At 33.6% G+C, this 72,089-nt stretch overlaps 1 pseudogene; it reads left to right on the plus strand.

Annotated features, from left to right (window-relative positions):
* Window positions 1-27,829: 27,829 nt before the first annotated feature.
* On the plus strand, window positions 27,830-43,559 carry LOC149566269 (putative 12-oxophytodienoate reductase 11; annotated as a pseudogene).
* Window positions 43,560-72,089: the final 28,530 nt, after the last annotated feature.

The raw sequence follows: 72,089 nt of genomic DNA on the forward strand, positions 1-72,089 counted from the left end.
TCACTTAATCCTTACTCAATTACTTTGCAACAGGGTAAAAGCACAGATCCGTGTCACCATTTGTGATACCAAAATCTATTTTGGTCAAATCTCATTTCTCTATCAAAACTCAATTTTTTTCAAAAAATAAAAATATCCTTTTATAGATATCAGATTCAATATCATCATTATATAAATTTTTGAGTGTTTTGATTAGTTATAATATGTTATAATCTCAAAGTATTATAAGTCGATATTTCAACATTTCAAAAGATGCTCCCTCAAAAAAGGAAAAAAAAATAGTAAATCATATCAAAAAAATTTAAAAATTATATTTATCTCTAGAGGAGAGAATCCTCTTCACGAATATGTAATTTTTTTCCAAGAAGGTATAGATTTGGTAGGAAAGTTTTAACAAGAGGAAAAAACTGTTGGATTTTGATAAGGTCGAACTTGAGTACTTATAACAAAGAAAATATTCATCAAAAATAATTATTTCTTTTTTTTGTGTAGTAGCTATACATGTCATCTATATGATATTTTCAAATAAGAACAAAAAAAGATGATTTGCATATACTTGTTTGATGGGAACTACACCCTATATTTATTACAGTTAAAAAAGGGACTTCAAAATAAAATAAAATGAATAAATTATTACTTAAAAAAATTATAAAAAATTATAGGCATAAAATTCATCCAATTCTACACATTTCATCAGTTTATATCATCTTCATATTTTAAACACAAATACCATTTTTTTGGTCACTAATGTTGAACTGTCACATTCTGATATCACATTTCTTTATAAAAGGTGACACAGGTTTGTGCTTTTACCCAACATAAGATCTCTGACTGCTATTCTTCTAGTCTCTATAGAAACAATACTATGATGTTATCAATGACAAACACAGTCCTAAGTGCAACATGCTAATATTCACCAAAGCTCAGGATAATACCTTGAAGTAGTATCATCAATATTCATGTAACATTAGGTAGTTAACATTGTGCTAGAGAGAAAAAATAAAGGAGACTTGAGAATTTGTGTGGATTTTAGAAATCTAAATTAGGCTTCTCTCAAAGATAAGTTTGCACTCCCCAACATGAAACATCTTTTGTAGACTATTGCAGGGTTAGAGATGATGTCTATGTTAGATGGCTCTTTAGTGTATAATTATATTCAAGTAGAATGTGTATAGTAGGATGAATTTTGGCTTAATTAATCTAGGTGCAACATTTCAATGTGCAATGAATTTTGATTTTGGTGATTTGGAGGATAAAAACATTATTGTGTACCTTGATGATTTGATAGTCTTTTTCAAGAAGAGAAAACATCACATCAAAGACTTAGAAAGAGTCCTGCAAAGGTGTAGAGATGATGATGTCTCATCAAATCCCAAGAAATCAACATTTTGTGTAATAGAAGGTAAACTGCTTGGTCACATTGTTTCTCAAGGAGTGAAGATTGATCCAAATAGAGTTAAAGCCATTCAACAATTAAGTCTTCCATTGAGAAAAATTGGGGTAAAATCTTTCTTTGGCTAGGTAAATTTATTAAGGAGATTTCTACTCGATATTTGAAATAGTTAGGTGTACAGTAGATATGATGAAGGGTAATAAATCTTTCAAATAGAGTGATGTTGGAAAAAGGGCTTTTAAAGACATCAAAGGTGCTATTGCCAAAGCCCATGTTCTTGTTCATCTAGATTGCTGTAAAGATTTCATCATATATTGTTATGCATCATAATATACCATGTCACCCATATTGATGTAGGAAAAAAAAGAAGGAATACAAGCCCAAAATTACTTTCTTGAGTATGCCATTGAAGAATTAAGAATTGAGATTGTCAATTTGAGAAACATGCATATGCAATGGTGAGAGCTCTCAAAAATTTAAGATTTTATATTTTGCATTTTCATTCAGTTATACAAGTGCCAGATTTTGTTGTAAAAAGAATTTTGACACAACAAGATGTTAGCTACAATAATAAAGGAGCTTGGATAGAAAAGGTCCAAGAGTGTGATATAGAAATTAAACCAACCAAACTTGTGAGAGGAAATTGTTGTAGAGGGGTATTGATCTATCATTCACTTATCTTGTTGTTGTCTTTCTTGACATTAATTTAGAGGCTTACAACCTTTCAATATTATAATAATATTATTATTATTTACTTGATACAATAATTGTTAGAGTAGTTAGATATTTTTTAATTAACTTTAGTCTACTTGAGCTAAACTTTAGGCATATAATAATTAATTCTTATATTAATTATTATTATGAAACCTAGGTAAGACCTTTTTATGATTTCAATCTCCTTTACAAAGATGATCCCTCATTGCAAATAATCATTGAGAATTAAAACAATTCATTGTTGATAATAACAAAATATCATTTTGCTCATTAAGAATGTTTCATCTATGGATCTAGCAATTCCTACCTCCATAGCTATTTTATTCTCTCTTTTGTGATAGGTTTTTGTATATAGGTGATTCTTGGGAATTGTGGGGTTGATCTTTCATCAACTTCGACATGGTATCAGAGCTCTAGATCTTCATGCCCTTGTTCTGTTCATGAGAGATTTGACATCAATTTTAGATCTAAGATTTCAACAAATTTTTTTATTGGATTTGGGGGGTTGAGGCACTTTGAGAAAATAAAAACATCACTATTGAGCTCAAAGTGCTTGAAAACCCTCATTTCCATATAAAATATGTCTAGTTAAGGCACTATTGAAATTTGAGGCAAAATTTTTTATACTTGCGCCATTTTTTACTTGGGCATGCAAAATGAGGCAACAATAATTTTTTGATTTTATTCATCAAAAAATATTTTATGGAATTTTTTGTCGCATGACTTTAGAAGTGCATGCATTGGAAGACGACCTAGGGTACCAAATGGGTCAACACACAGACCGTCTGGGACTAGATCTATGTCTCCCATCAGTGCATGGGAATGAGGTTTTTTACAAGCCTATTTCTTTATCCTTTTTTTGGGAGGTGTGTTTTTTTATGTGAAGGAAGTGCCATTTTTTGCTTGTCAAAATATTTTTACTATTATAGGACATGGAAGAATTTGAGCCTCTATCAGCAACACATATTTGGAGACATTTTTAAAGCCTACACAGTCATGATCTTGCATCTTTCATGTGATTTCTTTGGGTAGTTTTATGCTTCTTCTGATAGATTCTTTCTTTCCTTGGCTTATATGGTGGTTTTTTATGTATTTGATGGATTTCTCAATGTACTCATCTATCTCACACAAATATCACTTGGTATGTTTGACATAAGTGCAATTTCAGTTTCAATGTGATTTAAGAAGCATGATTTATGGAGAGTCTCTATTCCATTGAGCAGGAGAATAATAGAGGATCATGTTGTGGAGTAATTCATGGGTTTTTAGAAATTCAGCATCATACAACATATTTTGTAGATTTATTTTTCTTGGAGATGTCCAAATTAAATGATTTTTTTTGTTACCATGTGTTTTGGAATATCCTCAAGCATAATTACTTGTGTTATTTCATTTGGGGCACTTGTAATTTCTAGTGAATTGAAGATTTCTAAGGGTGTATTAGAGGTGCCCACTTTTTCAAATCTACCCTTAGCCCATGCACTCATGTTGGCCTTGCATTTCCCCCTTCTTGTCCTCTATGTGATTGATTCTAGTGTGTCAATGATCACATACTCCTTTGACTTTTCTTTTATATGCTCTGGCTAAAATATGCACATTTGATTCATGGGAACACATCGCTCCTATGCTATCTCCACCAATATGCAATCTTGAATGGAAGAGAAGATACTAACCACTAATAGTCATTCAGAATTAGCTGCCAACTTTCAATTGCTATAGTATTTGTGACTTGGAGATTGAAGGTCTTTAGTTTTGGGGCTCTACATTTGTAGAAAGATTCATGATCTGCACCTTTTTGTGGGGAAAATTGGCCAATGTTATATGATTAATGAGAGTTGTGGTGGACTCCTTGTTATCTCTTTTGATGTTGTACACAATTTGTGGAGGCACGATTTCTTGACTGGAATAAGGCTGGGTAGAAAAATCAATGGTGGTCTACCTACTCCCTTCTTTTGTTCTCTATTCAATGCTAATCTTCAATTAACATCATTTTTTGTGTAATCAAGGCCCCCATGTCACTCTTGATTAGTAGAATTCTTTTCTCAGTTCCAATGCAATGTTAACAATGTCTTTATCTTAGTGATTCATGGTGGAGATTTTTTTTAGGCCCTTCATCTACCAATGGAGGCACACCTTCATTTACTAGTGATTACAGTTATGATGTACGGTTTTGAGGTAGTTATTTAATAACTCCACTACCTCTCCATAGGCCCCACACCTTTCCATGTGGTCCTCTCGACATTTTGAATGTGCATTTAGTGTTTTTTAAACATGTGAATTTTTTGACTTTCTTCATTGGCCACCCATTTCTTTTATTGATACCAGCCTGTTTTGGAGATTTGGAAAAAAAAATGATTACCTTTTCTAGGTGTGCTTTGGTCTTTTTCATTGTCATTTGTTTCCATCCAAAGTTTTAATTAAAAAAATTTGGCACATGTTTTTTCCCATCGAGTTTTAATCCAGCACAAACTCTTTTACCGGCGACACTAATTTTTTGCAATCTTTGTCTTGTTTCCTATGATGAGATTTCTTTTTTCGATAGGGGTCTTTATCTAGCATTTTTTGCCTCAACGACCATTTGACTATCAATTTTGGCCTTGTCACTTGCTGATGTCAGTGCCACATCAGCATTGCATTAGCATTCATATCACCTCTTTAGGCTCTGTTTGGACCAACCTTCACTTTTTTGCTCCTATCTTAGGCATACAAAGTTTGTTTTCCAAAAACAAGATATTAACAAAAAGATAGTTCTAAGCCCATCATAGTGGTATAGTTAGTTTTTAGTTTTGATTCTTTTTGGTGGATTTTTATGTTGTCAAAGTCTAGAGTTCCTTTTTGCACTCTAGAGACATCTTGAGCATCTGATTCCAATTTGGGAATTCTTTATATTATTGGAAACATCTTTGTTTATAGTGTCCTCAAGTTTGAAGACTATTTCAAACCTCAGGCTACAAAGTATTTTCAAAAAATATAGGCTCCTCCTTTCCATTGGTTGTTCATTTTTATTTTTGGAAATTTCTTTTTTTAGAGGACTTCATTAAAGTTAGGTTTCTTGAAATTTCCTACCTCCTACACATGACTAGCTTTTTCCATAATTTATGGGTGGTCTTTCATGTAGGCTACCTCTTTTATTTCCAATCAAATTCTTTTCTGAGATGTGTCTTATGCTTCAGTATAAATTTTCCCTATGAATGAAATGAAAACAAAAAACAAAATCACTATTGGCGAGAAATCAAGAAAGCTTGCGAGGAATTTCGTCTTTAAATTTGCTTGTTGGTTAACTTCTTCGATTCATGAATTGAGTATGTTTTTTGGAAATTTTTTGCACTTTCAATCTATGCATGTCAACCTTAAATTATACAAGGTTTCTCATTTCTCATATAGATATTACATCGCAACATTTAGATTTACAACCAAAGTTTTGAAGTTCGACGAGTACAACTTTTCCTTATTGTACAAGAATCTTGTACAAGTGATCTGTGTGAACAAAAATGACAAATGGATCATAGATAGTGGATGCTCACATCACATGATAGGAGACAAAATTAAGCTTGTTACCTTTACTAAATATGATAGAAATAGTGTTAGATTTGGAAATGATGCTCCATGTCAAATCAAAGGAAAAGGTTCAATTAAACTTACAGAGAAAGTTTCACGTGATAATGCATATTATGTTGAAGGTTTAAACTACAATCTACTAAGTATGTCACAATTAGGCAATATAGGTTGCAATGTAGAATTTGGAAACAAAATTGCCAAAATCTATGACACTGATGGAAATCTGATAGGAAAAAGAGAACAAACTAGGAGTAATTTATTTTACCTAGATATGGAAGATGTAACCCGTCTTATTGTAAAACATGATGATGTGTGGCTATGGCATAAAAGGTTATGTCATGTTAATTTTGATAATCTGATTAGAATTAGCAAAAAGAAGAAATTTAGAGGTTTACCTAAGCTGAAAAATCCTCAAAATACAATGTGCAAACAATGTTAACTAGGAAAGATGACCAAGTCAAGTTTCAAAAGCAAAGTCTACACTTCCAAAGGAGTATTAAAACTAGTCCATATAGATTTATGTGGCCCAATAGAATTACAAAGCTACCAAGGAGATAGATACATAATGTTGTTTGTGGATGGCTATCTAGGATGATGATTGCCATGTTCCTAAAAAAAAAATCTAATGCATTTCAAAAGTTTAAGTGGTATTTGACCAAGGTTGAGAAGGAAACAAGAAAAAGTCTGAAGTGCTTGAGATCAGACAGAGGAGGAAAGTTTACATCGAAAGAATTTGAGACATTTTGCAATGACAAAGGAATCAAGAGACAAATATCAATGCCAAGAACTCCCCCACAAAATGACATTGTGAAGAGAAGGAATATATCAGTGATAGACTATGCTAGAACATTAATGATGGAGAAAAATGTTGCTCTGAAGTACTAGAGAGAAGCTTTAAGTACAACTATCTACCCCCTAAATTGAGTACATGTCAAGAAAGGTACAAATGTAACACATTTTGAATTATGGTATGGTCACTCACCCAATGTAAAATATTTCAAAGTGTTTGGTTGTAAATGCTATATTCTTAAAGATGCTAGAAATGGAAAGTTTAATCCAAAGAGTGATGAAGGCATGTTCCTTGGATACTCCACTAGAAGTAAAGCATATAAGTGTTTGAATACTAACACTATCAAGATTGTGGAGAGTGCAAATATAAATTTTGATGAGCATTCAGATCTCCAAGTTGATGAATCCAAGAAACCAGAAGATTATAGATCTTTTTTATACTTCTATAAAGGAATGTCTACTGAAGATGAAGCTACCAATCAAGTTGGAAATTAGCAAAAAATTTCAGTATTAGCCGAATCACAGTTAGTGAATGTTAAGATGCATTTAGAAGTTGAGTTATAGAATGAAGATAATGCACATTTTGATTCTAAGATCAATACACATGAAAGAGATGATGAAATATCAGATAGGGATGTCTACAGTGACTCTAAAGTTGAAAGATCAAACATGGAAAGAAGGATAGAACCAAGACTATCCAAGTATGTGAGAAGACATCACCCTACAGAATAAATCATTGGTGATAAGGAAGCTAGAACAATGACAAGGAATAAACTAAGGAATGAATCATGTCTGCTAAGAAAGATTGAGCCTAAAATAGTGAAAGATGCACTACAAGATGATAATTGGCATAAAGTTGTGGAAGAGGAGATAGATCACATTGAGAAGAACAAAATCTAGACTCTAGCTCCTAGACTAGATGATAAAAATGTGATTGGTACCAAATAGGTATTTAGGAACAAGCTAGACAAAAATGGTCAGATCATAAGAAATAAGGCCAGAATAGTTTGCAAAGGCTATGCACAAGAAGAAGGACTAGACTATGGGGAAGCATATGCCCCTATTACAAGGATGGAAGAAGTGAGAACACTACTTGCATATGTTGCCTACAAAGGTTTTAAAATCTATCAAATGGATGTAAATTCTACTTTTATAAATGTTATATTGGAAGAGGAAGTCTACATAGAACAAGCAGAGGGATTTGTTCATGAAAACAACAAGGATATGGTTTGCAAATTGCATAAAGCACTCTATGATTTGAAGCAAACACCTAGAGCATGGTATGAGAGACTACACAAATTTCTTGTGAAGATTGGATTTGAGAGAATAGATGACAACAACAACTTGTACATCAAGGTAGTTTAAGGTAAAAACATTTTGATATCTAAAATCTTTGTTGAAGATATAATATTTGGAGGAAAAGATGTCCTTTGCAAAGATTTTTCTAATTAAATGAAACATGAGTTTGAGATGTTAATGTTTGGAGAAATCAAATTCTTTGTTGGATTGCAAGTACATCAACTGAAGCATGGCATATTTGTGACCCAATCAAAATATATCAAGGAGATACTCAAGACTTTTGGATTAGAAGATTCAAAATGAGTTAGTATGCCAATGGTAATAGTACATAAGTTATCCCAAAATGATGAGTTAGCTGAAGTAAATCAGATAGTGTACAAATTAATGATTGGTAAATTGTAGTATGTTGTGCATAGTAGATCAAGCATTGCATTAGCTATTGGAATAGTGGCAAGATATTTTGCTAACCCAAGAGAAAATCATCTGATGGTAGTAAAAAGATTATTTAGGTACCTAAAAGGGATTGATGACTTTGGATTATATTACAAGAAGAGTGAAAAATTTGAGTTGAAAGCCTATACTGATGCAGACTAGGGAGGTAATATCGATGATAGAAAAAGCACCGGTGGAGAAACACTTTTCTTAGGTAAAAGGTTGGTTACTTGGACCAGCAAAAAGTAAAGGTGTACCTCATAGTCTACAATACAAGCTAAATATGTTGTTGTTGCTACCAACTATACCAATATTGTATGGATCAAACATCTATTGCAAGGTATGAAGGAAGAAGTGACTAAACCTATGATACTCTATTGCGATAATACAAGTACCATCAACATATCAAAGAATCCTTTGATGCATGCGAAAAAAAAGCATGTTGCAATTAAGTATCACCATGTAAGAGAATTGGTGGAAGACAAGCAAGTGAGGATAGAATATGTTAGCTCAAAGGAACAAATTTCTGACATCTTTACAAAAACACTACCTAAAGATGCATTTGAATATCTTAGAGGAAAGTTAGGGGTGATACCCTTATCCAAGGTTGTTTGAGCAACAACAAGATTGCCTTGCATCAAATGAGTTGAATGATACAATGTTATAAATTGATGCAAAGGATATTTACTTTAGGATTTTTTCTAAAGTAATTGAAGTACTAAAATTCCACACAAGTCACAAGCAAAGTGATAGAGGGAGAAATTGAAGTACCTACAAATGCTACACTTGCATGTTAAGATGGTGAAATAGTATGTATTTGGCATTATTCTCAAAGAGGAAGAAATAGCAAAAACTGATCAAATCTATAGAATCAAATGGACAAAGGGAGAAGTAGCTAATACATACCAGAATAGAAAAAACTAAGGAAGAAAAAAATTCCACACAAGTCACAAGAAAAAATAGAAGAAAGTACTAAAATTCCACACAAGTCACAAGCAAAGTGAGAGAGGGAGAAATTGAAGTACCTACAAATGCTACACTTGCATGTTAAGATGTTGAAATAGTATGTATTTGGCATTGTTCTCAAAGAGGAAGAAATAGCAGAAACTGATCAAATCTATAGAATCAAATGGACAAAGGGAGAAGTAGCTAATACATACCAGAATAGAAAAAGCTAAGAAAGAAAAAAATGTAAGAGGAAGAAATAGTAGTTAAGAAGAGCATAACTGATCAAAGTGACTAAGTTATAAAAAAGAGGGAGTCATACAATAAATAATTAGATATGCAGAAGATTGTTTGCAGTAGAAAGGAAAGAGAAAGGAAATAGCAGCTAAGAGGGAGAAGTAAAAGCATAGAAATCAAGATAGCAGATTAGAGAGGGAGATGTGAAAACTGATGGTAATACAATTTCTTTTTGGCATTTGATTTACTATTTTAACCTAGTTAGCATTTTGATAACTTGGTCAATCAGTTTGGTTTGCCATCAATACCAAAGAGAGAGATTGTTAGAAATCTAATTAAAAATATCATTGTTCAAGAATGAACAAGATTGTTTGCAAAGAGGGAGATTGTTGATAAAGAATGTTTTCAGTCATTGTTTTGTCATTGATGTCAAACCTACTATTTGCTAGAATGACCATTTCTTGCAAGATCCAAGTACTATCACTTAGTTGATTAATAAAGAGGATTTAATCAACAAGTTGTAACAAAACTACCTAAAGGAAACGTTGAGTTATGGCTCTGTAATGAAGTACAGGGATCAATTAAGACAATGGTAAAATGATATATTGATAATATACTTGAAGATATAGAGGTTGGCTACACTTGGAAACATTGGAAGAATAAGTTGTAACAAGGTTGTCTGCAAAGCTTAACTAAGTTCATTAGTGAGTGCTGACCAAGCTAGTTCACGTGGAGTAGATTTTTAGTTAGTGTTGAGCAAATGCAAAATCTAGTGTGTGTCGAGTGATACGGAAGGAGCCGAGAAAACTTTAGGTGTCGAGCATCAAAAATCTTAGTGGATACCAAGTGATACAATAGGTGTCAAGCATCAGTAAAATGTAGTTGGTGCCAAGTAACATAGTATGTGCCAAGTACTAGAATTTCAATAGTGTCGAGCTGCTGCATTATGTGAAAAGTCAAAGATTCACCAAATCTGAGCTAACAAGTTTGTTATCTTGAATTTTTTGAACCAAATGGAGGATAAGGATGATGAGCTGGTGGCACAAAATTTTAGGGAAACCATTTTTGAGAAAAATTAGGAGGATTCTTCATGATGTTTCTTGAAGAAACAAGATATGGGGTAGATTCATTGAATCCTACCTAATCTATTCAAATTGAAATTGAAAGTGGGAAGAATCGAGAAAGAAAGAGGATTCCAAATTTCTATTGAATGAGTCATAGGCCAAGAAACTAGAGGTGCTGGGTCAAAGTTGTTGAAGGGTGTCAAGGAGAAGGCATTGAGAAGAAGAAAGAATATAGCACATAGACTTTGCTTCGATAAGTGGCCATATAGGACATTGCATTGGTACATCGAGCATGGAGAGTCAAGAAGACAAAGCTTGAAAGGAGAACAAGCTGTTAGAGCTCCAGAGACTGAAATCCAAGCAATGTTATGAGCTAAATAGAGCTCTAAAATCTGCAAGTTAAGTTGTGAGTTGTATCAGGTCAAAAGCCCATGTTACTCTTTAACAATTGTGTCAGCTAGGGTAAAATCCTATGGACTTAGATTGGTTTAACAACCATTTGTAAATCCTTTAACAGGGTGGCATTCCAAGTGAATGTTCTAAAGTCCTATAATTAGGCCCACTTCTAATAGGGTGGTTAAATCATTTAACTAGGTTACATTTAATAGTGTGTTGTAGCCTTTAATAGGGCATGCCTTTCATAGGGCATCACTTCAGAAGAGTGAGAATTGAGTAACATGTTACTGGTGGTTTTTCCCAAATTGGGTTTCCATGTAAATCACTATGTTAGGAGTTGATCTTTCATCCGCTATTTTTGCATATTGATTTTGAGTAACTTGCTAAGTAGGAAAGTTTAAGCTTATATGCGAGAACAGTTTAGTGGGATCACTTTACTTGATAAAAAAGTTTTAATTGGACATTTGGACCTTGAATAACTGATTCACCCCCCCTCCCCCCCTCTCAGATATTCTAAAGAATTTCTAACAATCTGCGCACTTTGTCTTGTCATAAATCTAGAAATAATAGTTTGAAAGTCAATTCCCAATATGTGCTTAGAAAACTTTTATGATTGTTTAAACATAGAGCAACTCTAATGCCCCATACAATCATAGGAATAAATGAATCTATGATCATATTCAGAGAGGGCCACAACCATTGAAATCCAATTGCAATTTAAATTACTAAATCATTTAACTTCTTCAAATTCCAATCTTTGTACACATCCAATTTTAAGACTATGCAAAATGCCTAGTGCATCATGCTGAGTGCATGTTCTATTCTCTCATGTGAAGAGAGTTTATCAACTTTGTGCAAATAACTGGAAATGGATTCTAAACCTTCATAGAGTTTTTAGTCATACCTTCATCATCTTCTCCAAATGAATCATTATTATGATCTTCTCTGATTGTAGCAAACCATTGTTGGCACTTTTAGTTTTTGGAGAATGTTGCAAGCCCCATGTTGTGACATAATTGTAGCCAACATGAAGGAAATGAAGGGTATGATTAAGATCAATCACTGTATTGCTTAATCTCTTAATCAAATTGAACTCCTAAATCTTTCATCCAAATTTTTATTGATAGCTCTTGTTGCAACTAAATTTGGAATAGTTTCTTTTATAGAGTTGGAAGATGTAATTTCTTAATGTTCTTTCTATTAGGTTGGTAGGAACATGCTATGATACTAATTGTAATGCCCCCCTTCTAGACATTCATTTATTTACCTTTTTATTCGTATGATTTTATATTATTTCTATCTGATATCCTTTACAATGTGTTGATACACACACACACACACACACACACACACACACACACGAGTGTATTCATAGAGTCGTGTCCTTTTATACTAATATTAATTATATTAATAAGTTAATTATGTTAATTATATATTATTTTTAATGATTATATATTATATTATTATATAAATTATATAAATCATTATTGATAAGACTATTAAAATATTATTACATAATATATATTATTAATTTAAATAATATTATGTAATCTTATATTATGATAAATTATAGCTATATCATTATTAAACATACCATAAGAATATTATATTAATAAATAATGATATATTATTATACATATTTTAGATATATCTAGAATTTTATATATCACATATAGTTAATACTATTTATCTTATTTGTTATAATTAATATTTGTATTACCATAGTAATAATTCAATAGTATATTATTATTATTATATATATGTATATATATGTAAAATTGTTAGAACTTTGACTATTTAATTCCTTATTCCTTACTAAAACTTACTCCTAAATTGGGACATCATATCGTGACCATGCAATTCACATGGTTGTAGGTGGTTGAGCATTGACTAAGGTTAAGGTGTCAAGGGTGTGCTTTGCTTTGATTTTGCTTGATCGCATGGTTATGTTGACATTCCATGGTTTGAGTTGTGATGATGCAACAAAGTAAATCTCTAGTGTCCAAGACATATTCTACACCATTAGATCATTCAAATTTATGGCTAGCACATGATCACCATGGATTGAGAGGTGGCTAAGCCTTGAGTTATGATCGAGTTATTCCCTTTGTTTCTCTTGGTCACAAAGGCCAGAAAGTAATACCAGTTCAAGGTGGCAAGATGGCAATGACTAGTGAATCACAATTTCGTAGGGCAGTGATAGTTATTAAGGGAATGTAGTGGTGAGGATGTGATTGTAAGTGATTTTATGTAGGACATAAGGCTCGAACCACTGACAAGGTGGCATAATGGCAAGGAATAATTGGTCCATGTGGTGGATCTTGATGATTAATCCTAGTTGACTAAAATCATGTTTGATTTGGTGGATTGGTGGTAGCAGAAGTAGTTCCTTGAATGAAGAATTTGATCTTTCTGATCTCCGACAACCACTTTTATTGATCCCTAGGCTTGATAAGTGAAAAGAAATACTCCACCACCATTTATTAATCCACTCATTTAGTCAAAGATTAAATAATCATCTCTCTTGACCTCTCAGAGATTTGTTTTGTGTGGGAGTGATCCTCTCACAATGGCTACATTTTTCAGCTTTGTAGTAACTATTCTCTAGATTTTTGATCGTAGTGATTGAATTTTACCTTGTAATAGAAGTTATCTAAGTTATGCCTACACTATAAAGGCAAATTGTGTACTCTTTTTTAGGTTCAAACCTTCTTTGTTTCTTTAGTACTTCCTTGGCATGCTACTATAAATTCCCCATTGCCTTTGAGTTATGTATGACTCCCTACCTTATCTGTTTCAATTATCATCATACTATGTAAATTTGTTTGCCTCTCTTTGACATATTGAAAATATCTATAATCTTCACTCTCTATATCTTTTTGACCCATGAATTATAGGAAGTGAAGTATCTTCCTTATGTCACTCATATAGTTGTCTAATCTATGTGTGGTTTATAGATTAATGTAGATTTTGAATTTTTATATCTTTAGATTGTCATAATAATAGCACTATGCATGCATGGGAAGAGACTAATCTAGATACCCTATTTTGGTGCATTGCCTCTTTAGAATAAACTAGGTAGTTTCTTTCATGTATTCTTTCTCCCTTTTCTCTTCAAGAATAGTTTAAGTGCATCTTAATAGCAGAGGAAGTTGGTCTTCTCCCAAGACACAACCTCATAGTTCAAGTCCCATAGCTTGGAGGTTGTTTCCATGTTTCGTGAGGCTATCCTTAGGTAATACTTTGGACAAGGGTGCAAGCTTTTATGACAACAATTTTTGGCATGCCCAGTGGGGCGATCAAATATTTTAATATTCTAAAGTTCACTATGTCGAGAATGATTCCTTATTCATGCTAAAGTAATTGTATTGACTTCAATATAAATATTTAAAGAGGCTCATTATTCAAAAGTACTTGGTGACTCTAAGCTTCGAAACACATTTAGTTTCTACACTAAATTTGTTGTGATTCATGCCCAAGAGACACACAAGGGCATCTGCTAGAGATAAGTTCTAGTATCAAGAGCTTTCTCTTTGTAACACAAGAAGAAAAGTTAGAGTATCCTTCTCACCAGTTAGGTGTGGGACAGTAGTGCATACCCTTGCAAGATCCATCTCCACCCCTCCTGTTGTTAGATCTCAACCTAGTATATCATTTTCCCATATGAATAGAACACGTACTTATATGGCTAGAACTCATGCTTTCACCACATTTAATAGTGGGATCCCCTTCCTATTGGCCCAAAGGCATGAGATACTAGTATCAGCTCTCAAAAGCGTACCTAAATTTACTGATGAAACCTCCAAATCCTTTATTGAACATATTCAAGAAGTGTCTAATGTCTATAATATCTACAACATCTCTTAGGATGATGTAGCAGTCAGAGTTCTAGTTTCATCCTTGAAAGGAAAGGTGTTACAATCATATAGAGGTTTTCCTCACAACTCTATTACTAATTGGAACAGGTTAGGGGCAGCCCTATGTAAGCATTTTGAGGACAAAATTGACCACTTGCCACTTTTAGAGAAACTGACAACTATCAAGAGGGCCCCTCATGAATGTATGACTAATTTCAATTATAGATTTTAGAAAATATGGGATAGAATACATCCTACAGTGAATACCTCTTATGGCAATGCATTCTTGTACTACCTCAGAGCCTTTAATAATGATATCATTACCACCTTGCAATCTATGGGGGAAACACTTTACCGAATGCTTATGACATTGCCATAAGATATGAAAATATTTTGATACAGGGAGGAAGTTAGCTCCAAGGCCCCTAATGCCTTTCTTCCCTGACATGCCTAACCATATGCCCACTATAGCTCCTATTCATGTCCCTTCTACAAGTCAGTCTCTTGTTGTAGTCCCAATAGCCTCTACATCCTCTAGTGGAGTTGATAAGATTGAGGCTATGATGTAGACATTAATGTAGAATATATATAGAAGGATGCTAGATTAAGAAAGGAAAATGGAAGCTCGAATAGTGCAGTAGTGCAGAAAATGGGAAAAGAGTTGGTGACCATGAAGAGGCAACAAGCTTAGAATAATAAGCTTCTCCAACTCCAGAGTCATGGTATTATTCATGGTAGACCTCCAAACCAAATTCATACTCCCTAACATCACAATAGTCCTATCAATCACCCTCACAATCAAAATAGACCTATCGACAACCCCCAATCTTCAAATACTAACTTAAATAGGATCTCGGTCTCTCTGAACAACCTTGCCCAAGATCAAGATTTTTTCCCTTCTTGTAACTACTCCTATGGATATTACATGTCCTAGAAGGTAGAATCTTACTTGGCCTTAACTATACTAGAGTGAGTGGTTGCCTAGCAACACAGTGCTAATCAATATTTTGATACCTTTTAGCGGGATGATTGTTCTTTTATGAACCACCTAGTAGAAGAACATGGTAATGTAAACCAGGATTCATGTGCTTACAATACTAGAAATAAGAAAAGAGCTATGGAGGAGATGGCACCTCAACCTCCTAATCATCCTTCCACATCAATTATAGAAACACATGTACAAGCACTCACCTAGAACACAATGCAAATTAGCCTGTTGATGTTTCTCCATAGTAGAGATGAGATGAAAGTAGAGATAATGTAAATAACCCAAAAAATATCCCATCTTAGACTTCTACTTCCAGGGCTCTACTAGAACATCTAATGCCCTTTTAGTGTGGTAGAGAAAATGAGGAAGACCAATGCAAACATTTCAATGTGGGAAGCTATAACTACTGTACCATCACAAAGGAGGTTACTATAGCAAGAGTTGCAAAGCATTCAACTCAAAGATTAGCCACCTAGCATAAAGAATGTTGTAAGCTTGGTGCAACCATCAAGGGAAGTAGAAGTAATAAAAAAATTTAGACCTCCTCCATTATATGTTTCTCTTCTTATAGGAGATAAGCTAGTTCATAACTGTATAATTGACTTAGGGGCTAGTAGTTCAGTAATGCCCAAGTGTGTTGTTGATATCTTAGAGATGAAATATGAACCTGTTGTTAGGGATATGTTGCAACTTGATGGTAGTACCATCAATACCATGGGAATCATTAAGAATGTTGAAATGGTCTTACATGCATGTCTTGGTTGCACTATAGTTTAGGATATATCAATTGCTAAAGTCAAGCTATTTTTTGCCATTTGTCAATCAAGGGACTTGACTACTCAAATAGGTGGTTACATATCTTCCAATTGGTCATATACATTTTTTAGGAATAGATATGGAATAAAGGCTTCAATTAAAGCAGAGCCATTATCCCTCCATCATATTGAGCCTTATACTCCTAACCTCATCAATATGAATTGTACCATCCTAGAAATAGATTGGAATGATACAACAAATGAGCCTACCACTTTATTATCAAATACACCTAATTACCTCTTGGATGAATGGGCTAATTCTTATAAATTTAATCTTATATTACAGACCTTAGTACCCAGCTTGGTCACGTATTGTATATAAGAAAAGGATGCTCTCATCCCTAAATTGATGAAAGCTAATGAAGATACAAATGGGATATGGAGCATGTACTTTGATAGAGTAAGAAATAAGAATGGGTCAAGGGCTGGTGTAATGTTGATTTCACCTGCATTAGAAAAGTAAGTTATTTCTCATTTAGGTTGAAGTTTAGTTGTAATAATAATGTAGCTGAATATGAGGCTTTGATTCAAGGTCTCTTAATTGCTCAGAAAAAAGGAATCCAAGCATTGAGTGTATATGGGGATGGTGAGTTGGTGATAAATTAGGTGAGGAAACAAAATGTCACTAAGAATAATTTTCTCAAGTATTACATAAGGTATTGGATTTGCTTGAAGAATTTAGTGCATTCAATATCCAAAGCATTCCTAGAAAAGAAATCAAACATGTTGACAAACTTGTGATAGTGGGTGCATCTCATGATGTCCCAAGAAGCCTTGAAAATGAAAAGAGAGAGAATTAAGATGGTGGTCAGGCCCACTATCCTTGATAATGATATCAATTGGAAAGTCTTTGAATCTGATGCACAAATTATGAGTTTCTTGCAAAATGAGGCAGGATTCTCAAATAGAAATCAAATGAGGGTGCATGACCAATATGGAGATCAAATCATCAACCTCAAATCCAAAAAATGACCTAAGGTTCTCATTACCTTAGAGAGTATCTTCAACCCTGATGACCAAGTGAAGGAAAGAGGCATGAATCTTGTTGCAAATAAAGGAGACCATGTACCAATCACAATCATTGATGGAAAGATGCTAAACATGGGAAAGGTATGTTCTGGAACTGAAAAAGAAAAATTTGTTAATCTATGTTGAGAATTCAATGATATATTTTCTTGGACATATGATGATTTGAAAGGATTTGATCCTAGCTTGTTTCAACATACTATAGACCTGGTGGATAACGTCAAGCCTGTTAGGCAAACATAGAGGCCTATAAACCCCAAGAATGAGCCCCTAATGAGAAATGAGCTATCCAAATCAATTGAGGCCAATATCATTTTCCCTATCAAGCACTCCCCTTGGGTGGTAAACCTTGTCCCTATAAGGAAAAAGAATGGAGAGATTAGACTGTGCGTAGATTTTAGGGATCTTAACCAAGCATCCTTTAAAGATCACCATCCTCTCTCTTCTATGGAACAAATATTGTCTAAGGTCAGTGGTTTAGAGAGATTCTCCTTCTTGGATGGTTTCTCAAGTTATGATTAGGTGTTGGTCAAAGAGACTGATAGATATAAAACTGCTTACACTACGAAATGGGGTACCTATGCCTATAGTAAAATACCATTTGGACTAACAAATGCAAGTGTGACATTTCAAAAAGTGATGGAGATGGCCTTCAAAAATATGATTGAAAGGTTCATTTTGGTCTACCTTGATGATATCATAGTATACTCAAAGGATGTAGTAGAGCATTTTGGTCACCTCCGGAAGGTATTTGTGAGATGTAGAGTGTATAGGGTGTCCCTAAATCCAAGCAAGTGTGTTTTCACCACTAATCAAGGAAAATTATTAGGACATATTGTATCTAAAGAAGGTCAGACCATTGATTTAGAAACAATAAAGGAAATACTTGCCCTCACTCTCCCTAGCCATAAGAAGAGTCTGCAAAGTTTCCTAGGTAGGATAAGTTTTGTAAGAAGATTTATTCCTAACCTAGCTACCATGGTGAAACCTCTTACAGCTATGCTAGAAAAGAATATGGCCTTCTCATGGACCAAAGAAGGGAAAGTAAGTTTCAATGAGATAAAGGTAGCCATAGATTCAGCTCCCACTCTCATTAATATAAATTTGATAAGGATTTGATCCTTTATACCTTGGGAGGCGAGTCAAGTATTTTTGTTGTTTTGACGCAGCTAAATTGAAAAAATGAAGAAAAACCTATTTCTTTTTTTAGTGAAGGACTCTAAGAGTATGAAAATAAATATAGCTATGTGGAAAATTAGGCCCTTGCATTCACAAGAGCCTTAGAGAAATTCAAACACCTACTATCTCATAACAAAATCCACTTGTTGGTTCCTCATGCTAGTGTAAAGGATTTCTTGTTGAGCAAAGACATCAATGATAAAAGAGTTGGTTGGATCTCCAAGATAAGGGAATATGATGTGGATATTCAAATCACCAAGCTGATAAGGGGAAGGAGATTGTGTGCATAGATGATCTCATCTCATGAGATTGAAAAGGAGGTTGTCTTGGAGTTGCCAAAACAATAGGACACAAGAAATGACAATCCTAAGGGTTGGATGGATGATATGAAGGCCTTGTTGGCTAAGAATGGGTATCCTCAAGGGTTGGATAAATCTAATAGAAGAAAATTCAGACTACAATCTATTATTTATGCTATAATTCATGGTGTTCTTTTTAGAGAGATTTCAATGGAGCCATGCTAAGATGTGTTGATACAAATCAAGTAGAAAGGATAGTCAAAGAACTTCATGATGGTCCTAATGGTGGCCATTTTTTAGCAAGGACTACTATAATGAAAATTATGAGAGCTAGTTACTACTAGTCATCCCTATTTCATGATTTCTACAAAAATGTGAGGAGGTGTGAGAAGTGTGCTTTCTTCTCAGGTAAGCAGAGACTTGCAGCTCTTCCACTTCACCTCATCCAGGCAGATCAAACTTTTTCCCAATGGGGATTAGATTTTATTTGTCTCATCAATCCTCCTTCTAGCTCTGGTCATAAATGGATTTTATCCACTACAAAATATTTTACAAGGTGGACAGAGGTAGTAGCACTAAGAGATGCTATAGAAACTTTAGTCATTGAATTCCTTGATGAGATTATAACCAAGTTTGGTGCCCCCTCAACTATTATTTTAGATAATGCTAAATCATTCATAGGAGCTTATATTTGCACATGGGAACTTGATCATGGTATTTAGTTGAGCACATCCTCTAATTATTATCCTTAGGGTAATGGCTTGGCCGATTCATCTAATAAGAATTTGATAAGTATCATCAAGGGGACTAGGGAGGATAACCAAAAGTGCTAGCATTAGATGTTAAGGACTACTCTTTGGGCAGATAGAATAACACCCAAGAGAGCCATAGGAAATTCTTCCTTCATATTAGTCTATGCCAGAGAAGCTAGGCTTCCTATCACACTAGAGTTTCCTACTCTTGAGTTGGCTCATTAGTTGGAATTGATTGAAAATGATGCTATGTTTATAAGAATGGAAGATCTAATGGAGTTAGAGGAGAAAAGAGGTCAAGCAATCTAGACCTTAGAAATTCACTAGCAATAGATGAAAAAAAGTTTGATAAAAAAAGCTAAGGTCAAAAATTTCAAGGAAGGTAACCTTGTGTTGAAATGGGATGCAAATAAGGAAAAGGCTGGGAGACACTCAAAGTTCAATGCCTTGTGGAGTGGCCTCTATGCGATTACTAGTTGTAAGTAATCTAATGCCCTTCAGTTGAACATGCCTAATGGAAAAGTCTTTCCCATCCCTATTAATGGGATATATCTCAAGCCCTATTTCTAATGATTATCATTATCTCATGTACATATTTAGAGTAGTTTCACTTTCTTGTTCTTCCTTGTTTTCAAAGAAGTGCACAAGAACATGTTTTGTTTTGTAGAAGAGGGGTTTGGTTCTACAAGTTGTTTTGTAAGTTCTAGAGGAAGAGGACTTGTTATGGCATAAAGTTCATTAGAGGTGGTAGATTGATGAGTTTTATGGTTTCAGAGACTCTACAGCCTAGTGGATCTCTTTGATGGTCACCGGTCATATGCTAAGGAAGCTTGCATCCCCCCCGAGTCACGAGAAATGTTAGACCAAATTGCTTTTAGCCAAAAAAAAACTTAAAATAATGATCTATTTTAATAGTCACCTAGGATGCTGATGAAATGATTTAATGTTAGTCATATTCTCTATTTCATGTTATGCCCTTAATATTTTAATTAGTGAGCATGCAATTCACATGGTCATGGGCAGTTGAGCACTAACTAAGGTTAAGGTGATGAAGGTGTGCTTTGCTTTGATTTTGCTTGATCACATGGTTATGTTGACATGCTATGGTTTGTGTTGCGATAGTGTGGCAAAGCAGATCTCTAGTGTCCAAGATATGTCCTACACCATTAGATCATTCAAATCTATGGCCAGCACATGATCACCATAGATTGAGAGGTGGCCAAGCCTTGAGTCATGATCAATTGATTCCCTTTTTTTTACTTGGTTTCAAAGGTCAAACAGTAATACCAAATCAAGGTGGTAAGGTGGTGATGACTACTGAATTGTGGTTTTGTAGGGCAGCAATAGTTATTAAGGGAATGTGGTGATGAGGATGTGATCATGAGTGATTGAATGTAGGACATATATAATTAATCCTAGTTGACTAAAATCATGGTCAATTTGGTGGATTGGTGGCAGTAGAAGCAGTTCCTTGAATGAAGAATTTGATCTTTCTTATCTCTAGCAACCACTTTCATTGATCCCTAGGCCTAATAAGTGTAAATAAATACTCCACTGCCATTTATTAATCCACTCATTCAAACAAATGTTAAATAACTATCACTCCTAACCTCTCAAAGATTTTTTTGGTGTGGAAGTGATCCTCTCATGTGCGGATTTACACAATGGCCAAAATTTTTATCTTCATAGTAACTATTCTCTGATGTTTTGATCACGGTGGTTGAATTTTACCTTGTAATAGAAGCTATCTGAATTATGCCTGCACTATAAAGGAAAATTTTGTACTTTTTCTTAGGGTCAGATCTTCTCAATTTCTTTAGTACTGACTTGGAATGCTACTATAAATTCCATGTTGCCTCTGAGTTATATGACTCCATTCCTTATCTCTTTCAACCATCATGGTACTGTGTAAATTTGTTTACCTCTCTTCAACGTACTGCAAATATCTATAATCTACACTCTTTGTGTCTTTTTGACTCATGAATGATAAGAAGTGAAGTATCTCCCCTATGTCACTCATATGCTTGTCTAATCTATGTGTGGTTTATAGATTAAGTCAAAGTTTGAATCTGTATATCTTTGGACTGTCATAATAACAATATTGTGCATGTATGGGTAGAGATTGATCTAGATAACCTATTTTGGTGCATCTCCTCTTTAGAATAGACTAGTTAGTTGCTTTCATGTATTCCTTCTGCCTTTCCTCTTCAAGAAGGGTTTAAGTGCATCCTAATAGTAGAAGAAGCTGGCCTTCTCTAGAGACTCAACCTCATAATTCAAGTCCCACAACTTGAAGGTTGTTTCCATGTTTTACGAGGCTATCCTTAGGTAAGACTTTAGAAGTTTAGAAGAATTTTGTGACAATAAAGACTCTTGTCACAAATTTGTGTCATTCTTCATGTCTCCCATGGGATTACTTAGGTCAAAAGTGTGAAAGGCAGTAAAATCTTGTGAATTTTGAAAGTATAAAACCTTGGACGAGAAATACTAGAGGATCTATATCATCTAATGAGAAGACTAATGTCATAAGAAAGTATCTTAAAATGAATCAAAATGATAAGGATTCTAATTTCCGCTAGATTTTAGTGGAGAGAAGAGTCCATAGGTTGGCAAGATATTATAAGATGATCAAGAAGCTACCACCTATTTGGAAATATAAATTAGCAACTCTGAGCATTCTAGTGGCTTAAGATTCCTTTGGAGTCACATAAAATATTGATCCACTAATTTGATTTTCATTTTGTATGAGTGGATTCTGGATGAATTATATTTGTGCAAAATAAGTTTGTCCCCAAAAAATAAAATACATTCTTTAAAATAGCAGTGATATTTACTCTCATACTAAATGAAGGAGAGAAGAAGACTTTTTTTTTTATAGGTAATATTTGTTTCCTATTGATATTGATAAAGATAGTACAATATGGTAATATGGTTAAGAGCCTTACATCTTAAACTACTCTTACCTTGCCCTTACAAATACCATTAGATAAACAAAAAATAGAGTATAAATGCTTTGAAAGTACAAACCACCCACCCATACAATAGACCCATCTACCAAGACAAAAAAAGCCACCACCACCCCTGTTGTTAGCTACTTCTTGAACCAATTTTCTACTTCCTCACGAGTAAAGGTTGGGGTTGAGTGGTCATTCCTCACTACGAAACCTTGACTCATCCTGTGGAGCTTTGCATTACCCTTCCCCTCATCTGTGAGTAGAGAGACATCAACCCAAATTCTTTTTGTTGTGGATGCACCATTCGTGCAAGTGATATTTCTTCACAATATAATGGTGAATTAGTTTTCAAGGAGCTAGCATGCTCTTCCTTGGCATAGCCTTCATGAAGCCTCATTCATCCTCCTTCATCAGCCAAATGTGCTCAGTCAAGTATTCCATGATCATTTTCCAACCCTATTCTACTTTGGGGATATGTGCACCTTGTGAATGTAAAGAAGGCCACCCCACTAGTGGTTGAATGGAAGAGTTTCCTTTGCCAATCAGTCTCCAAGGTTCAATACCCATCTCAATTCCAACACCTAGAACAACTTTGTCAATAATTTTATCTAGTCCCAAAATCCATTGTTTGTCCACACTTGCAACTATGACCTGACAAAACTCTTCTTTTAATCCCCCCACCATCAATGCAAGTGCCAAAAATAATGATGCCACATCCAAATTTGATCTCCTATTCCAGAATGCCTCTAGATACTCTTGCCCTAAAAATTATTGAATGCCTTTCAAGAAACCTAGGTCATAAAAAAACAATATATGTTTTAGTTGTTGCATGGATATCTTACCTTCACAGAAAATTCACCTCCATTATTGACTCAAAGAAAACAAATGAACTTTCCCTACCTTCAGCTTGAATATAATTGCCTCAGAACTTTCTGGAACAAAGTAGCAAAGCAAGCCAAAATACTCCTTTAACACGCACAAGGGATACATTAGTAATATGGAGATCTCTGCTTACCATGGAATTATTAATGTCATTGTAAGTTGAACTCATGATGCCATTCCTTTCAGACTCCAAATTGAAGTATCATGAGTGGATTAGTCTAATGGCTTAACAAATTTTCTCTCTTTATTTAATCACCAAGTTGATGAAAGTCCTCAAAATTTTCATATTCAAGACCCTCTGTTGAATTAGCACCTAAATTGGCTAACTGATCCTTCACTCTATTTGCTTCGCAGAAGCAATGTGAAACCTTAAAGTCATCAAAGTCTAATAGTAGCTACATGATTTGTTGTATACTTTGATCCAGCTACCATGCCTCCATATTTCCTCTCTTGATGCCATTTATAATGATTTTTGAGTCTCCTTCTTGATGTATATGTTTACATCCACAACACTTACCTGGAAGCAAAACATTTTGCAGTGTTATTTGTACCATCCTTCAAGCGTTTAGCTGTAAATACAAGTATGTTTCCCTTATGGTCTCTTCCCAATCATCCATACCCTAATACACCTAGTTTCCCTTACCCATCCCTCCTTTGAAGGTATCCATAACATCGTCTCCCTTTTTGAAGTTGGATTAGCCCTAATATGCCCATGAACAGGCCAGAGGAGAAGACTCTTATAACAGTGAACTATTGATGCAAAAAATAATGGTACAACAATAATCAATATTAAAAAAAATGGTGCATCAATAATGAATATATCATTGAAAGGAAAAATACAATACAATCATGAAGCAACAAAAGTAATAAGAATGATATAAATCAATCACAAAGGTATACTCTCATGAATTAGTAATATTTATATATGATTTAATATTTTTTAAATCTAATAATCTAGTAATTGAAATTTTGCCCGTTTATATTAAATATATCAAACAATATAATTCAAAGACATTTAAAATAATTTATTTTATTCTATTGAGTTTACAAAATTCAAATGCTAATTTTATATAATGAATATAAAAATTTAAGCCCAAATAGAAATTATTGATTAAAATTCTTACCAATTTATATTAAATATATCAAACATTATAATTCAAAGACATTTAAAATAATTTATTTTATTGCATTGAGTGTATAATATAATGAATGTAAAAATTTAAGCCCAAATGGAAATGATAACTTATATAACACAATAACCACAATGTTATTGTGAAAATCCAAGCCATAAATGAATTGCAATTTAATGAGTTTTTTTGAGCTTTGGAAACTACTAAGGATTGAGATTCGAAATCAATCACTATAAAGTCAGTATATCAATCTATGTAGACTTAGCTATATTCATTTTATATGTGGGTATTCATGATTAATTGCAGCTTCCAAGAAACAAGATTAACTGAAGACACATTCAGATAATAGGTATAAAACCTATAAATTATATTTTTACTTTCATGTTTCAAATTTTAATTGGATCTGTTGGTAAATAGATTTGTCAGAGTAGAATTTTCCCAATGGAGTGTGTGGCAAACTGTTCACAACAGTTGGATAGGCCCTTAGTATGCGGCCTTCCTCTACATTTAGAGGGGCAACTCCCTCGTATGATATAATTTTTGAAAGGATTTTTAAATAAAGAATCTAAAACTTCAAGGATCAAGAAAAAGTCATTCAAGACGAATGCACCACACACCCTCATAACCTTTTTCGGTAAACAAGATTGATAACAAATGTGATCAAGGAATACGCTTGAAAACAACCAGTATTACCAAACACATTCATTATCATTCATAAACACTCACATAGTACCATGACAATATCTACTACAACGTATAACAATTTTGATTTTAGAATAAGAAACCCAAAGCACATCTCATTTCATTTCCTTGCACCAAGAAGACAAAAGAGATTTTTAATTTCAAAGATAAAAAGTGTACATACTTTCCAAAATTTATCTCTTAATCAAAATTTCAGCATAGTGTTCCCTTATTTTTAAAACCAAAAAGTCCCCTTTACAAAGCAAACAGGAGTCCTTATATAGACATATAGGTTAATAACTACCTCTTTGTGGTTAATAACCACCTCCAAAATACGTGATTTTGGAGAGGTTAATTAACCTCAAGAAAATTAACCTATACAAGGAAGACTCTTAAAATCAAAACTTTCAGCTAGAGTTCTCAAAAATGTATACATATTCAATCATTGATCTTCTAGCGACTATCTCTATCTATCTGGACACAATTGATCTATCCTGAAAAGCCTTGTAAGCATCTAGGATGATCATCATTGATTCATAGGTTTGGAATGGACACATTTTCCATCCTGAGAAATTTATTGTCCTGTTATAAGTGGCAATCTAGCAGACTGGATAGCTGTCATTTCCTTGTTATAAGGTGTGACTGAATCCAACTCGACGTTGCCTAATCATGTTATCCTGAAGGAAACATCCATCCTTGGTTACTAATCATAGTCATTGAGCACAGAATAGCATCCGGGGTATATCCTGCCTCCTTCATTTGACTAGTCTGGCAGTTTGTGAGTTACATTTATCTTCAACTTCGAAGGAATGCATCTCATCCTTTAGCTGGATCCAACTTTGCCCAAGCTCCTTTCTCACTCCCCTATCTTTTATCAATTTTTCTCAAATTTTCTGCATCAATGTGCAAGTTAGCCTCTAGAAACATATTTGACATCAACATATAGGTTGCAAGATCCTCCTGTGGTTCCAATTCAACAGCGCATTTTGCTGCATGTTTCCCCAGCTCTATGTTGCCACGAATTCTACATACACCAAACAATGTCCTCAAATATTAATGTCATAGGTTGAAAAGGCGTCTCCCTAATAAAACTCTCTGCCTCATCAAAACACCCAGCTCGGCTGAGTAGATCAACCATACAAGCATAATGCTCCATTCTCGGTTTAATGTTATGATCCCGAGTGATTCAACTGAAGTAGTTGCGACCTTCATTAACTAAACCTTACATGACTACAAGCGAAGAGAACACAAATAAAGGTGATTTCATTTGGTGGCATGTGAGCCAACTGCATCTCCTCAAAGAATTGAAGAGCTTTCTTTCCTTGTCCATGATGAGAATATCCCAGTTTTAGTGATGAGGCCATGGACCTGCCTTCCTTGCTCCACAACAGCTAGGCTGGAAGACACTCTGAAGACGCTGGTGAAGGCAGAAACTTCTTTATCTATACCGCTTTCTTGCATTTGGAGAAAAAGTTTTAGAGCATTCTCCCCATATCCATTTTGACTATACCCTAATATCATTGCATTCCATGAGGGCACGTCTTTGCAAAGCATCTTATCAAAAACTTTACTTGCGTCTTTTATGCTCCTATAATATACATGTCAACCAGAGCATTCTGAATATATATATCATACTCAAAGCCAACTTTAATGGCATGAGTGTGTAATTAATTGCCCATTCCTAAAGCTCCCAGGCTAGCAGATGCACTAAGAACGGTGGCAGAGACAGAGTTGTCTATTTCCATGCCTGACTGCAGCATTATGCAAAACAGATCGAGAGCCTCTATACAATGCTCTGTTTGAGCAAATCTAGCTAGCAGTGTGGTCTATGAGATCACATTTGGCTTGAGTATTTCCTCAAATACCTTCTGAGCAGATTGCATACATCCACATTTGTCATACAAGTTAACGAGTGCATTCCCTACATAGACATGCCTCTTATTTCCATTTCTGATGACATGGGAATGAATCTGCCTACCTTTTTCTATGGCTCCATTAGCGGCACAAGCTTTGATAACACTTGCATAAGTAAATTGATTTGGACTTTGGTTTGCATTACACATTTGAATAAAGAGTTTGAGAGCCTCTTCCCAATGTTCCAGCTGAGAAAATCCAACAATCATTGTAGTCCAAGAAACCACATTGGATTAGGCAATGTATCAAACACTTTGCAAGCATCTTCCATACTTGATACTGGTAATTTTGTTCTTTTTGGCGCCCAAAACACTTCAGAGATTGTGTCGGAAAGCTTTGCACATCCGACAGACACATTGATGCCACACCTGAAGTTTTGGAAAGGAATAAAAATGAGATCTTGGAAGAGCCACGCAGATCCATCGTTCGGTCCATTCTTTCTAGAAATGAATCCGACCCCTAGAATAGAAAGACTTTATACTGCATTATAAAGACAGCGTTCAATATTACAGCAGTGCGGTGTGGATGGGAACAGACATTTCTCTGAATAGGTCGCAGCACTTTGAAAAGCCAACTTTGTCCAGGGTAATGTGTGATAATGATTATTATCTTATCATGGCCGCATTTTGTACAGTATTGGCGAGTTGATTATGTATTGCTATTGTGCGGCATTAATGGTCTAGCTTCTTTGCGTGGAAGGTTTGTCTCTGAGCTACGCAGCAATATATGTGTATAACTTCACTTTCTCAGACAACATCTCATACAATCCCAAGTAATCCCAGCATTCTACTCAGATTCTACTCTAAAAAGTCTTGTTGTGAGACGTTTTGCTATTGCACATTAGAGCTGAGGATGGATAGCTCGCCAGTAGATAATTGAGAGAGTTCTCATAAGGATCAAACAATAGGTTTAGTTTGGTAAGGAATGCAGCGTCTACTGTACTTGAAATACTTCAGCACTGAGATTTAGTAGAGGTCGAGGAGAGCCAGGCTGGTATCTGGCAGAAAAACTTCACATGATGAATTTTCAGGAACTTCATTCCATTCATTTCCATTGTTATTGTCAATTGCCCTCATATACATATCTGACTTCTTATGGAAGAGTTTGAAACAAGTTAATAACTGCTTCACATAGGTTAAGAAAAATGTGTTTTTGGAAGCTATCATTAACCTTTTGAGAGGTTAAGAAAAACATGTTTTTGGAGGTTATCATTAACCTTTTGTGAGGTTAAGAGAAACATGTTTTTGGGGGTTATCATTAACCTTTTGAGAAGTTAATGGTTAATGATAGACTTGAAAACACGTATTTTGGGTTTCTCCATTAACCTGCAATAACCTGAGGCTCAGAAGTCAAATTTTAAAAATTTCAAGTGCTGTGCGGAGCAAACAACAAGTCGGAGACATGAAAATTTAAAAACTCACGAAAACTCATAGATAAAATGGTCATTCCAATGATTAAAATGGGACGTATTTCACACATAACCAGGAGATTAACAATTTCAAAAATTGAAACACTTTATGACCAGGCAACAGGATCAAAGATTTTTTATTTACTTCTTCTCTTTTTCTTGATAGATCCATTAATTTGCAGGCAATGGAATCAAATAAAATGGTCTTAAAATCTAGAAATCTTTTTTTTCCATGGTTTTTACCTTAAAGATTTCAAGGCTAAATGTAGACAAAGATGTAAACAGTTAGCACCTTTGAGGATCTTTGGTACATGTTGTGCCAGATGAAAGTGTGTTTAATTTTTTGATTCAGAATATCAATTTGATTGCCTTCCTTGTTATGTGAACAAATACTAAAGAAGTTGTTTCTATTTGACAATTGACAATTAAACTAATTAAAGGGAATGCAATTTAGAAACAATTCACATTTCGTTATCTACGCAGAGAAGCAATTTTTTTCATGACATAATTATTAGAAATGGCAGTCACAAACCCTATTTGTTAAGTTTTTTCTTTCCCTTAGATTAAGTTAGCCGCATTTAGGTGTAAGTTTTGTAGGCTAGAGCCACGCTTCCATATTTTCCCTCTTAGCATATGTAATGGTTTCTGGCTAAAAATGAGGATTTTCCTTCCCCTATTCTCAATGTGTAAAATAATTTGTTCTATACAAGCTTAAACTAGCAATTGGATTTGCTGATAATTTTGTAAGTGATATTATTTTTAATAACACTAGAAATGGTGAAAAAGACATCTAGATAGAACATACCCTCAGCAGTTTATTTGTAATTACCGCTGGTATTTATAGTACAAAACATCACATAAATTAAAAACAAAATAAGGTGTCCACAATGCACAATATAAAAAAATTTAGGTAACTCTGAGCAATCATAATGAAACTTTCAAAAGCTTAGAATGGAACAAATCGTTTATTATGGTAACGATCCTTGCATGAAGGAAACATAACTATACTAAACTATAGGAATAAAAGAAGTTCAAGATTGGGGGCTTAGTTCGGTTGGCTAAATCTTTATGTCGCGCCAGCGCTACCGATCACGTTAAAAAGTTTACTCGGCACATTAAAAGAATAAAAAATAAATAAATAAATAAATTAAAAAAAAGCTATGCTCCACGGGGACGCGTCCCCTGCCTTTGTACCCTAGTACCCGTATCGAGTACGAAACGGGGATGCGGGTACGGATTTTGGCCGTACCCTGCGATGTCCCTTTTTTGAAAAATTCAGAAACGTCCCCGAAACGGCCAATTTTTTTGGGCAGGAAACTTGGGACGGCCAGCAGTATCGGGGACAGTTTTGCCGTCCCCTATCCGTCCCCGAAACTGCTGGTCGTCCCCTTTTTTCCAGTCAATCTGGTAAAGGCAAACCATCCCAAAAAAAAACATTTTTTCCTAATTTTTGTTGTTCGTGTAGCCCCTACTCATCTTAAAGACATAATAACAATATGCAACCCATATTTGGTCCATTAAAACACTAACTCTTCTACTCATTTTTCGATTTAACATACTTGCTAAGAGGAAGGAAAAAAACATAAGAGCAGTAGCAGCAATGAGCAAAGATTGTGTTTAGTGAGGCAAGACTGCGTTCGGTATTTACTATTTACTAACTATTTTAGTTGGACTTCTCTTTATTTCATTCTAATTTCAGCATGATACTTGAAGCCTTTAGGCATTTTAATTTTTGCTATATATGTATGTGATATTGTTATAATGGAAGCACTTAGTATTTTCCATTTGATAATATTCCATGTATTTATCTTTTAAAATGTCTATAGTGAATGGTTTATCAATGTTATGATATACATATTTGAATTTTGTCTCTATATTAAAAAAAATCCCTTATGTTTTTAATCGCCGTCCCCTGATGTCCCGTCCCCTAAATTTTGGCTTCGACCCGTACCCGTACCGAAAACACGTCCCCGTCTCCTAAAACATCCCCGTCCCGGAAACTCCGTGGAACATAGAAAAAAAGAAAAAAAGAGGAAGTCCAAGATTATATGTCAAGCTCTAGTGATGCGCAAATATTTTGGGGCCTCTAACAGAAGTAATTATATAGTTTCGGCAATGTTTTGGGAGCCGATTTTTATTTTGGCATCTATATATAATCGGTTAGAACTATATTTTTGCAGGTGATTGTCGTGGCGTTTTATGTTGGAGTTGAATATTATCACATATAATGTTGCGACCCGAAGAATCCATTGCTTGAGGATTTTCAATATATTTTAGCTTAGTTTGCTAATGACGCGGCTTCCTGCATTTTCACTGATAGGTATTTTGCTTTTCAGAGGCGATTTCTCATTTCTATGATAATCTAGTATTTAACAAGTGTTCATATTTGAAGTATTATCTACAAGAATGCAACAAGAATCCAGTAAATATTCTGTAGAAAGATAAATATTTACAGTGAAAACAAAGACCGAGAATAAAGTTCACGAAACTATTTCGATCCGTAAATTTACTTGCACATCATTGTTTGAAAGTATGGTCAAATTTAGAGATTAATTAGTATAACACAGAAGAACTTTAATATTACTACCAACACACAGAAGTATTGGAAAATCACAGATTATAAAATCACACATACTTTGTAGTGAATACTCCTAAACTCTGTTTCTTTAACAGAGAAACCTAATATGTGCGGATATGATGTGTGAAATCTGATGTCGGCTGAGACTTTTTGGTTTGTGAAAGACAATTTGAATTGTCAAACAATTACGGAAATAGTTAAGATTTTAAGTCATCGGAATATAGACGATTTCCGGTCCTTCACGAATTCCTTAAGGATATTTCAATATGATACTAAATTCTTATTAGTCTTATTATTATTGTTATTATTTTATTATTTAATATATTTTATTTTTGTATTAAGTATAGCCAAAATACTATAGCAATCTAATTAGAAATTATTTTAAAGTAAAAATATTTTAATATTAAAAAATTATTATTTTCTAAATATTTATATACATATATGTACTTCAAAAGAATTATATAAAAGATTCATTTATGGATGATATATTAATTAAACAATATTATCTTAATTATTACAATTAATTCAATCTTTCTCTTATAACCAATCATTTTTATTGTAAAACTCTTACCAATAATTAGAAAATAAAGAAAATGAAGATTTATATATAGAAAGAAAGGAGAGAATTATATGTTATTATAAGGGCAAGTAAATATATAATGATAGAGAGAGTTGAAGGGAATTTAAGAAATATTAATAATTATACTATTTTAAGAAATATATAAATAACAATAGAAATTTGTTGGTAAACAGATTTGTCACAGTAGAATTTTCCCAACAGAGTGTGTGGCAAACTGTTCACAACAGTTGGAGAGGCCCTTGGTATGCGGCCTTCCTCTGCGTTTAGATGGACAGTTCCCGCGTATGATATAATTTTGAAATTTTTCAAATAAAAGATGGAATCAAACTTTTAAAGATGAGAAAGCTTATGATGACGAATGCACCACACGACTTCAAAGCTTTCCCGAACTACTAACTTAAAACCGCTAATAACAATGATCAAGATCTACGCTTGAAAACTATTACTAGCACAACGCTGATCCACATATTCATAAACATCTACACCATACCATGAGAATGCTCACTACAAAGAGAATCAACATTTGTAACAATTTAGATTCGAAAAGAGGGAACTCAAACTGCACATTCCATTATTTTATTGCACCAAGAACTTAAGAGGAATTTCTGATTATAAAGACAAAATCTATACATACTTTCCAAATATCATCTTTTAATCAAAATTTCAGCATAGTGTTCCCTTATTCTCAAGCTCAAAAAGTCCCTTTACAAAGCCAAAAGGTGTCTTTATATAGACACAAAGGTTAATAACTACATTTTCATGGTTAATAACTACCCTCCAAATACGTCATTTGGGTGAGGTTAATTAACCTCAACAAAATTAACCTATATGCCCTAAAATTTGAACCTTACACATTTTGAGAAGATTATTGAATAATTGATCTTTATTGACCCCTTTTTGCTCTTTAGATCATTTATCTAATGAAGGAAAATTCTACTTCATAGTCATCTCTCTGAAGATTATAGTATCAAGCTTTTAGATGCAATCTCACACACATTCTCTCACAAACCATTACATGCTACAATACACTCCAATTGAGCCTTTGCAAGTGCTTGTCTTTCCTCATCAAACCGCTTCCACCTTGAGAATACTAAAACATATAGGATGCAACCTGTGGATTAAGTTCACCTAACAACAATACAACATCTCCAACAAATTCATAATCGGAGCTAATCTTTTGCATGAAAGTTGACAGAACAACCACAAAATCCTCCAATACGAGAGTAAATTTTGTTAGGATTGCTGATGTCAAAAGAAGGATGTTCCATCAAACTTTGTACATTCTTGACATTGCTCGGGATACCTGAGAATGTTTGCAAAGTGAGCCAATTATTGATGACCAAGGCATTTCTGCAATTTTGATTCTCTTCAACCAAAGTGACGACATGTCCATGGGAAGAATTTGATTGTGTTTTCCGATGCACTCTACATTGTAGAAAATTTTAATGTGGACAGTCATTTTATACAATCCTAACCTGCTATAGTGAAATTATGTCAAGCAATTGGCATGCTTTCTATTACTCTTCCTTGATGTTCATCAGCATATATGTTATGATGATGAAATCCACATCAGAGGATCCTTCCAGTTTCCTTGATTATCTAACTGTCTGTCAAGTCCAAAAGAATTTGATGAGATCAAACACCCATCGGAAGCATATCACAAATAAGATGGCTTTTGTCAAACATTTTTCATGCTTTCCTGCCCTTTTTATTGAGATATTATGTCAAACATGTTAAGCACAATCGCAGGCATTACTTGCATTCTTCGTTACATGTCCATGGATTTGAAAATGGACCATTAGATTTCTTTTTGATTTAAGACTGTCGTTGTCTTGCATCAATCATATTTTCTTTATGTTTATTTCTACATTCTTACTTCTCCAATCATTCAAGCTAGTCATGTTTGATAGTCTTTACTCATGTTTGCAGATTGCCCCTACCTATAGCTTGTATTTTAATTGATTAAGGGCATTTGCAAAGGCATTATGGTCTTGTGTCAATGCTCTTACACTTGGACATGAGATTGGTACTGTGGCTGCGTGTTCTTTGACCTAGTGGTGATGGCAGGTATTCAAACCTGAGCTTCATAAATAACTTGTTGGTTACATGGAGAGACTGTACATTTTGATAAGGTGGGGAAGATGGCACGTTTGTTGAATAAATTAGAAGTGCAATTATTTCTTTAAAGCATCCTTCCCTTGCTTGCATGGATAGGAACCAACAGTCCTCTATACATGCCTATATAAATATGGTGATATTTCTTTCATTGTTAGCAGGTTGATACATATATATATATATATATATATATATCACTTTTTATCCATAACACATGTTGGCATCTTTATATTATCCAGCTTATGAAATTTAAAACGTTTTCCATTGTGAAGAAGAACCACAAGTTGAGGGTTAATTCATTGGTAGTTGACGATGTATTGGATGAGGTTGTGTGAGTTTATTTGCAAGATTATTTTTCCTTTCAAAAGATCCTTCTCTGCACTTTATGAAGGAAACGACCTGCCCTTTGTATTGATGGGTTATTGCAACTAACTAAAAAGCTCTAGTTGTTTTATATCTTTGTTTCTTCTTTGCTGGTGGTGAATAAAGGATCTCTTTTGTTTGATAGTGGCCATGCTTCCACAATACTCGAGCTATTATACTTACAGCCTTTCTTATTCAAAAACTCGAACAAGCTCTAAGAAAAAGCTTTAGTCTATGATATGGCCCCAATAGCATACTCTTATTCTTTCCTTTTACCATTACATGCTTCCTCTCTCTTGAGATGCATTTGGCTTCTTTTAATAACCAGCCAGTTACCGATTATGCCAAAGAGTGTATTAGGCACTCAAAAGTTAATGGTGAGAGAGAGAAACTCCAAAGGTTAATAACGATCTCAAAGAGGTTAATGAATACACATTTTTGGAGAGGTTAATTAACCTACTCCAAAATGTATACTTTTAAAGTTATCATTAACCTTTTGAGGGGTTAAGAAAAACGTATTTTTGAAGAGGTTAATTAACCTAGTCAGAAATGCACAATTTGAAAGTTATCATTAACCTTTTGAGAGGCTAATGGTTAATGATAGTCTTGAAAATATGAATTTTGGGTCACAACATTAACCTATGATAAGTTGGAGCTTAGAAGCCGAATTTTACAAAATTTCAAGTGCTGTGTTGAGCTCGGAACGAGCTGGGGACATGGAAGTTTAGATACTCACAAAAATTTAGAGATAAAATGGCCAATTGAAAGCTTAAAATCGAGAAATTTTCAAAAATTAACCAAGGCTTATAAAATTGAAAGAATTTTATAACCAGGCAACAGCTGGCTCTAACTAGGGACAAGGACTAACAAGGACGAAGCTCGAATCTAGAATGAATAAAATAGTTCCTTATCCATTGTGCTATAAAATAGAGTCATCTAAGGGACCATTTTACAAAAGAGGGAACGAGCACCAAAAATGAGACAACGAAAAGGAAAAACTAGGCAACAAAACAACATGACAAAAACTCCTATCTAGACTATATACAAGGTAGGTTTCCCTACCTCCTGTGACTCAAAGTATAATCATGCAAATCCATTCACTGGCTGGGGAAAATAAATACCATAGCGTGCTAACATGTGGCCACTTTCAAGTTCCTGTGGACTCAAGTGTAAGTTCTCTTTTTGAATCCCAATTTTGAGACTCTTAGCATGCTTCACATCACTTGATAAAATAATGTATCCAAATAACCATGTCTCATAAAAAATATTTAATTTTGGAATCAACTTAGCTTTATGTTGCATGTTGTTGATGACATCATTCTGAAAGAATTGAAGGATAAGGCTCTCAAGTTCCTGGATGAATTTATGATCTTTTTCTCTATTTGACAAGCCTTGTACTTGAAATTCTAGTAATTGGTGATCATGGATTCTTGAACTTATTTCTAACACTAGACACTTTTTCTTCTCCATAGGAATGTTTTTGTTTGTATTCTCTATGAAATTCCTCCAATATGAATGCACATATTTGTCGCATTGAACCTTCCCATGATGTATTTCTTCCTTTTCACTCATCAGATTGCTCAAAGGAGAAAGAATCATCTTTTCCATTTTGGTGCACGCATGCTCTATTGAGTCTATCTGATCAAGAGAATTGATCACCAAGTGACATTGATGTAAGGATAATTCTTTTAAAAGAGCATTGTCATCTATGCCTTCATCTTCACATTTTCAATCATTAAATCAAAACACATTTCTTCAAGGCCAATTACTTCTCTAGTGCGAGGTACCATCATAATATTTTCTTCAATGTGGTTTCCACTTGTGAACTGGAATGTTTCAAATTCAGGTTTCATGCATGAGGAAGAATGAGAACTTGATGTGTCATTTTCTCTTACTTGAAACTTATCTTTCATTTCGATGTCTATTGTACTTGTCATTAAATATTCATCAATGTTTACACAAGCTTGGTGCATTAATTCTTCTTGATGACCATCTTCACAAAATGGGAAAACTTCATATTCCACTTGCATGTAACTTGGAAGGAGATCTCTTGATATCTCATCATCTTTCTCTTGAAAATGATCTTCTACTCTTTTGATGATCATTCCACTTTCTGAAAACTCCTCAACATTCGCAAAAGTAAAGACTTCAATCTCAGGAGTCGATGGAGATGTCTGCAAGATTTCACTTGAGGTTATTTCTTCACCAATGGTGGTAGAAGATTGTGAAAAATATTCTAAAGAGTTCACTTCATCAATAGAGTCCTCATCATTAATGATTAGGGATGAATTAATAGGAAGGTCTTCTCCACAGAGGAAGTCATCATCTAAAGCATTTAGGCACCAAGTAGGAATAAAATTAGTATGAAATTCATCTTGATCTACATTTCCCTCCTCTTTAATCATATCTTTTGTAATTCCTTGAGAAATATTTGATATTTCTTTTTCCTTCTCATTAGGATTGAGATGATTGAATACGTTCTCCTCTTTTTTGAAATTTTCACAACGATTCCTTGATACATTACTAGACCCTTCTCCCATAGACATCATTTCTTGACCATTTCCTTGATTAGACATAGAATCCCCATCTTCTTTCACGCATGAAGATTTAGATGAGTCATTTCTAACATTTGGATCAAGAGATATTTTGTTACTAAGGAAATAATTCTTGGACGAGACTTCTTTCTCAAGTTCTCGCAATGTTGGAGGTAAAGAAGGATGTACATTGTCAGGATCCAGGCATGCATTGCGATAGAATCTTTTTAAAAATTTAACTTGATTAGGATCAATGGGAGCATGATTTTTATGAGCAATAGGTGCAAAAATTAGGGCATCTTTTTTACCACCACTATCCATCTTTGATTGACATGAATCACTTTTCTGGTCAAAGTCTTCCTTATAATTACATGTAGAACTTGTTTCTAAAGATGATTTGGGCTTGTGAGAGAAAAACTAATAATCTTTACCATCCTCTTCTTCAATCTTTTGCAATGTCTAGAGCAAAGATGGATGAGACTCTCCTGGATCTAATTTTCGTCCACCATAGAAACTCTTCAAGAAGCTAGCTTGCATAGAATCAACCTAATTTTGTTGAGGTGCAGGTGCATGAGAGACATTCTCAATATTCCTCATTGCTGATTTAAATGAAGCACATTTTTTAGCAAAGCCTTCTTTATCTTTATATGCTGAATCTTTTTCCAAAAATGACTTTTGATCATGAAAAAGAAAACCATAATTCTTTCCATCCTCTTCTTCAATCTTTAGAAAAACTTGAAGTAAGTGGGGATGAACCATTTTAGGATCTAACCTCTTGCCACCATAGATATTCTTCAATAATTCAACTTGTAGAGGCTCATCGGGAATCTGTTTCTTAGGATATTGAAAGTATTCATCATCACTATGGCTATCACTGTCACTTTCAACTTTTCCCCTATACCAAACCATGATTCTAATTTTCTGCCTTCAAATAGAGTCGTTGATAACCAATCTTTTAAAATAGAGTCACCAACCTTCATTCCAAGGAAGGTACCTTTAATCAACCATGTTGTTAATTATTGTTCACTTGGTTTTGGATGTGACCAAGGTTTTTCCTGATTCTTCTTGGAATGACTACTATTCTTTCAATGATTACAACGTTGTGACCAATAGGAGCTCTTCGCAAGATTTCCCCAAATTCTTTTTCTTCTTCAAGAACTTGATTCACTAGATGGTATTGTTGAGCACTTCCTCTACACCTCCAGGCTAGAGTGTTCAAGTCTGAGATGATATCCTCCTAGGTGTCTTGGAAGCCAAGGTTTGGTTGGAGAACTAGAAAAATGTTCTCATGTGGAAGCACCATTGTGCTTTATTATAGGCAATTGTCAATCTTTCTTGTTCAGTCTCCCCAGTGGAGTCGCCAAAAATCTGTTGGTAAACAAATTTGTCATAGTAGAATTTTCCCAATGGAGTGTGTGGCGAACTATTCACAATAGTTGGAGAGGCCCTTGGTATGCAGCCTTCCTCTACGTTTAGAGGGGCAGCTCCCTCGTATGATATAATTTTGAAGTTTTTCAAATAAAAGATGGAATCAAAATTTTAAAAATGAGAAAGCTCATGATGACGAATGCACCACATGACTTCAAAGCTTTCCCAAACTACTATCTTAAAACTGCTAATAACAATGATCGAGATCTACGCTTGAAAACTATTACTAGCACAACCCTGATCCACAGATTCATAAACATCTACACCATACCGTGAGAATCCTCACTACAAAGAGAATCAGCATTTGTAACAATTTAGAATAAAAAAGAGGGAACTCAAATTGCACATTCCATTATTTTCTTGCACCAAGAACTTAAGAGGAATTTCTGATTATAAAGACAAAATCTGTACATACTTTCCAAATATCATCTTTTAATCAAAATTTCAGCATAGTGTTCCCTTATTCTCAAGCCCAAAAAGTCCCCTTACAAAGCCAAAAGGTGTCTTTATATAGACACAGAGGTTAATAATCGCCTCTTTGTGGTTAATAACTACCATCCAAATACGTGATTTGGGTGAGGTTAATTAACCTCAACAAAATTAACCTATATGACCTAAAATTTGAACCTTAGACATTTTGAGAAGATGATTGACCCCCTTTTTCTCTTTAGATCATTTATCCAATGAAGGAAAATTCTACTTCATAGTCATCTCTCTGAAAATTACAGTATCAAGCTTTTAGATGCAATCTCATACACATTCTCTCACAAACCATTACATGCTACAATACACTCTAGTTGAGCCTTTGCAAGTGCTTGTCTTCCCTCATTAAACCGCTTCCACCTTGAGAATGCTAAAACATATGGGATGCAACCTGTGGATTAAGTTTACCTAACTACAATACAAAATCTCCAACAAATTCATAATCGGAGCCATCTTTTGCATGAAAGTTGACCGAACAACCACAAAATCCTCCAATACGAGAGTAAATTTTGTTAGGATTGCTGATGTCAAAAGAAGGATGTTCCATCAAACTTTGTACATTCTTGACATTGTTCGGGATACCTGAGAATGTTTGCAAAGTGAGCCAATTATTGATGACCAAGGCATTTCTGCAATTTTGATTCTCTTCAACCAAAGTGACAACATGTCCATAGGAAGAATTTGATTGTGTTTTCCCGAACACTCTACATTGTAGAAAATTTTAATGTGGATAGTCATTTTATAAAATCCTAACCTGCTATAGTGAAATTATGTCAAGCAATTGGCATGCTTTCTATTACTCTTCCTTGATGTTCATCAGCATATATGTTATGATGATGAAATCCACATCAGAGGATCCTTCCAGTTTCCTTGATTATCTAACTGTCTGTCAAGTCTAAAAGAATTTGATGAGATCAAACACCCATCGGAAGCATATCACAAATAAGATGGCTTTTTTCAAACATTTTGCATGCTTTCCTGCCCTTTTTATTGAGACATTATGTCAAACATGTTAAGCACAATCTAAGGCATTACTTGCATTCTTCGTTACATGTCCATGGATTTGAAAATGGACCATTAGATTTCTTTTTGATTTAATACTGCCATTGTCTTGCATCAATCTGATTTTCTTTATGTTTATTTCTGCATTCTTACTTCTCCAATCATTCGAGCTAGTCATGTTTCATAGTCTTCACTCATGTTTGCAACTTTCTCCTGCCTATAGCTTGTATTTTAATTGATTAAGGGCATTTTCGAAGGCATTATGGTCCTACATCAATGCTTTTACACTTGGACATGAGATTGGTATTGTGGCTGCGTGTTCTTTGACCTAGTGGTGATGGCACATATTCAAACCTGAGCTTCATAAATTTATCCTGCTGGTTATATGGAGAGGCTGTACATTTTGATAAGGTGAGGAAGATTGCGCATCTGTTGAATAGACCACAAGTGCAATTGTTTCTTTAAAGTGTCCTTCCCTTGCTTGCATGTATAAGAACCGACACTCCTCTATACATGCCTATATAAATATGGCGATATTTCTTTTACTGTTAGCAGGTTGATATATATATATATATATATATATATATATATATATATATATATATATATATATATATATATATATATATATATATATATCACTTTTTATCCATAACACATGCTGGCAGCTTTATATTATCCAGCTTATGAAATTTAAAACATTTTCCATTGTGAAGAAGAACCACAAGTTGAGGGTTAATCCGTTGGCAGTTGACAGTGTATTGGATGAGGTTGCATGAGTTTATTTGTAAGATTATTTTTCCTTTCAGAAGATCCTTCTCTGCACTTTATGAAGGAAACGACTTGCACTTTGTATTGATGGGTTATTGCAACCAATTGAAAATCTCTAGTTGCTTTATATCTTTGTTTCTTCTTTGCTGGTGGTGAATAAAGGATCTCCTTTTTTTTATAGTGGCCATGCTTTCACAAAACTCGAGCTATTATACTCACAGTGTTTCTTATTCAAAAACCTGAGCAAGCTCTGAGATGAAGCTTCAATCTATGATATGGCTCCAATAGCGTACTCTTATTCTTTCCTTTTACCATTACAGGCTTCCTCTCTCTTGAGATTCATTTGGCTTCTTTTAATAACCAGACAGTTAGTGATTATGCCAAAGAGTGTATTCGGGACTCAAAAGTTAATGGTGAGAGAGAGAAACTCCAAAGGTTAATAACCATCTCAAAGAGGTTAATGAATACATGTTTTTGGAGAGGTTAATTAACCTACTCCAAAATGTGTATTTTTAAAGTTATCATTAACCTTTTGAGAGGTTAACAAAAACGTATTTTTGGAGAGGTTAATTAACCTAGTCCAAAATGCGCAATTTGAAAGTTATCATTTACCTTTTGAGAGGTTAATGGTTAATGATAGACTTGAAAATACGTATTTCGGGTCACAACATTAACCTGTGATAAGTTGGAGCTTAAAAGCCAGATTTTATAAATTTCAAGTGCTATGTGGCACTGGGAATGAGCCGGGGACATGGAAGTTTAGAGACTCACAAAATTTCAGAGATAAAATGGCCAATTGAAAGCTTAAAATCGGGCAATTTTAAAAAATTAACCAAGGCTTATAAAATTGAAAGAATTTTATAACCAGGCAACAAAATTATATTGTATGAGTGAACTACTCATTTCTTCCAATTAAATTATAAATTGAAATATTTGATTTTTAAAAATAAATTATTGATTACTTAATTCAAACTACCAAAATATCTAGTAAGTTTAAGGGGGTAGTATTAGTTTTACAATTTGTAAAATACTGTTAAAAAAGTTAGAACAAGATTGAAAAAAGTAGATAGTAAAACATAGTATAAACTTAAACAAATAACATTTTATAATTGGTAAAAATAAACATCAAATGTAAAACTAATAAATATATTTGAAATAATAAATATAAAACATTTAACTCTATATTTGAACTTGGTAGTAAAAATAGATTGCAATTATTAATATCAATTAGACATTTAAATGATTATTTTTTTGAAAATATAATCAACTTGTCACAAATGTGAAAAAGATAAAGTTGTAATGCATTCATTAATGCATGATAGAGTTGTTAGAAAATATTTGTATTTTTGTTGGAGAAAATTGAATTTTCTGCCTACCAAAAATAGTATGGTCCAATCAAATGAATGAAAAGTGTGATTTATAAAATAATAAAAAAATAGAAAAAAGATATAAACATTTGAAATTTCTTTTAATCTTTACGCCAAGAGGCGTTCTATACAATGGCAGCACAAATTCCCAGCATGGGAATATGCCAAGATTTCTTGTCAATACAAAAGATTTTGGAGTAGTTACAAACTTCCAAATTAAATATTAAAAAAGAATTCCCGAAATAATTGCTGGCTGAAATAATAGGCAGCCAAATGGAGGCTGAAATAATAGGCCTGAAAAAGTAGGGCCCGAAAAAGTAGGACCCAAAAAAATAGGGCCTGAAAAAATAGGGGCGAAATAATTTTGCATGCACATTCATGCTTATTTTTTGCGGGGAGTGGTGGAATTTGAAACAAATTCGTGGAATGTGAAGAGACATCTGTTGGGGGATATGAGGAGCCTCTCAGAAGTTATAAAACCAAGGCTCCTCATTTCATTTTCATTTTATGTTTTTGCAGGAAGGAAGAGGTGGAGGTTATTGGAGGATTAGATTTGAGTTTTTGAATAGGAGTAAATTGAAGTTTTGGAGTAACATTTTTGCAGGTGAGATTTCTATTTTTTATTTACATTTTCATTTAGATTTAGATATAGATGTAAATTGAAATTCAAAATTAGTTATAATATTCTACTTTGATTTAGATTTCAATTTTAATTAATTTCAATTTGGTTGGCTCTCCTCCACAACAAACAGTGTATTGTGTATTTAATGGGTGCATTGGAATGCAGATTATCAACCTAATGGTCAATCTCTAGTTTCCTCCACAAGCAAACCAATCTCTAGAAAGATCCCTCTTCCGAACCGAAAGGATGTGGCAGATTTCTCTCCTCCTCGGCGTCTGAAAATAGAGGAAATTCCCAATATAGTTGCTGATTTTCGAAATGCTGCCAGAAATACAATAGATGTAGGTATGTTTTTTTATTCTGATCTATCTTGGTTTGAAGAAGAGAATGTTCCTTTTGTTGACATAATCAGTCCTTTTACGAACAGGGTTTGACGGTGTTGAGATCCATGGGGCGCATGGGTACCTTGTGGACTAGTTCATGAAGGACAGCGTGAATGATCGAATAGATGGCTATGGCGAAACATTGGAGAATTGTTGCAGATTTGCACTTGAAGTTGTGGAAGTAGTGGTGGATGAAATCGGAGCAGAGCATGTGGGAATTTGGCTTTCTCCATTTTTGGATCATGTAGAAGCGTATGAATCAAATCCAGAGGCATTGGGACTTCACATGGCGGAGGCTCTGAATAAATATAAGATATTGTACACTCATTTCTTTGAGCCCAGGATTGATAATTCGCAGACGACGATAGCGAGTGAAAAGAGCCTGATTCCCATAAGAACAGCATTCAAGGGGACATTTTTGGCTACAGGGGGTTATGATGTAACGAAGCTATTTCCAGTGGCAAGGCAGATTTGATTGCTTATGGCCGACTGTTCTTGGCAAATCCGGATTTGCCAAAAAGATTTGAGGTGAATGCGCCCCTCAATAAATACCACAGACAAACATTCTATACTTCCGATCCTGTTGTTGGATACACAGATTATCTATTCCTCGAATCTTGAGTGCTTTTGATATGTCCAATGTAATCATACCTTCTCCAGATATTTGCAAGCTAGAGTTCTCATTCAATTTTCAAACAATTTATCTTGTGTTAGAGATCAATCGATTTTCAATACCATGAAATATGATAAGTCAATATTGGCAAACTTTTTTAAAGAGGAAGATTCATTTGCGTTGACCATTTTTGTCTTCTAAATTTAAATTTAAATTAGGGTTCATTGAAATATCTGAGAAAACATAGATGGTATATCTGAACTTTAAATATTGAATATAAAATTTATTATTAATTGTGATTTAAGGATGTATTTAAAGTACGAAAATACATGTCGTATTAGCCGTTTTTACACCTTTGAATTGTATAGATGGGCTAAAAAAATTGTAAGAACAAATGAATTGATAGGGTAAATTTTTAGAGAACTATCAATATGACAAATAAATTTATTATTAAACTATCAAAATTTTTTATTAAACTCTCAATGTTTGTTATTGTTATAGGCAACTTAGTATTTTATTTAATATACATAAATGTACTTAGTATTTTATTTAATATACATAAATGTGATTTCATAATATGTATAATATATATATGTATGATAAATATATAATATTAATATGTTTCTTTTTCTTTTTTTCCCTTTATGTTTATATATGTTTCTATTTTGTATTTGATGATTATATATTTATATTAATTTAGAAACTTGTTGAAATAGAATATAGTAAATTAAAAAATTTTTTTTTAGCAATTTACAATATTAGATATATATTTTTATATATAATTATATTATTTAAAAATCTCTTAAAGTAAATATATGAACTTAGAAACTTGTTTCTTTTATTTGAAACTTTTGTATATATTACTAATTTATAATTATAAGTCCTTCATAGAGACTTTTACATAGATGACTAATTTATATAATAATTGTCTAAAATATAAAATATTTAAATTTAAAATGATCTATTAAATTATTTTTAAATTAAAAAATTGACAATCAACTTTTTTTTTAAACGTAAAATGAAAGGTATGAAAAAAAATCTAGCCGTCTTAAAAAAAAAAATGGAGTGGCCGTCAAATTCCAAGCCTGCTTAGGAGTGCCAAATTCACCAAGGTAGATGTAATCTAAGGTTTTGGCTATAGAGGGTCAAAATGCACTTGCATAATCAATTTGTGTGTATTTTTTTAGAAATTAAAATTCATAAAACTGTTATATGTAATTTTTAAATTAATTAATAAAAGTGCATTTTGGTCCTTGTATAGAGAGTGTCGTAATCTAATAGGGAGAGATTCGAAGTTGATAATTAGCATTAAAAAGTGTATATTGCAACAAGTGTTACATAACGACTTGTATTTGTGTAAGTTATAGTAGTTTAATTAGATATAAAATAGATATAAAAATCTAATAGTTGGGTTAATTTATATAAAATAGATATTAAATTAAACCTAAGGGTTAAATTAAAATTGAAAGCCTTAGGTCTAATATTAATATATTTATTTTATATCTGTTTTATATCTAATATATATATTAATTTTAATTAGATATAAAAATCTAATAGTTTGCCTCAAGATCCTTGACCCATTTTAAGGGTTATAATTTAAGGTGATCCATTCCATGTGCAAGCCATCTTTTATACACACTTTCAAGCATGCAAGTCATCATTTTATGTATGTAAAAAATTAAAAGAATTCTATATACATCTAGATTTTTGGAAAAGAATTCTATTTACATCTAGATATTTTGATTGAAATAACCATAATGTAAAAACAAAATATAAAATAGAAATGTTAATATATGTATGTAGAAAAAATTAGAAAGATTGCATCCATCTAAAAAAATTCTATTTACATCTAGATTTTTTTAGAATGGAAAAAAATGGATAATAGAAATATCAGTTGCATGTTTTTAGAAATAAATTAGAAAAACATGTATCTAGAAATTAAAAAGATTCTATATGTGTCTTATTTTTAGATTTTACTTTATTCTAAACTAATTATTGATGGATATATATTTTAAAAATGTTTATGTAGTTTAAAGTTTAGATTTTAATTAATTTGTATGCAAATAGGAAAAAGAATAAATATTTTATATATATGTAGATTAATTTCTATTTTTAAAATTTAGAAGTAAATGAGTACTTTATTCATTTAAAGTAAACAAGTTTTTAAGTAATATATTTTTATTTTAGAAATATATTGATCATAATGTTCATTTATTATTACTTATTTAATATACTTACTCTCAAATCTAAGACAATAGAAATGATATTTTATTAACTTTGAAATAGGGAAGTGTTAAGCAAGTTCGTTTACAAAAATACCAAAAATATATTTGGTCTTTGATCAAATTGGAGTTAATATTAGAAATATAAATATGATAATTAACAATTAGGCTAAATTCAGTTCAAAACAATAATATTATTTAAATTTAAATAAAATAAGCCATGTTTACTTTGAAACATCAAACAACTAATTAACTAATACAATAATTAAAATAAATGAATCTATTATGACATAGAAAAATATTTTTGAAGTATAATTTTTTTGTTTTTCAATCAATATGAGTTTTTTTTTCTACTTGAAAAGATAAACCATCCTAATTGTCATCCTTAGTTAACCCTAATAGCAACCCCTACCTTAGCCCTAGCCCCAACAATGATGTACAATCTAACTATAATCCAACATTAAACTATAATTATAGCACTAAAACATATCCCTATTGATATTCTAAACTCTAATCATAACAAAAATCTCAGCCCAAACCATAATCTAAACCAAAAACCTACACACTAATATTGGTTATAGTCCTAACCCTAAAATCTAACCCTTAACCATAATGTAAAAACAAACTCTAGAATATTGATCAAAATCCTAAACCTAACTATAGGGATAACCATGATATTAAACTCTAAATCCAGTCCCAAGGTCCTAACCATGGTGTAAACCTATAACCGAACTCTTAAAAAATTTACTAATCCCTGATCCTAATCACATTCCCAACTTTAAACTTGAACCATAAACCATAGTTGTAACCATAATCATAAACTTAAACAAAACCCTAACCCTAAAGGTACAATCATAAAATTAATCATAGCTTAGACCCTAAACCTAGCACAAACTACAATCATGACCAAATATAAATCTTCACCTTACCCCTAATCATAATTTCAATGTTAACCCTAACATTAGTTTCAATCCTACCATGATATGAACCCTAATATAGACTTCACCTTGATCCTTACCCTAATCTTAAGTCTAATTAAACCCTGACTAAAACCTAATCTAAATGATATATCTAACTATAATCGTAACTATAACTATCATACAACCCAATGCTAACCCTCATGTATATTTAATCCCTAATCTTAACTCTAAATATTCTATAAACTCTAGAATTGACCTTGATTCTAACCATAACCCTAAAATCTAAATTGTAACCATAGCATGAAAGGTGGGGACCCCCACTACGTGGCACAATTCTGGGTCTTGGAGCCTCACGAAAGCACTACAGAGTGAGGAAATGTCAGAAAGGTGACATGTGGTAGCATGACGCAATTCTGGGCTTTAGAGCATTGAAGAAACAATGCAGCGTAAGGAGGCGCTAGAATGGAGACTCGTGGAAAGAAGAGGAATGACTTTCATGTTGCTGGCAAAAAACTACGAAAAGAGATAACATGATGTGTTAAGCTCCCACAAAAAATGCAAGGTTGACCACAAGGGGGAATTTGGTTTCCCCAAAAATGAATGATGGTCATCGATGAAGGTCTTCCTCTCGAAATAGACGGCATAGATGCATCATGAATCCTCACCAATGAAGGATTAAGTCACAACCGTCGATGTAGATTCTCCCCTCAAAAAGGATGACTGAGATGCAATGAGGAAACTCCTCCCAATGACGGATTAAGTCAAATTCGTCGATCAAGATTGGCTTTATTTCCAATGGATGACTAAGATGTAGTGAAGAGATTCCTCCCAACAAACGAAGCAGATAGCACAAAAGGTGCGAACCCCCTCCATGTGGCATAATTTTGGGTCTCAAAGACTCATGAAAGCATTGTGGAGTGAGGAAATGTTGGAAAGGCAATGCATCATAGCATGATGCAATTATGGGCTTTAGAGAATTGAAGAAACAATGTAGCATGACGATGCATCAGAATGGAGACGCATGGCAACATCTTGTGCAATTCTAGGCTTTAGAGTGTTTTGAAGACACTAGCATATAAAGAAACGTTAGAATGGGAATGCATGGCAACATCTTGCACTTTTGGGAAGATAGGAAGATAGCTTGCAAAGAAATAAGAGTTATCAAATCTCGCAGCATGAATCAACCTGACCAAGAAAAAATGATCCAGCGTGGTCAATGAAGAAATCGAGCCAACACAAAATGTTAGCTGCCAACTTTAGTGATGTTAACACTTTGCAAAGAACCTATCCCATTTAAGGTCTCTTAGATCAAACATCAATGATGGGTTGAATAGGGGGAAAGAATAGCACACAATGCCCTCCTAAATGAAATTCTAAATGTAACACTAATAATTGTGGTCCTACTTCTTTCCCTAACCTTATCCATGAGCGTGAGAATATACATATTATTATATAGGGCACCTTATATAATAATAAATATAATCTAAAATCCCAACCCTTACTCCCCTCCTAACTATAACTGTGACCATAAGAAAACTTCTAAATATAACCCTTCCTCTAACTCTAACCCTAACCCTAACCCTAACTATAACTGTAACCCTATCCCTACCACTAACTGTAACCCTAAATCTAACTCTACCATAATTGGACTTTAACCCTAAATATAATTGTAACCCTAAACCTAACTCTAACCTTAACCGTAACCATAACCATAACCCAAAACCTAACCCTAATTGTAGCTAGAATTCTAATACTCTGTATACCCCTAACTTAAACTATAGCCCTAACTATAACTCAAACTCTAACCCTAACTCATATTCTAACCCTAAACCTAACCCTAACCTTGACCCTAACCCTAACCCTAACCCTAAGCCTAACCCTTTGTCTACCCCTATCTCTAACCCTAACCCTAACCCTAACCCTACCCCTAACTCTAACCCTAAATCTAACTCTTCCTATAAATCTAACTCTACCATAATTAGACTCTAACCCTAACCCTAACTTTAATCCTGACTGAAACCCTAACCCTAACCCTAACTCTAACCTTAACCCTGAGTCAATCCCCTTACCCTAACCTTAACATTGATATAACTCTCTCTATATATAACCCTAAGTCTAAATATAAACCTAACCCTAACCCTAACCCTAACCCTAAATCTAACTCTAACCCTAACTGTAAGCATAACCCTACCCCTACCCATAACTCTAACTGTAAATCTAACTCTACCATAATTGGATTTTAATTTTAACCCTAACCCTAACTCTAACCTTAACCTTGACTCAAAACTCTAACCCTAACCCTAACTCTAACATTAACCCAACTGTAAAATTTACTCTATTGGTAACTCAAACCCTAAACCTAACCCTAATTCTAACCCTAACTCTAACTCTAGCTCTAGCTCTAACCCTAACTCTAACCATAACTCAAACTCAAACCCTAAATCGAACCCTAATCCTAACCCAAATTATAATTCTCTGTCTACCCCTAACTCAAACTATAACCCTAAACCTAACTCAAACTCTAACCCTAACTCATACTCTAACCCTAAACCTGACCCTAGCCCTAACCCTAACCCAAAACCTTACCCTAACCTTAACCCTAACCCTATCTATAACCCTAACCCTAACCCTAAATCTAATCCTAATCTTAACCCTAATTCTAATCCTAACACTAACCTTAACCCTACCCCTAACTCTAACCATAAATTTAACTCTACCATAATTAGAATCTAACCATAACCCTAACCTTAACCCTAGCTCAAACCCTTACCCTAACTTTATCCCTAACCATATATCTACGTATGACTCTAAAATTTTACATTACAATATCCCAAAAATAAAATATATATTTTTATCTAAATTAAACTCCTTATATTAAATTTAAAATAATATTTGACTCAAACCTTAATCGTAACCCTAACCTTAACCATGAGCATTACTCTAACCCTAACCTTAACCATAAACATAACTCTACACCTAACTCTAACCCTAATTCTAACTCTACCATAATTGGACTCTAATCCTATCCCTAACCCTAACTATAAGCATAACTCTAACCCTAGCCTTAACCATGAGCATAACTCTAACTCTAGATCTGACTCTACCATAATTGGACACTAACCCTAACCCTAACCTTAATTTTGATCCTAACTCAAGCCCTAACCCTAACTCTAACCTTAACCTTGATTCAAACCTTAACCCTAACCCTAACCCTAGCCTTACTATAACCCTAACCCTAATCATAACCATAACCATAACTCTAACCCTAACCTTAACCATGACCATAACTCTAACCCTAACCTTAACCATAAACATAACTCTAATCTGAACCTTAACCATAACTCTAATGATAACCATAACCACAATTCTATTCTTGACCTTAACCATAGCTCAAACCCTAACCCTAACTCCAACCCTAACCCTAATTCTATCCCTAAGGTTAACATTAACTGTAATGTTAACTTTGTCCCTAACTATATATCTACGTATGACTATAACATTTTACATTACAATATCCCAAAAAAAGAAAAAATTTATCTAAATTAAATTCCTTCTATTAAATTAAAAGATATATTTGACTCAAACCCTAACCCTAACTCTATCCCCACTATAACCCTAACCATAACCATAATGATGACTCTAACCCTAACCTTAACCATGAGCATTACTCTAAACCTAACATTAACCATAAGCATAACTCTACCCCTAACTCTAACCCTAATTCTAACTCTACCATAATTGGATTCTAACCCTATCCCTAACCCTAACTATAAGCATAAGTCTAACCCTAGCCTTAACCATGCGCATAACTCTAACTTTGGATTTGACTCTACCATAATTGGACTCTAACCTTAACCCTAACCTTAATTTTGATCCTAACTCAAACCCTAACCCTTTAAACTCTAACCTTAACCTTGACTCAATCCTTAACCCTAACCCTAACGTTAGGCTTACTATAACCCTAACACTAACCCTAATCATAACCATAACCATAACTCTAACCCTAACCTTAACCATGACCATAACATTAACCCTAACCTTAACCATAAACATAACTCTAATCTAAACCTTAACCATAACTCTATCCCTAACCTTAACCATAGCTCAAACCCTAACCCTAATTCTATCCCTAAGGTTAACATTAACTATAATGGTAACTTTGTTCCTAACCATATATCTATGTATGAGTATAACATTTTACATTACAATATCCCAAAAATAAAAAATATTTTTCTAATCTATATTAAAATCTTTATATTAAATTTTTAAAAATATTTTGAAGCATAATTTTATAGTAACTTCATACAACTCTAATTAAAAATTAATTAACAATTTTATAGTAACCTTATCAAAATAAAAAATAAAAAGTAAATATTTTTCCTATTGCGTTGCGATTGCCACTAGCTATATATACTCTATATATATTATGCCGAGAGTAATCGTTCTCGAGGCGCTTATTTTTATTTTCATTAATCCCAACTTAGATTAAAATAACTTTGGATTAAATAAAAATAGGCGCCTCGAGAACGATTACTCTCGGCGTAATATATATAGAGATATATATAGCTAGTTTAAATTCCATGAGTTGATTCGACAATTGCATTGAATGAAACCAATAGTATTGTACCTTTGGGAAGAACTAATAATTAATCTAAGAACACTTTTTACAATTACATGATTCTATAAATTTCTCTGTATTTTATGAAGAAAGAAGTTTAATAGAATTAACTTTTAAATTTAAAATTAAATTTCTTTCTTAATCACTTTATTTACTATATTATTTCTACAATAATCTAGCTCAAAAGTTATGATATAAACCTGTCAAATTAAATCTGTAGTAGTACGTTCGGTCACTTCACGTCAAAGCCCGCCTATCACGGACGTCGCACTTCACCAGAGCTTCTCCGTCGCGATGCAAAATGTCATTTTTGATGTGACAAAACAGGGTGACCTTTCCTCTCTATCATATTCTCTCGCTTTCCATAACTTCGTTTAACCGAGGATTTGTCCGAGCGCGTTAAGTGAGTACGATAATTTTTAATTTTTAATAATTGAATGTCTTTTACAGCAATATTGGGGACGACCTGCCATGTCACGGCGCTATTAGAATTACAATTGAATTTAATGAAACTTTATATAGTGTAATATTGTTATCAGGATTTATGACTTACGTTTCACTGATCGTAATTCACAAGAATTCATTTCTCATAAAAATATTTAATATTTCATTCAACTAAAAAAAACCTACTATTAAATAATAATAGTATACATAATAATACCACTTGAAATAATAAATTTAATTATTTTTATTAATTTATTAAATAAAATAATTTTTACATTTAAAATATTTTATTACTTTACATGATAAAAATAAAAATATTATAATTATCAATCAATTTAAACATTTCTTGAAAGCCATATAAATGATGAAATCATCATAAAAAAATCTCAGAGAGATATTTTCTCCCCTGAGATTCAAAACATGATATTCTAGATTATACAAGAGTTCATAATCAAGAGAAATTTCCTAGCTCATGATATACCGAATTCATCTCCATCATGAGAACTTGTTTTGCCATTCAAGTCAACATTAACATTCGTAACTTTGTTTGGGACTCTGTGCAAGATTCGTAACTTCGTTTGCAAGATGGTTCATTTTTATCGTCGTCTTTCCAAATATGTTTTATGAACCCTATTTTTTCTAAGATCTTTTGATCTTTTGTCAATATGATGAATTATTGGTATCTTCCAAATTGTATCATGGACTTTTTGTTGTTCACATGATGACTGATTGTTGTCGGTAAAGATTGAACGTGATGACTGATATTTGCCGGTAAAGATTTATTTCTTCGCGAGCTATCTTCCCATCTTCCCAAAAGTGCAAGATGTTGCCATGCATTCCCATTCTAATGTTTCTTTATATGCTAGTGTCTTTGAAACACTCTAAAGCCTAGAATTGCACAAGATGCTACCATGCATCTCCATTCTGATGCATCGTCATGCTACATTATTTCTTCAATTCTCTGAAGCCCAAAATTACATCACGCTACCACGCATTGCCTTTCCAACATTTCCTCACTCCACAATGCTTTCATGAGTCTTTGAGACCCAAAATTGTGCCACATGGAGGGGGTTCACACCTTTTGTGCTATCTGCTTCGTTTGTTGGGAGGAATCTCTTCACTACATCTTAGTCATCCATTGGAAATAAAGCCAATCTTGATCGACGAATGTGACTTAATCCTTCATTGGGAGGAGTTTCCTCGTTGCATCTCAGTCATCCTTTTTGAGGGGAGAATCTACATCGACGGTTGCGACTTAATCCTTCATTGGTGAGGATTCACGATGCATCTATGCCGTCTATTTCGAGAGGAAGACCTTCATCGATGACCATCATTCATTTTTGGGGAAACCAAATTCCCCCTTGGGATCAACCTTGCATTTTTTGTGGGAGGTAAAGACATCATGTTATCTCTTTTCATAGTTTTTTGCCAGCGACATGAATGTCTTTCCTCTTCTTTCCATGAGTCTCCATTCTAGTGCCTCCTTACGCTGCATTGTTTTTGCAATGCTCTAAAGCCCAAAATTGTGTCATGCTACTACATGTCACATTTCTGACATTTCCTCACTCTGTAGTGCTTTCGCGAGGCTCCAAGACCCAGAATTGTGCCATGTAGCGGGGGTCCCCACCTTTCGTGCTATGGTTACAATTTAGATTTTAGGGTTATGGTTAGAATCAAGGTCAATTCTAGAGTTTATAGAATATTTAGAGTTAAGATTAGGGATTAAATATACATGAGGGTTAGCATTGGGTTGTATGATAATTACAGTTAGGATTATAGTTAGATATATTATTTAGATTAGGTTTTAGTCAGGGTTTAATTAGACTTAAGATTAGGGTGAGGATCAAGGTGAACTCTATATTAGGGTTCATATCATGGTAGGATTGAAACTAATGTTAGGGTTAACATTGAAATTATGATTAGGGGTAAGGTGAAGATTTATTTTTTGTCATGATTGTGGTTTGTGCTAGGATTAGGGTCTAAGCTATGATTAATTTTATGATTGTACCTTTAGGGTTAGGGTTTTGTTTAAGTTTATGATTATGGTTACAACTATGGTTTATGGTTCAAGTTTAAAGTTGGGAATGTGATTAGGATCAGGGATTAGTAAATTTTTTAAGAGTTTGGTTATAGGTTTACACCATGGTTAGGACCTTGGGACTGGATTTAGAGTTTAATATCATGGTTATCCCTATAGTTAGGTTTAGGATTTTGATCAATATTTTGGAGTTAGTTTTTACATTATGGTTAAGGGTTAGATTTTACAGTTAGGACTATAACCAATATTAGTGTGTAGGTTTTTGGTTTAGATTATGGTTTGGGCTGAGATTTTTGTTATGATTAGAGTTTAGAATATCAATAGGGATATGTTTTAGTGCTATAATTATAGTTTAATGTTGGATTATAGTTAGATTGTACATCATTGTTGGGGCTAGGGCTAAGGTAGGGGTTGTTGTTAGGGTTAACTAAGGATGACAATTAGGATGGTTTATCTTTTCAAGTAGAAAAAAAAAACTCATATTGATTCAAAAACAAAGAAATTATACTTCGTAAATATTTTTCTATGTCATAATAGATTCATTTATTTTAATTATTGTATTAGTTAATTAGTTGTTTGATGTTTCAAAGCAAACATGGCTTATGTTATTTAAATTTAAATAATATTATTGTTTTGAATTGAATTTAGCTTAATTGTTAATGATCATATTTATATTTCTAATATTAACTCCAATTTTATCAAAGACCAAATATATTTTTGGTATTTTTGTAAATGAACTTGCTTAACGCTTCCCTATTTCAAAGTTAATAAAATATCATTTCTATTGTCTTAGATTTGAGAGTAAGTATATTAAATAAGTAATAATAAATGAACATTATGATTAATATATTTTTAAAATAAAAATATATTACTTAAAAACTTGTTTACTTTAAATGAATAAAGTACTCATTTACTTGTAAATTTTAAAAATAGAAATTAATCTACATATATATAAAATATTTATTCTTTTTTCCTATTTGCATACAAATTAATTAAAATCTGAACTTTAAACTACATAAATATTTTTAAAATATATATCCATCAATAAATAGTTTAGAATAAAGTAAAATCTAAAAATTAGACAAATATAGAATCTTTTTAATTTCTATATACATGTTTTTCTAATTTATTTCTACAAACATGCAATTGATATTTCTATTATCCATTTTTTTCCATTCTAAAAAAATCTAGATGTAAATAGAATTTTTTTAGATGCATGCAATCTTTCTAATTTTTTCTACATACATATATTAACATTTCTATTTTATATTTTGTTTTTACATTATGGTTATTTCAATCAAAATATGTAGATGTAAATAGAATTCTTTTCAAAAAAATTTATTTAAATTTAAATAATATTATTGTTTTGAACTGAATTTAGCTTAATTGTTAATGATCATATTTATATTTCTAATATTAACTCCAATTTGATCAAAGACCAAATATATTTTTGGTATTTTTGTAAACGAACTTGGTTAACACTTCCCTATTTCAAAGTTAATAAAATATCATTTCTATTGTCTTAGATTTGAGGGTAAGTATATTAAATAAGTAATAATAAATGAAAATTATGATTAATATATTTCTAAAATAAAAATATATTACTTAAAAACTTGTTTACTTTAAATGAATAAAGTACTCATTTACTTGTAAATTTTAAAAATAGAAATTAATCTACATATATATATAAAATATTTATTCTTTTTCCTATTTGCATACAAATTAATTAAAATCTAAACTTTAAACTACATAAATATTTTTTAAATATATATCCATCAATAATTAGTTTAGAATAAAGTAAAATCTAAAAATAAGACACATATAGAATCTTTTTAATTTCTAGATACATGTTTTTCTAATTTATTTCTACAAACATGCAACTGATATTTCTATTATCCATTTTTTTCCATTCTAAAAAAGTCTAGATGTAAATAGAATTTTTTTAGATGGATGCAATCTTTCTAATTTTTTCTACATACATATATTAACATTTTTATTTTATATTTTGTTTTCACATTATGGTTATTTCAATCAAAATATCTAGATGTAAATAGAATTCTTTTCAAAAAATCTAGATGTATATAGAATTCTTTTAATATTTTACGTACATAAAATCTTTCTAATTTTTTTCTACATACATAAAAGAATAATTTCTATTTTCCCCATTTTATCTAAGGAACTGAGTAATGTCACCAGTTCCTTGGTCAATGACCTCTGAGCCTCCCTTACCAATAGCTCTGAACTCTGCATCCCAAAAAAAATTATTTCCACGAATGTGAGAACGATTACTCTCGGCGTAATATATAGACGTCTCTTCACATTCCACGAAATTCCATGAATATTTTTAGGAAACTGGAGATTGGCCATTAGGCTGATAATCTGCATTCGAATGCACCCATTAAATACACAATACATTGTTTGTTGTGGAGGAGAGCCAACCAAATTGAAATTAATCAAAATTGAAATCTAAATCAAAGTAGAATATTATAATTAATTTTAAATTTCAATTTACATCTACATCTAAATCTAAATGAAAATGTAAATAAAAAATAGAAATCTCACCTACAAAAATGTTACTCCAAAACTTCAATTTACTCCTATTCAAAAACTCCAATCTAATCCTCCAATAACCTCCACCTCTTCCTTCCTACAAAAACATAAAATGAAAATGAAATGAGGAGCCTTGGTTTTATAACTTTTGAGAGGCTCCTCATATCCCCCAACAGACGTCTCTTCACATTCCACGAATTTGTTTCAAATTCCCCCACTCCCCGCAAAAAATAAGCATGAATGTGCATGCAATATTATATTTAACAAAAAAAAAATCATATTGAAATTATTTCGCCCCTATTTTTTCGGGCCCTATTTTTTCAGGCCCTACTTTTTTGGGCCCTACTTTTTCGGGCCTATTATTTCGGCCTCCATTTGGCTTCCTATTATTTCGGCCAGCTATTATTTCGGGAATTCTTTTTTAATATTTAATTTGGAAGTTTGTAACTGCTCCCAAATCTTTTTTATTGACAAGGAATCTTGGCATATTCCCATGCTGCCATTGTATAGAATGCCTCTCGACTTAATTATCAAATGTGAATTCTACGAATGGGATAGGTGGGATGGGACGCTTGGCCACATGTATGAAAGTTAATTATCAAGTACTGAATGTATATTGACTAATCTTATGTCCATCGGTACCATTTTACGTCGAAATCATGTGAAATATAATTATTTATTATAAATTCTAACATTTGAAATATGAATTATCTATTGGAAATTCTAAGAGTAGGAGATGTGGGACAAATCGTATGTCAAAATTTCCCTATCCATTCTAGCTCTCTATGGAAAAATGTACATTCTATGAAAATGAGAAGTGGGGTCAATTGTATGTGGGACAAATAGTATGTCAAAAAGTCTATCTATTCTAGCTCGCTATGGAAAAATGCACATTCTCAAGTGGGGTCAATTGTATGTTCTAGTTGTCAAGTAGTTCAAGTAGTACTTATCAAGTTGATTATGTCTAGAGCTACTAGTCAAACTCCCAAGCAAGTGGAATATTAATTATGAGTTGTACATCCAATGAGTAGGAGATGAAAGAAATACTAGCATGTCAATTATCTGGCCACAAGTGAGGATTGTGCACTCTATGATGAAGGGCCACACCACCCTACCAACTCATAACCAAGAATGCAACAATATGGAGACAAGAGATATAAAATGCTTCCCAAGAAATTTTATTAGACTTGAAATCCTTACAACATCCACAAGATGATATCATACATATGATTTCTTCAAAAAGAAGTTTACAAATTCTTCGACATAAGAGAATTTCCAAATAAGAGTCTACACCTTGAGAGCTTCCACACCTTGAAGCCTTCACACCTTCTAGCTTAATTAGAAATGCTCATATGCCTTGTTTAAATAGGCACTTACCATCCAATGCATGATTTATCGACAACCTTCTAGGATTCCACCTAAACAATATCCACAACCTTCTAGGATTCCACCTACACAATATCCACAACTTTTTAGAATTCCAACTATACACCTTGATAAATGTAATGACAACCATTTTATTTTATTTATCTATTACGTCACCTATGCACCTCAAAAATATAATTTTTTTTCCCTCATTTTATTTTTAAAAAAAAATATTTTTCCTTTTATTTTTGTCACCTTCTCTCTCCTCCACACACACACACACACACACACACACACACACACACACAATTTTAGTTTCAACATGCCCCCTTTATTTTGGATGCAAGATGCTCCTGCATCAGACTCCCTAGGTCTAAAAAGATGTTCTAGTAACTAGAAAAAATCTTCTGAGATTCAGCACACAAATCCCAAACTAGTTCTTTACATATATGTCCTCCAAGTCTTCAACTTGCACACTCTTTCCCCTATTTTACTTCTTCTCCTTCACATCCACCACAAGTGTTCCATAGGTTTTCTTCCCATGCTGATTTCCAATCTTCTCAAAATCTACCAATTCAACTCAACTACCAATACTCAAGTTCCTCCTACCAAGCTCTTCATTTTGCAAAGAAATCAAGGAAAACTTCCTAACACCTTTCTTAACAGTAAACACATTTCTAACACAATCATGCACAACCCTGCAATCATACTGCCAAGGTCTACCAAGTAACACATGACAACTATTCATATCCGCAATATCACACAATACTTGATCCTTATACTGCCCAATTTAGAAATCAACAAAGCATTGCTCCCTCACTTCTAAAGCATGCTGACCTTACAACCAGCCAATCTTATAAGGACAAGGATGTCTCAATCTCTTCAAACCAAGTTTCTGAAGCATCTCCTCAGCAACAAAGTTATAAGTACTACCACCATCTATAATCACCTTGCAAATTTTTCCACCAGGCTTACAACAAGTCCTGAACAAACTAGTCCTCTAAAAAGAATCCAATGTCTTCTTACCCATTAGTACTCACTGATCCAACAAACTTTCTCCTTCCTTAGGCTTAATTTCCTGGACTTCAACCTCATTCACAATAGTAGTTGTCCTACTAATAGGACATTCAAAAGATCTATGCCCTTCTTGACCACACTTGAAATAATTACCTTTGAATACACCTCCACCTATCCTTCTTCTTTTTTCAATAGGTTTTGACCTTCTTCTTTTGGTTTAGCTTGTGCTAAACTATCCTTCTTCTCCTTCCCTCAGGAACTTTCTTGATTCTTCCTCTTTAGCTTCTCCTTTGCTCTCAAGGCATACTGATAAGAATCCTCAACTGGAGAAATATTCGGCATACCAACCTCATCCTGAATATTGAATCTCAAACCATTAATATATTGTGCTACCTTCTCCTTTGACAATTCTCTATGCCTAGACTGAATAATCAACTTGTAGAACTCCTCAGTGTAATCCTTCATAGTCATATCCTTTTGTTTCAGCTTCTGCAACTTCTTAAACAACTCAAGTTCATAGTCAGTAGGAATGATCTTAGCCTTCAACTTAGTCATCATCAATTTTCATCTAGTGATCTTCATTTCACCTTCCTCTTCTCTATCCATTTGCAATTCCTTCCACCAAAGAGTAGCATGTCCCTCCAACTTAGTTTGTGCCAACCTTACTTTGAGTGGATCTTCAATACCCTCAAGCTCAATGTAGTCCTCTAATTCACTAATCCAATCAATTAGGTCTTCAGGATTCAAAGTACTTGAAAAATTAGAATCCTCCATCTTATGCTTCAACTTCAACTAAGACCCAAGTCAAGCAAACTAATTAGCCCTAATTCCAATAGTTCTCTTCTCACGATCAGTTCTGTCCTCACTAGCAACTTCAAAGTCTTCGACAACTTTGTCATAACTACATTTAGTATCCACATGCCTAGGTACACCACCCAAAGCACTTATAATTTTAGCAATCATGTCACTCTTCATCAATGCAATCTCAGATCCGAGCTTTGCTCTTATCTTCTCTGATATCCTTTCTTCCACAACATCACTAAATTCATCAATTTCTTTATGGTCAAATCTTTTTGGAGGCATCTTCCAAATTTTAGCAAACCCTAAGCAAAAAATTCACCAATCTAGAAGATCAATCAACCACAAGATCAACCTTCTTTGCAAATCTTGGTGTAAACTACCTCACGTTCGGTGCTCTATCGATATGCTTTGGAACTCTTGCTCTGATACAACTTGATGAAGGGCCACACCACCCTACCAACTCATAACCAAGAATGCAACAATATGGAGACAAGAGAGATAAAATGCTTCCTTAGAAATTTTACAGTGCGCCTGGTAAACTTTTTAAAATAAATATAGATATATAATTATAACAAAGATTTTAATAAATAATTATTTAAAATATTTAAAATCATTGTTATTAACTTTGTTACTATTCACTTATTGAAAGAAGTTAATAAGATATAAAAATATAAAAATAAACAAAGTTAACAAGTGTATAAAAATATTTTTCTCTTTGTTGTAATTATATTTTTTCCTTTATAAACTCTGATTTGAGGCTTTGCCTCTTTTGTAGTGCTTGAAGTTCTGTGTAACCTTTTTTTATCTCTCTATATCTAATAGAAAAAAGTTAATAAGAGATATTTATTTCAATATTTGAATTATAAAGTCAATTAAAATTCATCAAATTCTCTTCTAAAAATAATTTTAGAATTTGCTACGGATTTTGAGAGTTAGATAAATTGAAGGTAACTTTTGATTTGTGGTTTGATTTAAAAAAAATCTCATTATAATATTTGAATAAATAAAATTAATAAAATATTAATTTTAGACGTAAAAATAGAAAAATACTTAAATCTTTAAATTAAATTTTGTACATTTAAATATAAATATATAAAATAAAAGAACATTATTATTTTAACTTAATAATTAAAAATAATTATATATTAATATCAGCATATACTAAAAATACTTATTAAACTCTTAACCAAGCATCCCTTAAAGATCACCATCCTCTCTCTTCTATTGAACAAATATTGTCTAAGGTCAGTGGTTTAGAGAGATTCTCCTTCTTGGATGGTTTCTCAAGTTATAATTAGGTGTTGGTCAAAGAGACTGACAGATATTAAATTGCTTACACTACGAAATGGGGTACCTATGCCTATAGTAAAATACCATTTGGACTAACAAATGCAAGTGCAACATTTCAAAAAGTGATGGAGATGGCCTTCAAAAATATAATTGAAAGGTTCATGTTGGTCCACCTTGATGATATCACATTATACTCAAAGGATGTAGTAGAGCATTTTGGTCACCTCAGGAACGTATTTGTGAGATGTAGAGTGTATAGGGTGTCCCTAAATCCAAGCAAGTGTGTTTTCACCACTAATCAAGGAAAATTATTAGGACATATTGTATCTAAAGAGGGTCAGACCATTGATTTAGAAAGAATAAAGGAAATACTTGCCCTCACTCTCCCTAGCCATGAGAAGAGTTTGCAAAGTTTCCTAGGTAGGATAAGTTTTGTAAGAAGATTTATTCCTAACCTAGCTACCATGGTGAAACCTCTTACAGCTCTGCTATAAAAGAATATGGCCTTCTCATGGACCAAAGAAGGGAAAGTAAGTTTCAATGAGATCAAGGTAGCCATAGATTCATCTCCCACTCTCATTAATATAAATTTGATAAGGATTTGATCCTTTATACCTTGGGAGGTGAGTCAAGTATTTTTGTTTTTTTGACGCAGCTAAATAGAAAAAATGAAGAGAAACCTATTGCTTTTTTTAGTGAATGACTCTAAGAGTATGAAAATAAATATAGCTATGTTGAAAAGTAGGCCCTTGTATTCACAAGAGCCTTGGAGAAATTCAAACACCTACTATCTCATAACAAAATCCACTTGTTGGTTCCTCATGCTAGTGTAAAGGATTTCTTGTTGAGCAAAGACATCAATGATAAAAGAGTTGGTTGGATCTCCAAGATAAGAGAATATGATGTGGATATTCAAATCACCAAGCTGATAAGGGGAAGGGGATTGTGTGCATAGATTATCTCATCTCATGATATTGAAAAGGAGGTTGTCTTGGAGTTGCTAGAACAATAGGACACAAGAAATGACAATCCTAAGGGTTGGATGGATGATATGAAAGCCTTCTTGGCTAAGAATGGGTATCCTCAAGGGTTGGATAAATCTAAGAGAAGACAATTCAAACTACAATCTATTCTTTATGCTATAATTCATGGTGTTCTTTTTAGAGAGATTTCAATGGAGCCATGCTAAGATGTGTTGATACAAATCAAGTAGAAAGGATAGTCAAAGAACTTCATGATGGTCCTAATGGTGGTCATTTTTTAGAAAGGACTATTGTAATGAAAATTATGAGAGCTGGTTACTACTAGCCATCCCTATTCCATGATTTCTACAAAAATGTGACGAGGTGTGAGAAGTGTGCTTTCTTCTCAAGTAAGTAGAGACTTGCAGCTCTTCCACTTCACCTCATCTAGGCAGATCAACCTTTTCCCAATGGGGATTAGATTTTATTTGTCCCATCAATCCTCCTTCTAGCTTTGGTCATAAATGGATTTTATCCACTACAAAATATTTTACAAGGTGGACAGAGGTACTAGCACTAAGAGATGCTATAGAAGCTTTAGATATTGAATTCCTTGATGAGATTATAACCAAGTTTGGTGCCCCCTCAACTATTATTTTAGATAATGCTAAATCATTCATAGGAGCTTAGATTTGCACATGGGCACTTGATCATGGTATTTAGTTGAGCACATCCTCTAATTATTATCCTTAGGGTAATGGCTTGGCTGATTCATCTAATAAGAATTTGATAAGTATCATCAAGAGGACTAGGGAGGATAACTAAAGGTGCTAGCATTAGATGTTAATGACTACTCTTTGGGCTGACAGAATAACACCCAAGAGAGCCATAGGCAATTCTTCCTTCATATTAGTCTATGCCAGAGAAGCTAGGCTTCCTATCACACTAGAGTTTCCTACTCTTGAGTTGGCTCATTAGTTGGAATTGATTGAAAATGATGCTATGTTTGTAAGAATGGAAGATCTGATGGAGTTAGAGGAGAGAAGAGGTCAAGCAATCTAGACCTTAGAAATTCACTAGCAATAGATGAAGAAAAGTTTGATAAAAAAAGCTAAGGTCAGAAATTTCAAGGAAGGTAACCTTGTGTTGAAATGGGATGCAAATAGGGAAAAGGCTAGGAGACACTCAAAGTTCAATGCCTTGTGGAGTGGCCCCTATGTGAGTACTAGTTTTAAGCAATCTAATGCCTTTCAGTTGAACATGTCTAATGGAAAATTCTTTCCCATCCCTATTAATGGGATATATCTTAAGCCCTATTTCTAATGATTATCATTATCTCATGTACATATTTAGAGTAGTTTCACTTTCCTATTCTTTCTTGTTTTCAAAGAAGTGCACAAGAACATGTTTTCTTTTGTAGAAGAGGGGTTTGGTTCTACAAGTTGTTTTGCAAGTTGTAGAGGAAGAGGACTTGTTATGGAATAGAGTTCATTAGAGGTTGTAGATTGATGAGTTTTATGGTTTCAGAGACTCTATAGCCTAGTGGATCTCTTTGATGGTCACTGGTCATATGCTAAGGAAGCTTGCATCCCCCCCGAGTCACCAGAAATGTTAGCCCAAATTGCTTTTAGCCAAAAAAACAATTCAAATAATGATCTATTTTAATAGTCACCTAGGATGCTAATGAAATGATTTAATGTTAGTCATATTCTCTATTTTATGTTATGCCCTTAATATTTTAATTAGTGACCATGCAATTCGCATGGTCGTGGGCAGTTGAGCGCTAACTAAGGTTAACGCGATGAAGGTGTGCTTTGCTTTGATTTTGCTTGATCACATGGTTATGTTGACATGCTATGGTTTGAGTTGCGACAGTGTAGCAAAGTAGATCTCCAGTGTCCATGATATTTCCTACACCATTAGATCATTCAGATCTATGGCCAGCACATGATCACCATAGATTGAGAGGTGGCCAAGCCTTGAGTCATGATCAAGTGATTCCCTTTGTTTTACTTGGTTAAAAAGGTCAAACAGTAATACATGTTCAAGGTGGTAAGGTGGTGATGACTATTGAATTCTGGTTTTGTCGGGCAGCAATAGTTATTAAGGGAATGTGGTGATGAGGATGTGATCATGAGTGACTAAATGTAGGACATATATGATTAATCCTAGTTGACTAAAATCATGGTCAATTTGGTGGATTGGTGGTAGTAGAAGCAGTTCCTTGAATGAAGAATTTGATCTTTCTTATCTCTTGCAACCACTTTCATTGATCCCTAGTCCTAATAAGTGCAAATAAATACTCCATTGCCATTTATTAATCCACTCATTCAAAAAAATATTAAATAACTATCACTCCTAACCTCTCAAAGATTTTTCTGGTGTGGAAGTGATCCTCTCATGTGTGGATTTACGCAATGGCCAAAATTTTCAGCTTCATAGTAACTGTTCACTGAAGTTTTGATCATGGTGGTTGAATTTTACCTTGTAATAGAAGCTATCTGAATTATGCCTACACTACAAAGGAAAATTTTGTACTCTTTCTTAGGGTCAAATCTTCTCTATTTCTTTAGTACTGACTTAACATGCTACTATAAATTTCCTGTTGCCTCTGAGTTATATGACTCCCTTCCTTATCTCTTTCAACCATCATGGTATTGTCTAAATTTGTTTATGTCTCTTCAACGTCCTGCAAATATCTGTAATCTACACTCTTTGTGTCTTTTTGACTCATGAATGATAAGAAGTAAAGTATCTCCCCTGTGTCACTCATATGGTTGTCTAATCTATGTGTGGTTTATAGATTAAGTCAAAGTTTGAATCCGTATATCTTTGGACTCTCATAATAATAATATTGTGCATGTATGGGTAGAGACTCATCTAGATAACCTATTTTGGTGCATAGCCTCTTTAGAATAGACTAGGTAGTTTCTTTCATGTATTCCTTCTCCCTTTCCTCTTCAAGAAGGGTTTAAGTGCATCCTAATAGTAGAAGAAGCTTACCTTCTCCAGAGACTCAACCTCATAGTTCAAGTCCCACAACTTGAAGGTTGTTTCCATGTTTTATGAGGCTATCCTTAGGTAATACTTTGGAGAAGGGTGCAAGATTTTGTGACAATAAAGACTCTTTTTACAAATTTGTGTCATTCTTCATGTCTCCCATGGGATTTCTTAGGTCAAAAGTGTGAAAGGCAGTAAAATCTTGTGAATTTTGAAAGTACAAAACCTTGGATGAGAAATAATAGAGGATCTATATCATCTAATGAGAAGACTAATATCATAAGAAAGTATCTTGAAATGAATCAAAAGGATAAGGATTCTAACTTCTGCTTGATTTTAGTGGAGAGAAGAGTCCATAGGTTGGCAAGATATTATAAGATGATCAAGAAGCTGCCACCTATTTGGAAATATAAATTAGCAAATTTGAGCGTTCTAGTGGCTTAAGATTCCTTTGGAGTCACATAAAATATTGATCCACTAATTTGATTTTCATTTTGTATGAGTGGATTCTAGATGAATTGTATTTGTGCAAAATAACTTTGTCCCCAAAAAATAAAATACATTCTTTAAAATAGAAGTGATATTTACTCTCATACTGAATGAAGGAGAGAAGAAGAATTTTTATTTTTATAGGTAATATTTTTTTGGTATTGATATTGATAAAGAGAGTACAATATGGCAATATGGCTAAGAGCCTTACATCTTAAACTACTCTTACGTTGCCCTTACAAATACCATTAGATAAACAAAAAATAGAGTATAAATGCTCTGAAAGTACAAACCACCCACCCATACAATAGACCCATCTACCAAGACAAAAAAAAGCCACCACCACCCCCATTGTTAGCTACTTCTTGAACCAATTTGCTACTTCCTCACGAGTAAAGGTTGGGGTTGAGTGGTCATCCCTCACTAAGAAACCCTGACTCATCCTATGGAGCTTTGCATTACCCTTCCCCTCATCGGTGAGTAGAGAGACATCAACCCAAATTCTTTTTGTTGTAGATGCGCCCTCGTGCAAGTGAGATTTATTCACAATCGCCCTCGTGCAAGTGAGATTTATTCACAATCTAATGGTGAATTAGTTTTCAAGGAGCTAGCATTCTCTTCCTCGGCATAGACTTCATGAAGCCTCATTCATCCTCCTTCATTACCCAAATGTGCTCAGTCAGGTATTCCATGATCATTTTCCAACCCTATTCTGCTTTGGGGATATGAGAACCTTGTGAATGTGAAGAAGGCCACACCACTAGTGGTTGAATGGAAGAGTTTCCTTTTCCAATCAGTCTCCAAGGTTCAATACCCATCTCAATTCCAACACCCAGAACAACTTTGTCAATAATTTTATGTAGTCCCAAAATCCATTGTTTGTCCACACTTGCAACTATGACCCGAAAAACCTCTTCTTTTCATCCCCCCACCATCAATGCAAGTGCCAAAAATAATGATGCCACATCCAAATTTGATCTCCTATTCAAGAATGCCTCTAGATACTCTTGCCTTAAAAATTATTGAATGCCTTTCAAGAAGCCTAGGTCATTCAAAACTAAGATATGTTTTAGTTGTTGCATGGATATCTTACCCTCACAGGTCTATATCTGAGAATCTAAGCCAAGAGAAAAATTCATGTCCATTATTGACTCAAAGAAAACAAATGAACTTTCCCTACCTTCAGCTTGAATATAATTGCCTCGAAACTCTCTGGAACAAAGTACCAAAGCAAGCCAAAATACTCCTTTAATACGCGCAAGGGATACATTACTAAAATGGAGATCTCTCCTTACCATGGAATTATTAATGTCATTGCAAGTTGAACTCATGATGTCATTCCTTTCAGACTCCAAATTGAAGTATCATGAGTGGATTAGTCTAATGGCTAAACAAATTCGCTCTCTTTATTTAATCACCAAGGTGATGAAAGTCCTCAAAATTTGCATATTCAAGACCCACTGTTGAATTGGCACCTAAATTGGCTAACTGATCCTTCACTCTATTTGCTTCGCAAAAGCAATGTGAAACCTTAAAATCATCAAAGTCCAATAGTAGCTCCATGATTTGTTGTATCCTTTGATCCAACTACCATGCCTTCATCTTTCCTCTCTTGATGCCATTTATAATGATTTTTGAGTCTCCTTCCTGATGTATACATTTACATCCACAACACTTACCTAAAAGCAAAACATTTTGCAGTGTTATTTGTACCATCCTTGAAGCGTTTAGTTGTAAATGCAAGTATGTTTCTCTTATGGTCTCTTGCCACACATCCATACCCTGATACACCTAGTTTCCCTTACCCATCCCTCCTCTAGAGGTATCCATAACATCGTCTCCCTTTTTGAAGTTGGATTAGCCCCAATATGCCCATGAATAGGCCAGAGAAGAAGACTCTTATAATAGTGAACCATTGATGCAAAAAATAATGGTATAACAATAATCAATATTAAAAAAAATGGTGCATCAATAATGAATAGATCATTGAAAGGAAAAATACAATACAACCATGAAGCAACAAAAGTAATAAGAATGATATAAATCAATCACAAAGGTATACTCTCATGAATTTGTAATATTTATATATGATTTAATATTTTTTAAATCTAAAAATCTACTAATTGAAATTCTTGCCTGTTTATATTAAATATATCAAACAATATAATTCAAAGACATTTAAAATAATTTATTTTATTGTATTGAGTTTACAAAATTCAAATGCTAATTTTATATAATGAATATAAAAATTTAAGCCCAAATAGAAATTATTGATTAAAATTCTTACCAATTTATATTAAATATATCAAACATTATAATTCAAAGACATTTAAAATAATTTATTTTATTGTATTGAGTTTATAATATAATGAATGTAAAAATTTAAGCCCAAATAGAAATGATAACTCAGATAACACAATAGCCACAATGTTATTGTGAAAATCCAAGCCATAAATGAATTGCAATTTAATGAGTTTTTTTGAGCTTTAGAAACTGTTGAGGATTGAGATTCAGAATCAATCACTATAAAGTTAGTATATCAATCTATGTAGACTTAGCTATATTCATTTTATATATGGGTATTCATGATTAATTGCAGCTTCCAAGAAATGAGATTAATGGAAGACACATTCAAATAATAGGTATAAAACCTATGAATTATATTTTTACTTTCATGTTTCAAATTTCAATTGGATCTGTTAACAAATAGATTTGTCAGAGTAGAATTTGCCAAATGGAGTGTGTGGCAAACCATTCACAACAGTTGGATAGGCCCTTAGTATGCGGCCTTCCTCTGCATTTAGAGGGGCAGCTCCCTCGTATGATATAATTTTTGAAATGATTTTCAAATAAAGAATCTAAAACTTCAAGGATCAAGAGAAAGTCATTCAAGATGAATGGACCACACACCCTCACAACCTTTTTCGGTAAACAAGATTGATAACAAAGGTGATCAAGGACTACGCTTGAAAGCAACCAGTATTACCAAACACATTCATTATCATTCATAAACACTTGCATAGTACCATGACAATGTCTACTACAACGTATAAAAATTTTGATTTTAGAATAAGAAATCCAAAGCACATCTCATTTCATTTCCTTGCACCAAGAAGACAAAAGAGATTTTTAATTTCAGAGATAGAAAGTGTACATACTTTCCAAATTTTCTCTTAATCAAAATTTCAGCATAGTGTTCCCTTATTTTTAAAACCAAAAAGTTCCCTTGACAAAGAAAACAAGAGTCCTTATATAAACATAAAGGTTAATAACTACCTCTTCGTGGTTAATAACCACCTCCAAAATACGTGATTTTGAGGAGGTTAATTAACCTCAAGAAAATTAACCTATACAAGGAAGACTATTAAAAGCAAAACTTTCAGCTAGAGTTCTCAAAAATGTATACATATTCAATCATTGATCTTCTAGCGACTATCTCTATCTATCTTGACACAATTGATCTATTCTGAAAAGCCTTTTAAGCATCTAGGATGATCATCATTGATTCACAGGTTTGGAATGGACACATTTTCCATCCTGAGAAATTTATTGTCCTGTTATAAGTGGCAATCTAGCAGACTGGATAGCTGTCATTTCCCTATTATAAGGTGTGATTGAATCCAACTCGACGTTGCCTAATCATGTTATCCTGAAGGCAACATCTAGCCTTGGTTACTAATCATAGTCATTGAGCACAGAATAGCATCCGGGGTATATCCTGCCTCCTTCATTTGACCAGTCTGGCAGTTTGTGAGTTAAATGTATCTTCAACTTCGAAGGAATGCATCTCATCCTTTAGCTGGATCCAACTTTTCCCAAGCTCCTTTCTCACTCCCCTATCTTTTATCAATTTTCTCAAATTTGCTACATCAATTTGCAAGTTAGCCTCTAAAAACATATTTGACATCAACATATAGGTTGCAGGATCCTGTGGTTCCAATTCAAGAGCGCATTTTGCTACATGTTTTCCAAGCTCTATGTTGCCATGAATTCTACATACACCAAACAATGTCCTCCAATATTAATGTCGTAGGTTGAAAAGGCGTCTCCCTAATAAAACTCTCTGCCTAATCAAAACACCCAGCTCGACTGAGTAGATCAACCATACAAGCATAATGCTCCATTCTCGGTTTAATGTTATGATCTCGAGTGATTCAACTGAAGTAGTTGCGACCTTCATTAACTAAACCTTACCTGACTACAAGCGAAGAGAACACAAATAAAGGTGATGTCATTTGGTGGCATGTGAGCCAACTGCATCTCCTCAAAGAATTGAAGGGCTTTCTTTCCTTGTCCATGATGAGAATATCCCAGTTTTAGTGATGAGGCCATGGACCTGCCTTCCCAGCTCCACAATAGCTAGGCTGGAAGACACTCTGAAGACGCTGGTGAAGGTAGGAACTTCTTTATCTATACCGCTTTCTTGCATTTGGAGAAAAATTTTAAGAGCATTCTCCCCATATCCATTTTGACTATACCCTAATATCATTGCATTCCATGAGGGCACGTCTTTGCAAAGCATCTTATCAAAAACTTTACCTGCGTCTTATATGCTCCTGTGATATACATGTCAACAAGAGCATTCTGAATATATATATCATACTCAAAGCCAACTTTAATGGCATGAGTGTGTAATTAATTGCCCATTCCTAAAGCTCCCAGGCTAGCAGACACACTAAGAACAGTGGCAGAGACAGAGTTGTCTATTTCCATGCCTGACTGCAGCATTATGCAAAACAGATCGAGAGCCTCTATACAATGCTCTGTTTGAGAAAATCTAGCTAGCAGTGTGGTCTATGAGATCACATCTGGCTTGAGTATTTCCTCAAATACCTTCTGAGCAGATTGCATACATCCACATTTGTCATACAAGTTAACAAGTGCATTCCCTACATAGACATGCCTCTTATTTCCATTTCTGATGACATGGGAATGAATCTGCTTGCCTTGTTCTATGGCTCCATCAGCGGCACAAGCTTTGATAACACTTGCATAAGTAAATTGATTTGGACTTTGGTTTGCATTACACATTTGAATAAAGAGTTTGAGAGCCTCTTCCCAATGTTCCAGCTGAGCAAATCCAGCAATCATTGTAGTTTACGAAACCAAATTGGATTACGCAATGTATCAAACACTTTGCAACCATCTTCCATACTCGATACTGGTAATTTTGTTCTTTTTGGTGCCCAAAACACTTCAGAGATTGTGTGGGAAAGCTTCGCACATCCGACAGACACATTGATTCCACACCTGAAGTTCTAGAAAGGAATAAAAATGAGATCTTGGAAGAACCATGCCAATCCATCGGTTGGTCCATTCTTTCTAGAAATGAATCCCACCCCTAGAACATAAAGACTTTATACCGCATTATAAAGACATCGTTCAATATTACAGCAGTGGGGCGTGGATGGGAACAGACATTTCTCTGAATAGGTCGCAGCACTTTTAAAAGCCAACTTTGTCCAGGGTAATGTGTGATAATGATTATTATATTATCATGGCCGCATTTTCTACAGTGTTGGCGAGTTGATTATGTATTGTTGTTGAGCGGTATTAATGGTCCAGCTTCTTTGCGTGGAAGGTTTGTCTCTGAGCTCCGCAACAATATATGTGTATAACTTCACTTTCTCAGACAACATCTCATACAACCCCAAGTAATCCCAGCATTCTGCTTAGATTCTACTCTAAAAGGTCTTGGTGTGAGATGTTTTGCTGTTGCACATTAGAGCTGAGGATAGATAGCTCACCAGTAGATAATTGAGAGAGTTTTCATAAGGATCAAACAATAGGTTTAGTTTGGTAAGGAATGCAGCGTCTACTGTACTTGAAATAATTCAGCACTGAGATTTAGTGGAGGCCGAGGAGAGCCACGCTGGTATCTGGCAAAAAAACGTGATTTGAGCCTTTAAGAAGCTTCCACAATGCTTATTCAAATTAAAACATCTCTTACTACACATGATGAATTTTCAGGAACTTCATTCGATTCATTTCCATTGTTATTGTGAATTGCCCTCATGTATATATCTGACTTCTTATGGAAGAGTTTGAAACAAGTTAATAACTGCCTCACAGAAGTTAAGAAAAATGTGTTTTTCGAAGCTATTATTAATCTTTTGAGAGGTTAAGAAAAACGTGTTTTTGGAGTTTATCATTAACCACCTTTTGAGAGATTAAGAAAAATGTGTTTTTGGGGGTTATCATTAACCTTTTGAGAGATTAATGGTTAATGATAGACTTGAAAACACATATTTTGGTTCTCTCCATTAACCTGCAATAACCTGAGGCTCAGAAGTCGGATTTTAAAAATTTCAAGTGCTGTGCGGAGCTAACGACGAGTTGGAGACATGAAAATTTAAAAACTGACCAAAACTCAGAGATAAAATGGTCATTCCAATGATTAAAATGGGACGTATTTCACACATAACCAGGAGATTAACAGTTTCAAAAATTGACCCACTTTATGACCAGACAACAGGATCAAAGCTTTTTTATTTACTTCTCTTTTTCTTGATAGATCCATTAATTTGCAGGCAATGGAATCAAATAAAATGGTCTTAAAATCTAGAAATCTTTTTTTTCTATGGTTTTTACCTTAAAGATTTCAAGGCTAAATGTAGATAAAGATGTAAACAGTTAGCACCTTTGAGGATCTTTGGTACATGTTGTGCCAGATGAAAGTGTGTTTAATTTTTTGATTCAGAATATCAATTTGATTGCCTTCCTTGTTATGTGAACAAATACTAAAGAAGTTGTTTCTATTTGACAATTGACAATTAAACTAATTAAAGGGAATGCAATTTAGAAACAATTCACATTTCGTTA

This window comes from Cupressus sempervirens, chromosome 3, assembly GCF_028749045.1.
Source record: "Cupressus sempervirens isolate cs-2001-9-10 chromosome 3, ASM2874904v1, whole genome shotgun sequence".
In the NCBI taxonomy this organism is placed as follows: Eukaryota; Viridiplantae; Streptophyta; class Pinopsida; order Cupressales; family Cupressaceae; genus Cupressus; species Cupressus sempervirens.